General features: G+C 39.1%; 1 protein-coding gene across 1 annotated transcript; it reads right to left on the bottom strand.

Annotated features, from left to right (window-relative positions):
- Positions 1-4,004: 4,004 nt before the first annotated feature.
- Positions 4,005-48,290, bottom strand: CMC1 (C-X9-C motif containing 1). Its single transcript, XM_056338742.1, has 4 exons — positions 48,170-48,290; positions 36,298-36,390; positions 5,558-5,648; positions 4,005-4,263 (listed from the first exon to the last, which is right to left on the bottom strand). The coding sequence occupies exons 1-4, from the start codon at positions 48,234-48,236 to the stop codon at positions 4,149-4,151; spliced, it is 366 nt and encodes a 121-aa protein (XP_056194717.1). The 5' UTR covers positions 48,237-48,290; the 3' UTR covers positions 4,005-4,148.
- Positions 48,291-61,835: the final 13,545 nt, after the last annotated feature.

The raw sequence follows: 61,835 nt of genomic DNA, 5'->3' as shown, positions 1-61,835 counted from the left end.
AATACACTTAAGACTCCCACACTCGGATGCCTGCATTTGTGGCCCAGTAAAGGAAGAGTGAAAAGCTCCAGTACATGACCGGCTCGCCTGCGTTTTCTGATCTTCAGACAGGCCCTGTGAGACAGTGGCTGCGAGCAGTAAGGGGTTTCCCTATTGCTCTGCGGAGTCTGAATACAAAAAGGCATGTGGGGTTTTGGGGGAGGATGGGTTTTTTATTTTGGGGGGGGGGTTTAGGGTTCAGGCTTTTGCCCCTTTCTGTGGGGGAGTGGTGTGCAGTTCGCAATTGTATGAATGTAAGACAACAGACAAGAACTATTTCTTTTTTTTTAGTACCAGCACTAAAGGTAAACCCTATTTTTAATCAAGTTGCAGTTGAACCATTTAAAAAAAAAAAAAAAAAAAAAAAACACCACCACCAACAAAACCTGTTCTCTGTCGTAAATGTGATGTGAACTGAGGTCAGTGTCCAGAGGGATTGATTGCATTAAGATGGAAGAGACAGAAGGGTTCAAACATCAAGATACAGTAATTGAGGGGTAAGATGATAATGTTTGATCTAGGGGAGGAGCATGAAAGGAAGAACCAGGTGTTTGCTGTTACTAAATGATTTTTAACTAGATGGAACATTTGCGCTCCAACTGTATTTGACCATTTTTGGACCAGCAGAGTAAACACAGGAATTACTTGAGGAACAGTGTGTCTGTACTATGTATAAATACAAGGTCGAATGGGTTTGGGGCTTAAATCGCTGGGTGATGCCTCAGACCTGCAATGGCACGTAGCTCCACTCCTCTTTGAAAACTCTGTTCCCCCTTTCCTCAGAGTTGTCATTCTAGACTACGAAGGCAAACTTTTGTATATGACACCTTTTCCCTCCTCCTTTTTAGATCTTGCAGTTGTAGGGGGCTGTCTCAGGAGTTTGAAGAGAGCCCCAAGTGAAAAATGTGGGCGCTAGCTGTGAGGAGGCAAAGGTAGGCCCCTTTGCCGCAGAAGCTGACTTCGCTGCACTGGGTGAGGGGGTAGGTGACACAGCAGTCTTCTGGTTTTAAGACCTTATTCCATCGCTGTCCATCAATGGTGCCACAGAGCAGATGGTTCCCATGCAAGGAGGTAAAGCACGGGGTGCAGGCTCGTCTTCGGGCTACAGTGCAAGCTTCTACTTGGAACCACTTGGTAATGCCACCTTAATTTTGAAGAAGGTCACATGTTAGAAAACATCAGCCGCTTCCACAAATAGTAACTAGATGGGCCAGTGCCATTGCCGTACTTCAGTTACCCCCTGCCTCTGCCCTTCCCTAACCTTTTTAAATTAACAGGCTCACTGGCAAACACTGGAGATGCACCTAGATTAATTCCACCAATGGCCTATTCAGACGCAGAATAATGTGTAAGAATCCTGCAGAATTTATTTCAAAATGAAGGAAAAAAAAAAAACCACCCACAGCTAGGGATTATTAGTTAAGAGTTCAACCCCTGGTTTAGATGAAGATGGCTTATTGTGCACTGATGTCTGCGCCCTTCCTGATCGCTTACAGCTGGCTACTCTCAGTAAGGACAAAAAACGTGTTGTGTTTTGTTGGGAGGTGGAGGGGGAAGATGGCCAGGCTTCCAGAGCTGTACCCTCTCCTCGTTCACAAGCAAGTTCTGACAAAATAGAAGGGCTTTTTAAAAAATATTCAAGGTGTAGCAGAAAGAGCTTACAGTTCACTGGTGAAGCACAGCTGAAGGCTTTGTCAATACTACTGATGTTTTCTTACAGGGATTAGAACCCAGGGCTGCTTCCCGTTAACCTCAGCAGGAGGAAGAAGCTGCAGCTGACAAAAAGAAAACCAAAAGCATTTTACTAGTGTGAGTCTGTCACCTCCTAGTATTCATTTTTTCATTTAAACTTTAAATAAAAGATGTAAATGCAATTAAAATACAGGGTACTGCACAAGACCTTAGGAAAGTGAAAGGTGTGAAATCAAGAATTCGAAACCAGGAAACGTGGCATTAAGGCCATGGGTGTGTGAGAGGAAGCTGATGCCAGAGCCAAGGGCAGACAATGGAGGAGCCGCGCTAACCCCGTTCCTGCTTCCGCAGCAGGGTGGGTGAAGAGAGGCGAATGGCTGATGGCACAATCCAGTGTGCGCAGCTTCAGGCTTGGCAGCAGAGGCTAGTTACCAGTGCAGAAGGGAGTTGCAGTCCTTCCCATAACGCGCGTATGGAACAGCAGGGGAGTAACACCTGCAGGTTAAACTGGACTTTGTCCCGCTGTAGGCATTAATTGCTCCCCGGTCAATGCACTGGAGCTGCCCCTTACCTGCTGAACATGCTTTCTGCTAAGCCAGAAAAGGAGAAACCCGTGGCTGGTGCTGCTGGCTGCGTTCACCAACTGTGGGGTGAACCCGAGTAAGACCCAGGTGAGCCCTCGGGGCAGGTACGTACCACTGGCAGCACACAGCACTTGCCTCTTAACAGAATGGTCCCCCCAGCCCAAATCCTCTTTGGAAGTGCTGTGGACAACAATTGCAAACACCCAGGCTCGCTGGTTGAAAACGTAGCAGGTTTTCATAGTGGGATATGTTTTTAAGAACAGTGGCTGTCCTTAAAAAAAAACATTTCACCATCTATATTAAGTTTCCTCTTTTTTAAATATGTACAGGGAAACAATTTCCCACTTACTGGAGTATTTTTGTTTCCCGAAGTGCTTGAACCAAGGAGCCAAGAGCAAAGTACATATATAGGAAACAACTGCACAGAAGCTATTGCAAGGCGGTGAGTTTTAGAGCTGAATGCCACTTCAGTTTGCCTCACAAGGCAGAATGCTACACAGCTTTCCAGGTTTTCATTCACAAGCATTCCCTAGTCCTCCAGCCAATCTGCTGTCTAAGAGCAGAAGCAACGTTAATTATTCCCAGTAAAAGGCACAGAATAAAGGGCAAGGATTAACCTGCCATGTTAAGTACTTTTAGAGCGATACTGGTTTTGTGGTGAAACAGTACTTAAGTCAAATTTTGCATCTTCTGATAGAAAAGTACCAAATCCTACTACTTACTCAGACAATTTTTTTTTTTTTTTTTTTTTTTTTTTTAAATCGGGGCATTAAAGTTACCATGCGAATAGGTCTTCTAAGTGCAGCCTTTCCTTATTTGTAAAGAAATTATTTCAAAATGCTTCAAACGATACTTTAAAATAGTCACATCAAGTTTTGCAGGCTGTGTCTAGTGAAGCCGTTTACGCATGTGAGAGTTCTACAATTCAGCAGCTTCAAGTATCAGTACACAAAAGATCCTCTGCCTGCCCCTTTTTAAATAGGGACTTGCTTACAAGTTTCTGCAGGAAGTGACCTGCATCTTACTTAGCTGGTTTAGGTTTTTTACTCACCTGTACCTGTAATAATTTTGCAAGTGTGGTCACCGTTACCGAGGTGTGGAAGCTTACACAATCCGCCTCATTCTGAAAGAGGAAAGCAGGGGACGGATCCTGCTGCCAGTGATTTTGCCTTCATTGTGCCACCTTCTCCTGTTCTCAGGGAAGGTCTAGATCAGTTGACTTTTTCTCTACAGTCCAACAGGTCAGTCTGGGCCACACACGGGCACAGGGCACCCATCACTTCTGACAACGTAGACTTAAAAATGAGTCACAGTGTAGGCAAAAGTACTATCAGGCTCCCATATGAGTCAGTATTTTCACGAAAAATTGGTCCAAGAAGCTCTGCGCTTCTCCATTTGCCACCATTTTCCCCTAGTAAGAGCATTGCCACACATCCGCAGCTTCAGATGACAAACAGACCAGTTTTAATGTATACCCAGTATGTGATCAGCTAATGCAACTTAAAGGTGAGCAATTTAAGTTTTTAGGTAGCCTGCTACATGTAACAAGACACAAGCTTTGAATTCCAAAAGGCCATTTGTAAATCGGTAACAAAATCTCAAGTTCAGACAGAGCAACAGACCTTTGCAAGTCCTCTCACAAACTGTGACTGCATGCTTTGTAGCTTTACAGAAAATTTGAAAATTCACTTTTAAGTTCAGGGATTTTTATTCTCCATTCATCTCATTTTGTGTATTTCGGTTAAATTCCACACAGAAGGGAACATACTATTTAAGTCTGCTTAAATCAAGTCAAATCAGAGGTGAATAAAAAATTTGAGACGTTCATTTTAACTACACATTTGAAGTCATCTTCTGTCTTTTTTTCTTAATTCCAGTTGCTCTGTATTCTTCTCTTTGCTTCAAATACTCTGCTTTGCATTCTTCATAGAATAATGGATCAGAATAGCTACAAGACAAATACATAACACTGTTTTTCATCTTGGCATATGGAACAGATATTGCATGAATAACACTCGTAACTGATCTTTCCTTTCACACCCAAAGAAAATTTGCTCGTCTTCAATAATAAAGATTTTTTTAATAAAGTACATAAGCACTAAAGTTATCTCTATAAACGATAAATACCGAGTTGCTCTGCATTCTCTCGTATACTGCTCTCTCTTGAGGCAGAGTCCTTTTCAAGCCTCTACAGTGAAGCCATGAAGAAGAATGGCAGAAAAAGGAAAAGACGTTTGGTACTTCAGCTAGATCATCTGTTATTACTTGCAGTTAGCTTCCTCAGTGTGGGAATCTGCTGGATTATGCTTATTTATGCAGGTTTTATGCACCCAAGCAATTACTGGGAACAGGTTCAAGTCTATGTCTCAAACAGTAGGTCTAATTAAAAAATTAAATCAATTTTTCTCATAATTTTGATTTTTTTCATAGTACTTCGGTTGAGTGGTGGTGTTTTCTCTTTTTTTAAAAAGGCAAAGGTACAGACAAATGAAACCGAGTAACTCCAGCAAGTTCTTGCTGTGGTTAGGCCTGACCTCTTGCCTAGCTGCATATGTTTTTTCATCAGTTCCCAAATACTTGAGAATAACTGTCACTAGTTCAAAGGCATTTAATCTTAGTTTCTGGTTTAACAGGGCAGGACACTCATTCTACCCAAAACCGAACCAGCCTCCTTCTTCCCCCAGGTCAACCTCAAAAAATCCTCAACCCTGGGAAATTCAAGAATCTAACCCTTCAGCCTGATGGCACTGGGGATAAATCAGAACTTCCAAAAGAGACGTTTCGATCCACCATGGCATCAAGTTGACATCTCTAACAATTTCCTGTTGCTGTTCACAACAGCAGGACGCTTTCAGAACAAAGAGTAAATCTTAACAGTTCAAGAAGCAAAATCAAAATAAACGTACCCTGTCTCACGAACACAGTATGAAGGTACTTGCACTGCTCCCCCCTATCCCCACATCCGTAATTCAGCATAGTGAATACGGGACAACATGTCTTCTGGGCTGAACATCTAGATCCATCACCGTTTAAATCAAGAGGAGAGTTTATAGTCACAGGACAACTTCATTAATGAAATAAAATCTTGTCACATTTTTTAATAAAGTGAAGTTACAGTTCTCAGAAAATACATCCAAGTCACTAACCTTACATAACTCTTTTGACAAGGAGTTAAGGTTTCTACTCATCTCTAGATTTTTATAGGCCATGCAACAAAACAACAAAAACTGGAAGGGACTTACTAGCCAACCAGACAGTCTTTCAGGGCTGTGTTCTCCTGCCGACACTTCACCACCATGAGAAAACCCGTTTCTTGACAGCATTTAGTAAATGCTGGGGGAAAAAAAAGAGGAAAAAAAAAAAAAAAACAACTCACAAACTAAATCTGAAGTTAGAAAAATGACAATTGGTACAAAAATCCTCCTATGTGTATACCGTTCCATAAAAAAACCCTCGCAGACCAGATCAGATTTATTATTAGTACAACCATAGTTGGCCTAGGGTCTCCTACTGTTTGTAAGGTCTTTGTCACTTGTTTAGCAACAAGATTTTAATTGGATTCCTCCCCTCATCATGCAACACGTTCACACACATACTGCCGTTGCTAATGCCAACGAATTTCTGAAGTTACTCTTGCAGCAAATCCATGAGTCTTGTGTCTGCTTTTCAAACAGACTACTCGGGGCTATCACAGCAAAACAAAAGGAAGCATGAAAAGTTAGGTAAGCCACGGTTGTTAGCACTTCCTCTGCAATGAAAGCTTTTGAAATTACTGAAGTACAATTGTTTCTACAAATTAAGAGGGCAGTAATGTTGACAGAAACTACTGTCTCAAGGAAATGCCACTGGCAGTCACCTCCTGTGAAGGTTTCCTTGGGACAGGAGCTAAGAAACTGCGAGGTCATGGTTCTTTCCTGGCATTTCCAAAACTCTTCCTTGGGAGTGCAAGGAGAAAGCCAGCAGTTTACCAGCTGGGAGTGCCAGGTTGTGCTCCACAGCACTACAGTGCTCCAAGGACCGCTATCTTCTCTGTGCCAGGTAGCGGCCTGTAGCTGTTCTTCAATACAGAGTTTCTCTGAAGTCCAAATGGCTATTAAAGAGCATTGCCCTCAAAAATATTGATGATCATCTACATTTCTGGGATCATGACCTCCAGCATTTAACAAGGGAGCATAAAAGGGGAAAGAGTCAATGATCTCTCTTCCCAATCTGTTTGCTCAATGAAATGAAAGTACCTGGTCAGTCTTAGGGATCTTGAGACTTTAAAAGTCACCAACTCACTGAAACAGAATGGCAAAGTCAGGGTTAAGGGTGTGTTTTTTATCTGGAAGTAACTAAAATTACGCCTCATTGTTTCCAGGACCCTGTACAGATGTTTCACTAAATAAAAACTCTAGATTAAAGACTTGGCTGTTACTCCCATCAGGAGATTTCAAACTGTTTCGTTATAAGGGGTCTGAGTTAGTAATATCTGCATTTAACAGGTGAGAGAGAGCGAGCCAATTGCCCAAGATCAACCAGTAGCCAGGTCAAGAACAAAGTCGAATCTGCTGTGTCGCCTTCCAGAGTTCCATCCGTTTCTCCTCCTCTGAGCTTCTGGTAGTGATTTAATATCCAGCAAATTTAGGGCATATAGGAATCATTACATTCTTGCACACCTTTAGCAAAACTTACAGCTAATCCAGTAACATCACAACTAAACGATGCTATGTTATACAAAGGGTAAATCACATTATCTATAATTATCTATACTCGGTGTATATGAACACCGAGTATGTTTACACACATTGATTTGTGCACACTGAGTATCACATATGTGTGTATATATATGCTCAGTGCATTACTCTTATTCTGTTTTGTCCAAAAACTTGTACTTCATGTACCCACAGTATCATCTTCCTCTTTTTGTACACACAGCAACCAGGTATGTAATATTTACAGAAACAGCAATTTTGCTATCACTTCCGTTCTTTAAGTTTACTGTACAGATATACCTTCTGAAGCCATGCTGGGCATCCAAAAGGCACCTCAAGCACCTGCAAGTACCTGACCATGTGAATATATGGGCACAACTGTTAAACACACCAACTGTAGCACAGTCCTGTACCTGTTGTATGTTTTCATGACATTTAGCTGAAGTTTCAGATCTCCCTACTAAGGAACTGTTGATCCTGTACAATGATGTAGCTTCCATTACATCAAAACTTAAATAAACAAGAAAACAGATTTATGCCTATAAAAGCAGCAAGTCTCTCCTTAGCTCCTAGCAGATGCCCACTGAAATGGGCATTAAGCAATCACAGGCCTCAGTGGAACAAAACCCACCTTCTAGTACCCTGGACACTTCTGGCAAGACTTAAAGGAGGAAGTGATCGAGCAGCTGCAAGCAACCCTTAGGTGAGGATAATCTGCTTGTCCATGGCTGTATTAATCAGACTTTTGATAAAGACATTTATTAAAAAAAACAGCGTTTGCTCAAAGTGTTGACAACAGTCTTAAGTGTCCTTACACTGCCAAACTTACATGTATCTTTGCAAAACTTTGCAAAGAATTGACATCTTATCTACTTTGAACATATTACTGATGAACACTTAAAACATACTTCAACAAAGCACCTAATGTTACACGCTGGTAACGTTACCATATGCCATCTGAAAATGCACCAGATTCAAGTATGCAAAAAATGGGTTTCAATTAACCAGTTCACTCCCAGTTAGGAAGACACTGTAACCTGTGCTCACAGGTATTTACTAACAACCATACTCAATTGCTACAATCCCATTTGGCATATGTGTTTCATTTTCAGACCTAAAATCACCCAAGTACACATGCACAGATCTGAGGGTACTTCTGGACAGCTAAAGTTTACGAAGCAGTGTAAGCTCAGAACAACACGACTATTAGGTTATCAAAATGTTTCTTTGGTTTTGAAATAAATCTGATGATTCTTCTGTTCTTGCCTGGACTGTTTACACGGAATGTCCCTACCTCAGCATCTCACAAAAAGCATACCTGTATCACATTTCTAAAACGGTCCTTTTGTTTTTACCAGGAAAAATATGAGAAGCCTTTGAAAGCTTATGGTTTGCCTTTTGACCAGTCTGATTTCTGCTCTCTACAGGCGCTTCCTTAAGTGCTGTGCTGTTTGGGTTTTTCCCTAGTAATCATTCCTTCTGGAAACTGTGAAGTAAAAAATCCACTGAAGGCAACAGGAGGTCCCTCTCACTTGTTAGCTCACCAGTCTTGATTGGTTCAAGGCGCGATGTCCCAGTGAACAAAACCTGACCTGCAGCTGCAAGCACTCCCTGGCTTCAGACAGCCCACTTGCGGTATGTGGCCAGGCAGTTGCTAATTCATTAAAACTGCTTCCAGCTTTCTAGCTTTAACGTTACTGGTGCTCAACAGCAGCGGGGGCAAAAGGAGCAGGGTAAAGCACGCTGGGCATCCTCACGTGAGCACACAAAACTTGATTCTCTCTCTCCTCTTACTTCCAGCACTTCAAAATCCCTTTGGCGGTCACGTAAGGAGTGAGACAGGTTTAGTTACAAACATTTACCAGAAACCTTACAGGAGTCTGGAGAGCCTTGTTTTATTTTTCATTGTGCTCTGTCACGCTCACAGCTCTGTCATGAAACAAAACATCTCAAAATTGTGCAGCACAGAAGAGTGTTAAAACTACTTGTTTAGAGAATAATCTCACAAATAGTACACAATAGTTCCAGATACGATCTCAAACCAAGAATTAATCTCCACTTCCATAATCTTAACAATCACCACTCGTTCCTCACTCAAGCGATATCTGTGCTGTAGACCAAAGCTTCAGAGTGCACAGCAAGATACCACAAAAGGAGCGGATACACAGGATCCGATTAAAGCCCATTGTAGTTTAACACTTCAGCAGGTATAAGCGGTAATCAGGAGGCTAGAGAACCTGGTCCCACACTCAAACCAACCTCCTTCCTGATGTACTGAACGTGATACAAAGAACAATTGTTCTTTCAGAGCAGGATTGACCTTTGAGAAATCTTGTGCATCTTCCAATCTTCACAACTTTAGCAAATAGCCTTCTGTGACTCTACAAGATACAGTGCAAGCAGCAAGCTACCAAAACAGAACCTTAGGCGGCAGCGAAACTAGATGTGAATTGGGGGCAGTCTGCAAATCCACTGCAGACTGTAACACAACAGAAAGAAACGTTACAAACAAACAATAAAAATTTTCCCCAGTATTTACAAATACAAGCTAAATAAAATGAAGGATGGAGGAGCCAAAACGCCTTGTTAGAAAGGAGGAAAAGCTTGCCCTCCATAAAATGAACACTGATGAGGCTTTGCCAGGACAGCTACATATGTCCATCACTGAATGCTCCATGCACAGATCCAGTACTGCGTCAACGAGCTGCAGGTGCCTACTAGTTACCACGGAAACTGGCCACGGACCCCTCTCTCACCTGCGGCAGTTACGGTTCTTGACATCATATCTGACATAGGTCAGCCCCACAGGCTGTGTCTGGAGGGACGCACACCCAGCAGAGAACTCTTCTCGAGGCTACAGCTCAGAAATAGTTCACTGAGCAGTTCATCACTGATTTGAGGCTAGATTCTGTCGTCTTCTCTCTCATGAACAAAGCTTTACACTTCTGTTTTAAGGCAAATCCCAAATGAATTTTGGGCACAGTTCTGAGAATTTTTAGTCTTCTTACTTTGTTGGCCATTACAGCCACCCAGAGAGATTTTAACTGCTAAAGCAAGCTTGCAATTTAGTACCTTCTCTAAATCAGCCATGTGTGTTAAGGCTGAATGGTATCTCTGCCAAGACGAAGGTCTGCTTTTAACTGAACAAAAGCTGAATTACTGTATTTGAATACAGAGCAATTCAGTTTTGCCAATTCTCACCTGCTAACTATGGCATGCTGGCACACAGAGGTGATCTGCCCATGATGCAAAGACCACTCAGCTCCTACAGTTTTCAGGGACAGTCACGGTGGCTTTGTGGGCCGGGTCAGCGATGAGCGAGCCCTTCCGTGGACTGACTCTTCAGCAGGGAGTATCTCAGGGAAGCTGCTCTGTTTGGTCCCAGGCACCTCCAGATCTCTAACTGCCCAGGATCTAAGAGCAGTATTGCACTGGGTCTCCCTGTATCAGCTTACCGACTTGAGAAAGCAAAACATGAAGAACAAGGGGAAAACCAGCTGCTTTTGTAGGTCCCGGCACATGTAAGGTCACAGAACAACAGAAGAGCTTTTAAAAGCCTTCTAATTTTTTTCTAAAGCTGTCCGGACATGCGTGTTTTTATTTTTTATAAAATCCTATTCCAAGTCTCTGTATAATTCTGTTCAGATACAGAATTATACAAATAATGTTGGAGGTTATCAAGAATTACTTTTGAATGTCTGACTACTTGTTAGTATATCCGATGGTTGATTAAGAACTGCTTCAAGTTACAGAGCACTCTTTTATTAAGGTTTCTTTGATAATTAGCTAGAAGATTAACTCAGTAAAGAAGTTTATAAACAAAGATCCTTACGGTCCACCTAAGACTTTGCTGGAAAATAGTTGGTATTTAAGAAGAACATTTGTCTTTGTTATTTTTAAGAGGTGTGTCGTCCCCGCCCCCCTTTCTAACTTTGCTACAGGATAATATGGGAAGCAGGCAGAAACCAAAGTGCAACGGGGTAACGGTTCAATTATCTCAGAATAAAGACTGGACAAATGATTTCCCTGTCTATCCAAGCAGAGAGGCATATGAAATAATTAGCACATGAAAGTATTGATTTTCAAATTTTAAAAAGATCAGATCCATTACCAGAGAATTAGTTATAACAAAGTTGGTAGAGTCCACCAACAGATGTCTGGGTGCATATACTTCAATTTAAAAAAAAGAACTAAAAAGCCAGGGCACTGCCCATTTTCATCTTGGAACACATTTACAGTTTCAGGTAATATTTGCTCCTACATGATGAAAATAAAAACTTGCAGGATTTTGACTCAAAGGGACAAACCAACATCTGGCATAACACAGAGCCACAGCTCTGCTGCATAAAGATACCGCTTTTCTTCCACACCAAGGTTAATTTTAACATTCTTAATCTCAGTGCAGACCTACAAACAGTGGACACAAAACCAAGGTGCCATATTTAAGATGCAAGTGTTCCACCCTCAAGCAGGGGTGGCTGGTCTCTTCAATGTGCTGCATTCAGCATGAAATGGCAGAACTGGCAGCGTGAAATGGCAGAACTGGTGTGTGGGACTGCAAAAGTTTCAGCTACATATATGTAAAGGAAAGAATTTATGAAAAAAAACCCACAAACCCAACCTGTAACACCCTGCCCCAAGCATTAAAAATAAACAGAAAGTTTTTACTTTTTTGTGGTTTAATAAAAGGGAATAACCAGTAAGCAGATTACATTTGGGGGGCGGGGGTAAAGTGTTGGGTGTTTTTTTTTACTTTAAATTTAAAAATACTAAATAATTATATCTTTCTGCAAACATGGAATTCTGTCCATGCGCAATGCAAGAGAAGAGCAAAAAGCATTTGGAAGTTATCTCCAGCTACCCAGCTGCATGGAAACTGCCTTGATATGACAATGCCAAGTGACCATCATCATTACTTTCAGCATATGAACTGTGTGTAGCATGAAGGCTATTTCTGGAAGTTCATTTTTTGCAGATTCAGATTATAACAGTACTTGGCACTTTTGTATCAACTCATACTGCAAAGCATTGTGCAATTCATATAAAACTGTAGTTTTATCCATCATAATTATGTATCTATTTTGCAGATGTTCTTGTACACAAAATAAATGAAATATTCCCCATTATCAAGATAAATTGATCCTCTCAGGTCTGGCTCTAGTTTATTTAAAGACTTTACAATTTTACTACTTAGGAGAAAGTCCTACAGAGGTGTTATCTCACCATTTATATTTTCTCAACACTTATGATACTGCTATCACACTCTTAAAATAAAAAAAAAAGCTTGTATCATGATCCAGACCAGGCTTATGTTTTATTCCTGGGTTAAGTTTTTTTCCTTTACACAAAAAAGGAAATAATTTTGTCCAATGCTTCGGTTGTTCCTGGAGATCTAGCACTGGGTGGAGAAAAGATGCCCAAGTAACAACGAGGATTTGGGGGGCAATGGTGGAAGGAGGAAGAAACAGTTCCCTTTAAAATGTGAACAAGGACAAGGTTTTAAATTCTGTTTGTAAAAGGTGTACAAAAACATGAAATTGATATAAAACATTATCAGCAATGTTTTATGGTGAAGTTACTATGCTTTTACTTTTGTATTAAATTGTGATGTATCAGCTTGTTACTTTAAAGATTACTCAGTATGCACAGCACAGATTACTGGCACGTTTAATGAGACAGAGGAAGTAGTAGGATGAACATGAAAAGATTGTTTTAGATTGTAGAGTACAAGCTATTTGATATTTCCAACACAGTACAAAAGAAAGCTTCTCTGTAGATTGCTCATGGTTCAGTTAACATCACTGAATATCTAATACCTCCAACTCAATTAATTCTCACCTGATTAAGATCAGTCTGATATTCAAACTAAATCATCTCTCCAGTCAAGTAGAAATCAATATTTCTGATTTTACTTTTAAATTACAATAACAAATAAAATACATGCATCGTCAGTATGCCAGGAGTAGCTTTCCTATTCTAGTCTACTATGGCATGCATAATACAGCTGATTAAAGAATTATTCTAATTTGAGCAACAATATATATAAGACAGATTAATTTGAATAGAGGGAGACAGCATGAAATAATTAAATGCATCTTATATAGGGCAAAGAGAAAATTGACATAAAATAACCTTGACTCTTTCAAGTGAACCTCTGTTATCAGATCAAATACTTTGTCTCCACAAATATTCATTTGTTGTAACATAAAAATAATCATATACTTTCTGTTTTCCTGCCCATCACCACCTCCCAGAAAAGCTTCTCCCCATTTCAGCTTTTGTAGCTCCAGCATACTGCTGGGGGCATCTGTCCTGGGGCAGATGGTCAATACATAGTAACACACAACACAGGACTGGGGAGGAAGGACGATTCCAGGAATCCAAGAATTTTAGGGAACTACTATTCACTGTGTTAAAGATCTCTCCTCCTGACTAATGCTTTCCAGGGCACTCTCAGCACAAATAACCAGCTTTGCGTTAAAGCACGCAATACAAACTGGATCCTCCAGTAGACTACAGCATCTCTTGCACTCCTATATTAAATGCTGAAAAGTTACTTGTCCCATGATTGAGAGGTGAATATAGAGCAGGCATCTTCAGGAAGACAGACAGCACAACTGCGATCTGCAGAGGAAGAATACTTCCCCCAAAAAATAGAAAATGTTTCTCTAAGCACACTGCCTTGCAGTAAAGAATACATGTTACCAATACCCTAGAAATAAATCTGAAGACTTTGCTTTAGGGGACACTTACAGTTAGAGATGAGAAAATAACATACTGAATCAGACAAAGGGCCCGTTTGCCCTGTATGCCTTCTGCCTCAGAAGCCAGGAACAGCTGCTTCAGGAAAAGGTGCCATGAAGTCGACGCTATGGAAAAACGAATTCTCAAGTGAAGTTTCTTCCTAACTCCTATCAACTGTAAGCTTGGCTTATACCTTGAAGCATAAAGTTCTCACATGCCTTTAAAACCCTTATGATCACCTGCACAGTGGGTCTAAAATGACAAGCCTCCAACAGAAGAGGAGGAAGAAAGTGGAAAAAAAACCACCCCAATACCAAAAAGGCATAGGCTAGCCGGAATTCCTTCAACATCCGTCTGCCCCAGCTTGCTCAAGTCCTGCTGAAGTCCCAACTATTGCAACTGTGGTTATATGTCATACCATGGATGCCTTTTTCATTAGCAAGTTTTCAAAATCCTGCTGCAAAAATAAACTGGCTTCAAAGTATCCCTTGGCTGAACGCAGAATAAGCCAAAGCAGTAGGGAGGAAAGGTGTCTGCTGATCAAAGCTGTTTGGGAGTGGGGTTTTGTTGGGGGTGTGTTGGCTGGTGGTGTTTTTTTTACAGAACAATCCAGTTACTTGTTTGGTAATGCTATCTACCTTCCCTTAGAAGCAACAGTCGCAACAGTTTTCATCTTTTAAATGCACAGATATTACAAGTTTCTGGGTTTGATCTACTGCTCACACCTGGCAAGAGCGTATCTTTTCTGAAATTAAGGCTTAGACAGGGCTTTTCAAATGGAAACCAATGGCTTATTTAAACTTTCTGTTTCAAAAGTTATTAAAAATGATTGGTTTTTTGCTTGTGCTGTTTGTTGGGGTTTCTTAGAAACCACAGTACCACACCAGTTCTGAATACACATATAAGGCACGCAGGGATTCTCCAAAATCACTTAATTCAAAACAGAAGTCATTGCTCAGCTGCCGGTCTATTTTTTTTTTAATAGAAACATTAACAGGGTTTCTGTTGTTTTCAAACCCAACAACCATTAAAGACGGAATTTCTGGGGAAAAAGGGGGATACTAATAAACCACCATCAAGGGATGTCAAATAAATCCAAGAAAGCCATGAACAATGAAGACAGTCCCATTCCCATACGATACAGAGGCTCACGGTGGTGGATGCTCTCTCACTGGACTCACTATACGTGCTCTGCAGTCTAAAATTTACTCCCAGTTAGACTGAGCATTGTGGCTGTTTGTCAGAGGTATACCCAGAAACCCAAAGCAACAACAAGGAAGTACTTCTGTCTGTCCCAATTAACCCACACTTGTCCACAGCAGATTGTTGGACATTTTCTTCCGAATTTCATAATGAGCATTAGGAGACAGTGAATGAAACTGAAAAGCAGCAAGTCAAAGAAAGAAATTAGTTTAAAAAAAAAAAAAAAAGACTGAGGAACACAGCCAAACACAGTAATTCAAGCAAACCCAATCAGTACAACTAACAAAAAATAGACAAAACTGTTAACAAAAATACACCAGATTAATTAGAGTTTAAAACTGGAGTTCTGAAGAAAGTACACATGCGATCTTACAGTACTTTCAGCAGTTCTTAGTTCTGCTGCTTGGACAAGGACAGGTCAGCTCTCCTCATTCCACATTTCTGTATCAGCCCTGCACACGTGAAATCTGACCAAAATTATTTGGGGGGGCTAAGGGGTGGAAAGATTAAAGTTAATTGTCAGTTTGATAAGAATTCTGAACGCACACATGATACGTGACTATGGAAAGTGTTTTCCTAAGTTATCACATAGCCTGAAAAGATGAATTTTTAAAAATGTACAGCTTAAAATGTCAGACAGTATTTTCCTGACTATCGCTGAATGCTGATGAAATGCTGTGGTAAACATAATTTGTTAGTAATATGCGCTTAGTCACTAGAATTTCAAAAGAACTTGGATTTCAACAGTAAACGGAGCTCTGACACATGCAGAGAAGTATCTACTTGTTAGCTTTAGTGTAGTAGGCACAAGCCTGACCTGATCTAATCTCCCATCTTGGATTTCCAGATTTGTCAGCATTTTGTGTATGCATGTGTATACACATATATCTATACGTGTATGTATTCTGCCTCAAAACCACAGAAATATAGTGCACCGCCACACGCATTAAGTAAGCTCCAGCTCTTTAAGAGCCAAGAGCCAAGTCCTCCTCCCTCTGACTAAGCAAGACACCCAGAGCACAGCAGTACAAAGAAGAGGGTTATGTCCTCAGAAAATGGAAGAAATAGCAAATCATGTATCAGGCTTTACAGTGCCTGTACTTGCTCAGGCAAGGCAGGTTTAAGTGCTCAAAGATGATAATGTGCTGGACTACTGAGGCAGATTTGTCAAGAAAAGCATACCTTCTTTTCTTCCCATTGAAATTATGAAGAAAAAAAAAAAAAAGAATCCTTTTATGCAAAGTAAGTATGTTGTTGTGAAACAGTTTACTTGGGTAAATCACGATTTGCCCACTAAAGATACTCGCTTTATGAATGTTCTTGTCAAGTACAAGCATTGTCTTCCATGTAAGGTTTCAGGTGAAGCACACCCAACGAGCACAGCCACCTAGCTGAACTGCACTGTTTTTAAACAACTGCTTCCTTTAAGACTGACTTGATCTAATTCTCCTCTTACCCTGCAGTAAGTATCCCTGACATCAAGCGTTACCATACCAGGCACTGGAAGAGGCAGAACTGGAACAAATGCAAGTTCCCCCATGGCTACTGTCTGTCACCGCCTGCTTTTCTATAAACAAGCGCATCCAACTTGAGCTGCGCAGAGTAGCCTCGCTGCTGCTTATCCTCCCACCTCCTCCGGGAGCTGCTGAGCCACTCAGGGACAGCTGAGAAGTTAGCATAACAGATGATTAAAAGAAACAACATCCCCCTCCCTCTGTCCCATAGTGACTGACTCCTTAGCTGAACTCCAAGTTAAAAAAAACCCAAAAAACCCAAAAAACCCCAACAAACCAAACCCCTATTTACAGAAGACAGATTCACCCAGAGGCAGAAAGAGCAGTGATGTCCTTCTACCGCACGGTGGGGGTAGAGTAGGTCATTTATGTAACTCCTGAAGAGGCGATTACACAGCTCCGCCGCCGTAACACCAGCTCTAATTTACAGCATGCTCTTTCAGGGATATTTTTTCCCCCCTCAGTTCAATTTAGCGTATTTCTAAAAGTATGATTTTAACTCAAAGTCCCAATACCAAACTTTTTGTGTGTGTGTGGGTGTTTGCTTTTTTATTATTATTAGCTCTCCCTCCTCTGAATTAAACAAAGTATCTTCTAAGCAAAAGTGAAACGGATTTCAAGGCTGAAGAGAGTGGGAGTGGGATGGGGCATACAGCATAGGGTCAAAACTTCAGGCCGCCTGGGCACGCCAACAAGGATACAATATTAAAGATTAATACACTTGTGCTCTTTTTAAAAGAGGAAGTGACTTTCCCTTATAGATCAAAATTAATCCCCGATCATCAATCACTCCAGCATCTCCAAAACAGACTACCATGTACTTACCTTAGTTTCCAGTGTATATTTAGTCTCTTTTTTTAAAAAAATTACTAGCCTTTAGCATATACCAGTGTAGAGGCACAGGAAGAATTCCTCCCAAATGAGGTACTACTCAAGCATTTCTAAGGATGACAGAACCAGAAGTGCTATTTTCCAGCAAAAAAAACTGTGCTGCATCTATATCCTGAACAGTATACTGAAGAGTAACTTGACCCTTTGCAATGGTGGCCAGAGTGTGACAAAGTATGTATAATCACTTTTTCAAAAGAAAGTACGTCATTGACTATGTAGGCAGTCAGTATTTCAGACTTCCCTATTCATTTCATGATTCTGAATAGATGAATTTTAACAATGTGACAAGAAAGCACACTACTAAAGCTTAGCAAGATCTGGCCATTTGGTAGTAACCGTGTAATGCTTATCTTCCATCTTCTGTAAATGGTTTTAAATAAATGACTGTGATAACCAGGTACCTAAAAAGGACTGAACGCCAGATATAGCCAATAATCCAGCCACCATACTCTTCCTGTATCTTTGAAGCTGTTACACAAAAGAACGACAAAACAGTAAAACTCAGTATTTTGTTCAGTTTCTGGAAAACTCCATGAGCTGTGAGCACTGCACACTGCCCTGCAGGAATAGGATGGTTATGATGCTCCCCTTGACCAGGAATTGCCCCACGCCACACACCCTCCCTGAACTGGCAATACACATTTTCTTCAAACTTTTCAGAGACGTTAAACTGAACAGATGAGGCCAAGGCTATTGAGAACCAGGCAAGACTGGCAACTTTTTACAACCCTACAGAGCAGTTACGTTCTGAACCAAAAGCTTGCATTAAAGGTAGCTCATGTGCTTCTACTCACGGAAGGAAACTGATCATAGAAGGGAGGAAAAAAAATCCTAAAAACAACCAACCCACCATCCCCTCTAACCTACCATGTCTTTTGGTCCAGTGCACAGCTTCCAAGAATCATTTATTTGCCCAGGCAGATCGGGCATGGACATCAAGCATCAGAGAACAGGAGAAGGCAGAACTGATGACATAAAGCTCTACTGAAAAAGTCACTGGTTTTGACAAGAAAGCACCAGGCTGAAGCTGTGATGTCATGCCTAAGAATACAGCAGATACAACCAAGCAGATGTTTCTGTGATGTTATTGGCTATCGGAACCTAACAGTACACCTGGCGCCATAGCATTACACATGTATAAGGCACTGTAATAACAGACCTGATTCTACAGAGAAATGAAGAGATGAGGTCATTTCTCCATAGCAAAAATTATAATGTTGAAGACAGTAAAATGGAGTATTTGTAGACAGAGGATTTACAAATAAGCCTTTGATAAATCCACAAAAAAAGCAACAGCCACTGTTTGTCAGCTATGGAAGTCCCTCAAAACTATTCTTCAGTGCAAAGTTTAATAAGCAAATGGCATAAAAATCTGTATAGCACCATAGACCAACGCATCTGCTATAAAACTATTGGCAAAGGAGACATTAAAAATATGGAGGAGGACAAATACATATGTAGCTTTAATTTAGAAGCCATTTTAGTCACACTTCTTCCCGTGGCATGAGGATACTTCCTATGAAATATCATACGCTACCCAAACAAGAACTACTCAGCTTTCTAAACAAGTCCACAAAGTTTGTTTCTAACAAGTTCAGTCACACAGGCTCAAGCTGCTGTAAGGCAAGATGTGACACAAGAACTGGTGGCAGCCGAGGACACTAAGAACTCAAAGCAGCACTCGGTGGCTAGGACACAAGCAGAAACCGTTAGAGGGTCTTAATGCTGCCATGACCATGGCCTTCTCAGCAGCACCATTCATCCCCATGTAACCTTCTGTCTTCCATGTCTACTTAGAGCTGAAAGCTCCTTGGGGTATATCCTGACTTCTATGTCAGGATCTTTACTGGTTGGGACCTCTCAGTACTATGACTGGATTACCGAGTACCTTCTCCACTGGTACTCTGAAATTAGAAGAACATAACGTGGCTAAAAATCTTTCTTCCATTTGCTGGGTTCTGAACTAAATGAGCTGTACTCACTGAATGCAGATGTACACATGCCTCCACCACCACAGATTTGTCAGTAAGTTTTTCCAAAGATTTCTCCCAGCTTTATTCTGAAAGGAAAAAAAAAAAAACCCGCCCAAAAGCTAGCATATGCTGTATTAATGTAAAACCCCTAGAGGGCAACTAAGCTTCAATTTCAACCTGCATAAATATTCAGCTCCTTAACTAGTTTACAGATTATGTAAACTATTTCCTTCAACCTTGGGTTTTTTCCCCTCATTTAAAAGAAATGAATCCTTTTCATTCTCAAATCACATTACTGCTGCCTATTTAGTGTAAGTTAATCACCAGGGCACAACCAGAGACTGAGTTCTCAACCCAACAAAGCTCAAATGTGTGCAAAAGAGAACAATAAAGAAAACACATGCAAGGGCTTCATTTAAAGACAGAAAACAAGCATATGAAAGTCTGGAATTACTTTCTTTGCATTAAAGACCTTTAACAATACATCTTGTTTATTATTCAGCTTAGTATTAATTTATTGCATGGCATCTGTTTTCCTGTCCAGCAGGCTGGTTGCAAGTCTCAGATTTATGAATTTAAGTTTATACTGTTGGGATTATTTGCCTTTTTTTCCCCTATGTACTATGATTTCAGCCTTATATATCATAAATATTTGGGGACAAAAAAAAAGATGAACGGGAAATCAAATGTCAAATTAGTTATGGAAAACAGTTTCATTTATTCTTCAGTCTCCAGCTAGAGTCTGGGTCTGCTGCTAGTGATGAAAGAAAAAAAGGGAAGTAACTGGGGCCATAAAAGTAAAAAACCTTCATTCAGTTCCAAGTGTTCTTCCCAAATTTTAAAACTGCTAACTCCAGTGTTTAGCTGGGCCTTGTTTATAATGAAGTAGCAGGCATCAACTGCCCTTCCCCTACTTCCCACCGTATCTTGGCGGGAGCTGAAAGGCACTTACTATCCTGCCAGTCCACATCTGCACAGAACCTGCAGACACACTGATGTTTAATGTTAGAGGACACACTAACAAATCAATGGGACTCACAAGCATTGTGGAAGCAACCTGAGATAGGGACGAAAAAAACAGCTTAAAGGAATCCTTTAGCAAATGCCCACGAAGCCCAACGGTTTCTACATGGCTTTTGCAGGAGATCAAATACCCTAACAGAAATTCATATTTTTATGCATACCAATTGCTTTATGCATACCAATGCAGTGCCACATATGCACTGACCATGATAGTTCTCCTTCATGTATGGTCTTATCCTCATTTACATGTGTGAACAGAGACTAAAAATGACTACCAGTGGAATTCACTTTACGTAATTTTAGACACCTAAAATTTAACTTGTCTCACCTAAAGCTGATTCTGGAAGTAGTACTCTGCTGACCCTTCTTGTTGCCTTGACACAAAACAGAGAGACAGAGCGAGCCAGCAAGCACAAGTTACTTCCAGAATGCTGTCAGGTCCCACTCAAGAGATTTAAACAGGACGACTGGTTTAGACTAGACATAACTTTCACATGACTAGAACAGGGATGAATGTCTCCCATCCTACATGACTTAACAAGAAATCATAAAGGAGGAGTTCAAGGAGCCAACATAAGTCTCCAAGCTTAGTGCTCCACTCACAAGCATCTCCTCTCCGAATACTGCAGAACACTATGAAGTCACTGCTGCCCCACTGGAGCTCTGAAAGACTGCATAAGGGAGAAGAGGAGGGCTAGACACTGTTTCTTATTCAGATTCATCCCCTCTGCCTGCCTGAAATATAACAAGCTTTAAGTGATCATTCTGACTTTTGCCACAAGTTCAGCCAAGGCTTAGAAGGCTTGAGCACTGGAGAACTGTTAATACAAAACCTGTCAAAGTAAAAAGTTATTGTGCAGTCAGTTAGGGTTAGGACCACAAAACACTCGTTGCTACCGTATCTCTTTATATGGGTGCCCATAGCACACGGTAGAACCTAAACTTTAGCATATCAACTTTGTAATCAAGCTTTAACATCGACTGTATTACATTAGAAACTAGGGAATTCCACCTGCTTCACATAAAGCAATTGTACTCACTGTTGCAATTTACCCTTCATGTGAAATATACCTAGGCGGACCTGAAATAAAGGTAATTTAGAGTTTGTATTACCATAAGTACTTTTAAGACACTTAAAGAGGTGACTTTTTTCTCCTCCTTATTAGAGTGGCTGAATTAGCTTTCAGGCAAGTCAAGCAACTCAAACACTAGGGCAACGGTGATATTAATGCCAGGTCTGGAACAACAAGCACTGCACCGAGACCACTGCTTATGCCTCAGAGTGAAAATACTTCTGTGAACTATGAGCCCTGGGTAAGACCATAAGATCAGAATTCAGCTGCACTAATAGAATTGCCAGTGAAATGTTGCACTGATTTCCTAAGTTCAGCTCGTCATCGTTTAGAAGAGAACTTCATTCTGCAGTCACAGCAACCCAGCAGTCTTCCACAGAGACTGTAACATATTTTTGCATTTAAAACTCCAACACGGAATCTTACCTTTCATTAACAATAGCAGTAATGAGACACTAATTAAATTCAGGTACATAAATGCATATTTGAATATGTAAGCAGTTATCTAGAAGATAACTGAATTAGCATATTTTACTTAGGGAAAAAAATTAATCACATGCCATATTTTCCTGAACTACTATTTAAATGGCAAGAGCAGAAGAGAAAAACCTGAGACCAGAAATATTCATCTGAATTACTAGCCTGTTGGGAGAATGCAGCTAAAGCAAGAGTTGCCAACTCTGTCAAATACCTTCCCTCTATAGAAGCGCAAAAATTATTTTTTGGCGTGGTGTTTTACTAAGTATTCTCTGCCCAACAATGAATGTTTCTCAAAAGTTTATGCACAGTCAGTAACTAGTATTTACACAAATCTGATGGCAGAGTGAGGAAGACAGATTCCCTGAGCAATATTCTGTTTTAACACAGCTGAAATTTCATAGTTACTCAACAGATGAAGCATATTAAAATGAACTTACACAACAGCCTTGCTGAAGCAAGAGGATTCCTTTCCACACCATTCTCACTCCCCACAAAGGACTTAAAATTTTTTCAAGCTGTTTTAAATGTACAAAGTTAAAAAATTCCATCATATATACATGTATATGCTTTTTATTTTCCAAGTAGCTGAATCATGAATAGTTTTCCAAAGTATAAGATGAGGACATCTCTGTTAGAAAGAGAAAGCTGAAGAACAATTAGTACTATTACTCAGTAGTAATGAAGCATCATTAGATGTACATAACACAAAATATTTTAAACATAGCACACTGGATATAAAAGTGGATATTCCTGTGGTGAAGACACCACAGGAACTCTGAGCACTGTTAGTACCCTGTTAAAGATTAGTTAGCTACTTACTAATTAATTAGTAATTAAATATTTGGTTATATAAGCCCAAACAGTATACATTCTTTTATATTCTTCTTTTCCATACTATATGGAAAGCAATGGTAAGTTTCTGTTCTTTAACTAGACAGATGTTGAAGCCTACATTAAGGTACTAATGCAAAACAGTGCCTTAAAATAATGTAAGAATGTAAACACCATGGCCTGGCAGAATTCTGAACTTCCTGACAGGCAGAAGGAATACGCCCATCTGAATCCCTGACAGTCCACGTGCTTGCCCTGCTGCACTGCGTCTCACTCAGCATGCCATGCTTCTTCAACTGTGTTGACTTTTGCTATCAAATATCTCCCTCTGATCTGCAATCTGGAAACAGAAGGGACATTTCCTGCACACCCAAACTTTCTGCAAGCTGCACTGTTGGGGTAGGAAATGGGATGGCACACAAGACAGGTACCATCTTCCCCAGGTTACTATTCTACAGCCATACACAGGATGGTATCACAGACAAATTAATGCTTATGCGAAACCCGTAACACACGGGTTTTCTATAGTTAGGAGCTCAATTTCTTCAGCAATGCTTAGACTGTACGTTTGTTATGTTTCTTAAACATAAGGCACACTGTAAGTTGGAAAGTTTATATACATTAAGAAGGAGCATTAAAAAAACACTCAGAAAACACAAAACAAACAAGAGGAGGAATCAGGACAGATGAGGGATGACAAACCTGGATTTACACCAAAAAAATAAATAGTACTTTTCATCACTGGCCTTATGAATTATTTTGACTGGGCTGTCAAGATTCGCTGTAGAAAATTACCACCACAAAGGCAGAAAATAAAGTAATGGGCAATAAAGTGCAGTATTTGAAGTTGCAGACCACGGTCACTCTTCTTTACTAGATACCATTTTCTTCAACCAGAAAGCACTAGTTTTCCCTGTTTTACTTCATGACATTATGATTTTGGGCATTTTTGTTTTAAATTCTCCACGGTCCTGAAAACAACCCTGGAATCTCGGGGTCCAATACCTTCCCTAAGCCATCTCAGGAACTCAGCAGAAGAAACAGTTTTCCAGGGTGGTTACTGAACAAGCCTTTTATTTTCCCTTTTCTTTTTCCTCTTCTTGCCTTTTCTAGGTAAAAGTTTGTCCTATTTCTTCCATTAAAAGTGCTGATTTTATACAGACCATTACCAGGAATCTGAGAACATAAATGGCTTAATATAAAAAGAAAAGTTAGTGTAGGCATTTAATAAAGCCCCAAAACGTAGAAAAAAAAAAATCATTCTTTGAACAGTAAAAAAACCCTAGGCATTGGAACAGCCTTTCTATAGAACCTGCAACATCGATCAGGTTATAGGACAAACACAGGCACACTAGATATGGCCACGAGAGAAAATGATGGCCTAAGAAAAGTCCTTTCCAGCCCTGCATGCCTCTTACACTTCATAAATGTGCCCTCCAATGAGGAGGGAATTGTCTAGAGCACTCAGGTTGGATAGTCTCTTTATACAACTGAAGCTAATGCTATTAAAGCACAGTTAGACCAGCCTAGATCACATCAAGAAGTCCTGCTTTCAACCCTCTCCTATGTGCTTCCACGCTAAACATTTCCTATACAGTAAACAATAGCATTCGGAAGTTCTTTTTGCCAACATAAGCTGTGAATTCATAAAGTGATTTTTAAAAGGTCTGACAGTCTACACCCACAGATGTGAGATTACACCTCAAGCCACATCTTTGCAGTGCTTTTCACCAACTTCATGAGCATCCCGTTACAGTAAAGTATACAGGATGTTTCTGTCACCAAGAAACAAAGCAAGACCTGTACCAAGGCTGGTGTGCAAGTGTAATGATTAATTTACACACATAAGCAGACTTATGATTTAGTGTTTCAAAAAGGACTATTTAAATATCCTCAAAATATGTTCTTGATCTGGAGGGCTTGGAGGGCATATTTAGTTTATATTGAAAAGGGGGAGAAAGAAGACTAGATACTTTCTGGAGAAATTCTGCATCACATACAGGAAGAAAGAAGGCTATAAAGTGCAAGACAACATATGTGACAAAATTCATACAAGGAAATCCTGAATTTGACTATTAGAAGTGAAAAAAAGGGCATTTCAGACTTAAAGAAAACTTTCTTTAAACTCATTTTAGGAAAAAGGTAAGAAGGCAGATCCCTTAATACCATAATTGAAGTCCAAAATTCCCTACTATTTCAACTCCTTCCCAATACAGTGGCTATCAAGATAAGAATCTGTTCATCCAAGGGAAATTTTCATGCATTGCTCTTTTACACTATCTTCTTCGAAATTCCTAGTGTAGGTCCTTTCCTACTCATTATCCCATCAGAATTATTACCTTCCATCCCTTACAGGATTCCTTTCAAATCCTTTACTAGTATCCCCCTCAAATCTAGAATACAGCAGCTAAATTGTTTTTCTTGTTTCCTGATCATAAATGTAAAGCCTCATCCATACCTCCAAAGCTCTGTACAGCTCTAGCATTCCTTGTCCATCTCCCTTCACATCTTCTGACCAGCTCTGCAGCTCTTGATTACTCATCCAAAATAATTCTCGCCTTCTGTCACATGCTTACACGTCATGTAAAAGTATCTATCCTGATCTTAGACAGCACGCATTCCAGGCGCTCTTTTCTGCAAGAATGTTAAAAATAAAATTCAGAGGGATGACAACAGAGCACACGTGTTTTACGGCCTTTCACTACTGCAGCCTTTACTCATTCCTCAGGCATCAAACCTTTAAGTGAAACATTCTTCAGAGCACCTATCTCCCTACTCTATGCAGCACCACAGAGACAACTATTGGAAAACAACATAGTAACAAAACTAAATTACGGGGTGGGAAAGAGGGGGATTATTTTCTGTGGCAGTTACTAAAAGGACCTGAACAATAATGCACAAGAATGTGGTTTTACTCAGCAACAGACAAAACTGTTTCAACTTTTTTTTTTTTTTTTTACGTTCTCATCAGTCCATGTTGCTACCACAGGATCCACCAATTTCTATAAAGAATAAGTGCTGGAGGGACAACTCACTCTATTTAGCCTAAGCAACCTTTAGAACTACTGTTCCACATGGAAAGAGAAGTTTAAAATTATTTCATCCCAAAACAGGATGAAAATTTGAGATTTCACTAAACACACTGATGTTTCCAGAACACCAAAAAGCATGAAGAATATTTAAACCACCACATCTTGTTGAAAGTGTGTTTATTTGCCAAAATGTATTTCAGCTTTAACTCGCATTCCCCTACTGCCTGATAAAGCCTGTAATTCCTGCCCTTTTTTTTTTTGACTGGCTCTGCTGACTCATAATATTCTACACAAAGATATATACACAGGAAATAAAGGAGATCAAAACTACAACTTTCATAATGCACTGTGTCGTAAAATCAAAATATATTAGATCAAACTGCAACTACTATTCTGACTCCCATTTTGCTCAACTGGAATTAATGAAATTAATTTCAATTTTTGTGATTCATATGAGCAATTTTCTTTGGCAAATACACTTGCCCACTTCATGTGCTTTCTAAAGAATGATGGACAGAAGTTTTCCCCTACTACCTTACCATCAATATCATACATTCTTTACAAGGTCAATACTGCTTGTAGGCTATCTGAAAGCTCACTATTTATTGTATTTCTGAATACACAATAGCTACTTTTTGACCAAGTTAAGTTCTGTTTTCCACTGCTGATCCAAATGGTATCTCCACAAAACATTCTGACTTCAACAGTTGAAAAATAACCTATTTTCTGTGTGAAAGTAACCCCAGGGTAATATTCATAATTCATACACAATATAAATATTCATACACATGCAACGGGAATACAGCATGACCTCCTAGAAGTATTAGAATTATTTACACAAAGTGCTAACTGTGTTACTGTTGAATGTAGTATCTAAGAGGGGTTTATAATCCAGAACTGCAAAGCAACTTACATACTTAATACATCATTAAGGATATGCAGTTAAACTAACAGTTACCATAAGTCACACATGATGCCATTAATAATGCATTGCTATGTGCAACTATACCACAGTAATACTGTAACAACACATGGCATCTGTAGGTTACCACCATCATCAACGAATGTATACAAAAAAAACCCTATGGAATCCCAAGTATGCCCTCACTTGCTAGTAGTACGAATGACACAGAAGAAACAAAACCTGTCAACTGGGAAGGAAAACTATGAGAATCAGCAAATATTGTATGTAACAACTAGGAAAAGATACAAACCTGGTATTAGTAATAGGCCGCAACAGTAACTACCCTAGCCTCCTCTTTTTGTTGGGAGAACAACTTGACCAGGTGTCCCCTGCCCACTGCCTGCTTCCCTATGGATACTCACCTCACAATCAGAAAAAGTGGTTCTCTAAAAACTGGTCTAAATACCACAAAATACCCCAAGTTCAGTAGCTACAGGCAAGCCTGAATTTCTCTATTTTCACAGCTTTCATCAAACCAACCCTACCAGGACTGTAACACATGGAACCAGCTACTCAACCCAACAGTACAGAGTTTACCAGTGGAGAACTGGAAATAATTAAGAGCATATAAAAGGCAACCTTAGCCTCAAAGAGCTAAACACCAGATATAACCCAATCAGATTCAATTCTTCCCAAGTCACAGGATCTATGTTAACATAACCTTGCTGAAAGCAACAAGCTTGAAGAAAGGATGTCAAAGAGACTTTTCACACTTTTCTCATCACTGGTCAAGGAATTTCCAGGTGCAGAAGTCACATGAAGAGAGAAGCAATGATCCAGATTTGATGGGAAGTTTGTCAGGGAGCAGTGATATGACTAAACAACTGATGATCTTGGATCTTTATTTCAAGTCCCGCACTTCAAACGATCCAAGAGAAGATACAAAAGGACAAAAGCAATTGCTTTTCTCCTTTCTTTATATACAATTAAAGTACTTCCATTCTGCAGACACAGTCTGAAAGAACAGTTTTCCCCCTGAAACTGGATCACCAAGTTAACACCACAATGTAATACCTGTGTCTCACCATAAAAGCTGGGAAAGAAGCAATCCCATTGTTCCATCCCCAGCAGCTAGCTTGGTCAGTGCTCCTGTCATGGATATTACTACCATGTACTACAGTAACCCAAAACCATGCAGACATTCTCTACTTAAACCAGCATTTGTTAACATCATGTAATTAACCTACGCTATGTTAATACATTTATACTGGACAGGGTAAACAATTTGAAATTCAGGATCTTAACTGGAAACCAATAAAACCTCTAAGTTGAGAAAACCAAACTGAAAGACTAGACAACACACAGGTAACCTCTTGAGGTTGTCATCTACGAGCTCTGAACTACCAATATCACTTTAATATGTATACACAAAAATCTCTACCAGGTAAGATAATCAAAATTAAGACAGTGCTTGTAGGATATGGCAACCTAGCTGAAATTGATATTCATTAGAGTACTCTTTGCATGAATAGGAGCATTTGGACTCTGTGGTCTTTATCAGAGCCCCAGCTGGTAATGGTTGAAGGTTAATGCCTTACCCCATTCTGTTCAATTTTCTGTCCTAATTAGTCCTCCAAATCTATAGCTGTGAGCACCAAGTGTCTGTGCTCAAAAGAAACTAATTAATGCTAGCAAATTAGATCAAGTCCAAAGATCCAACAGCCAAACTCTTAAATGCTCCTTGTTAATAGGAAGTGTAGCTGTCAATAACTGCTGTTGGTGGCTATAATGAGGCCTCTTTCTTTCATTGAAAGTGATTTCATTTCTCTTTGTCCCTGTAAAAGCTGTTCCATTCCCTAATAAATAAAAAAAACCCCACACAACTAAGTTGCAGTGGTAAAGCTAGCAGTCTGACCCATTTCTTGTCATCAGCTGGGTTGAAATGACATAGAGAGGGGAAGAAAAAAAAAAATCAAATAGGGCAAGTTCCCTCCGCAAACATTTTCTTCAAAGTCCTAACACCAGCTAGAATGCTTAAATTTCCATCGCCAAGCCACGCAATATGCTCTCATATTTCTTTTCTATAAAATCCCCTGAAATAGCTTAGGGTAGTTAATGCTCTAAGTATCATTAAAAAAAAAAAAAAAAAAAGAAAAAGGAAAAAAAAAGACCATGAGATCTAGCATTTCATCTCTTCAAACTGTAATTTACATATAGCTGTTTCCTCTGCCCAGTTTGTTGAGGCAAAGCTCAATATACCATAATCCCTCTAGAGATTGTACTAATTCACATAGTTAAATGTGATGAGAGTAAATGTTCACTGGAAATACATAAAGCTGAATAATTTTTTTCAAAATAAAAGCTATTATGTGCAAACAAGAACGTCATATAAAAACTCAGCAACTTACCCTTGAGAAACTCTAGCAAGGGAAAAACACATAGTAATTTACTACCAATACTAAACATAGCTGTACACTATCAAAACACCTAAAATAATTTAAGTAACTAACAACTGCACAGCATATTCAACAGTAATCTCAATAGCTTCGTATAGGGTCACAGCGTCACACACAATATGACTATAATGTACTTTAATAGTCAGACAATAAATACAGCAACAGAGGACAACATTTTTCTCCACTCCTCCACCTGCATTTTTGTCACTGGATTGAAACTGTTCTCAGATTATAACAACCTTCCTTTCACGAAAATGAAGTTGAAGGCAATAAGGCAGCATTCTATTTTATTATTCCTCCCATGTAACCTCTCAGGCTTTCCATCAAACTCTGAACAATATGCATGCAAGCACATGTAAGCAATTTCTGGCCACAGCAAGTGAACTAGAAAAAAGTTACCAGGAGTTGTCATGTAAATTACTGATTTTTATCAGCTATTTCACAGTTTTGCTTTGGTCAATTAGAGGATTCCTGTATTCCCAAATACTCCTAAAATACGTGAATAAAATAAAAAAAAAATTGTAAGGACTATTATTTTACATTGAGGCAAAGCAGATGAGCAAAGTTCAGCTACAGATGGTGATTTGGGGTCTAATTTGCTTCAAGAAAGTAAGATTCATCAAAATTTTCAAATGTGACCATCATGTAACTTCCCACTACTATCAGTTTTAGCATCTTTTTAGTGTAAACCTCAGAACCATGACTGTAGGTACCAACAGGTTAATCCTCCCGCAGCATTCAGCAAGGGCTTGCATCAATTAACAGAACTTGGTCTGCAATACAAAGGAAAGTGAGCAATACTCCTGAGGAACATCAAGCTGCAATTTGCTATGTATTTTGCATATTTCATTATCTGCATTTCTGAGAATATATATATAACAAGACTTCTTTTTGAAAAAGTAATATGTAAAGATGTGCATTTAAATGTGCAGCATCACACGTAGTTCAATCAGGAATTTCTTTGGTTTTATGGGCCTTGATGTGTCAGGTGTAAGGGTCATGGTCTAGAGCAGGTGGCCCCTACGGGGACAGAGATAATGTCAGTGACAGGGCTGTTGAGTAACTACACATTATCAAAACTCTGGTTGACACTGGTCATGCTCAACTGTAGAGAAGCCTGCAGTAGTGTTGCATCCCATCATTTTCACTAAGTATCAACATTAGCCCTGAGGAGGAGATGGCTAATGGGGAAACTGGAGAATGGGAGGAGGGTGGCTGCTTGGAAATGTCCTTTTCCAGCCACACTTTCCAAACCATTTTTTAAAGCCTTGCGAAGTAGCAAGAGCTTTTTCAGCAATGTGAACCCAGCTGCCTTAACTACACAGTTCCTACAGACAACAGAACCAACCTAACAGTTTTCTCCAGAGAAGGTCCTCAACTCTGCACAGACAGAAACATCCCCCTTTTGTCTCCCTCTCATAAAAAGAAGAAAGAGAACAAAAACAAAAAAAACCCCAAAAACTAAAAAAACCACACAAAACTCACAACCAAGACAGAAAAGAATATCTCCCACAACAAGCTTCAAAAAAGAAATGGCCACATGCTTATTTACAGAGTCACAGGCAGGATCAGGTCTTCACTCATCCAAATTGTTTCCCTTACTTCACCACCTTCCTAACAGCAAGATCAGGCTGATTTGAACTATCTACCCCTGTATTCACCCTGAAAAGTGTGTAGTAGGTTTCCTACTTGAATCCTTGAGACTTACAAATGAGTCACAACTACAGAAGACACCTGCAAGTCACTCTTGGTGACTTTTAAAGGACCAAACCCAGACCACGTATCAGTAGTAGACAACAAAATTTAGAAGAAAAAAGTTTTGAATTAAAACCCCCATCTCTGGAGCAAGATTGCTTTTCTCCCAGCAAAAAAAGACTGAGGTTTTGGAAGGTGGGCAGAATTGCTTTCTGTTATAATAAAACAAATACACAAAACATATCCAACAAATATAACACAAAATTATGATCTCGTGACTGACTCAGTGATCCAGTAATTTCTTTTGGGGATCTCAAGACAAATCTTTCAAAGTCCAAACACGCAACCTATCGAAGTCACTCAGCTGTTTCTGTTTTTACAAGCCTAGTAACCCAAAAATCAAACTGAACCGAATGTACAAACCTTAAAGTTTGTGTATTTCTGTCCTCAATAGTTCCTCTCTAGCTAAATCCATCAAGTTTCAAAATTGGTAACTCTGAAGAGCAGAATAAGCGCTGTTAAGAAATGGAACAAATACTTCTGTAGATATGATCAAGATCAATCAAAGCTCTTGCAGTTTTTTTCTAGTGAGTGTCTCTAGCTTCAGAGCAGAAAGGAGTCATGGAAAGCACAGTACAGGCTAGATGAAACTACAGAAGTTTTGGTAAGCTAAACGAATAATGACAAATGCTAACTTCAGGTAATTTGCTATGATTTTGCTTTAAAGAAGTGTACTCTTTAAATTTTTAAAATTTTTTTAAATTTTTTAAATTTTTAAATTTTCTAACTAGAAATTAAAGCAAAAAATAACAACTTTAAAGGAAAACAGATTGATTAAAAAATTATTTCACAAAAGCAATAAACGAGGGAATGGCAAATAAACATTTCTTTTAGCTACTCCTGTTTGAAAGCACAAATTTTTACATGCCAAGGACACACGGATGCAGAAATACATGGATTTAATATTATTTCAGACAAATTCATGCTACAGTTTGTACAAATACAGGGAAAGTTCCTGTATGACAACACTGTTGGTTTTTTTTTTTTGTTTACTTGCTTTTTACAACACTTTAGATACTCCTACAATAGCCCACAATTTCAAATACATATAGCGCATGGATATTAACACGATAAAGCGTATTTACATAATGGTCATGAAAAAGGGACTAGCATTTCACAGAAAGCATGTTTACTCTCGTAACAAAATTACTAATATATGCATTTTCACTGAAAAAGTGCTTGAAAATCTTAAACACATAGAAATTATTCTGCACCTGAGATGTACTAAATTCCTGAAAAATGTGCAGCACACCCCAAGAACTATACTAGCACAATCTGAAAAAAAGAAGTTCAAAATAAATTTAAATAATCTAAGTAAAAAGAAATATGACCAGACAATATTTAATTCTTCTTTAAAATAATCAGATGGAAACATTTTCATGGTTATTTCATCCCTAAGCTACTCTGGTATGTTAACAACCAAGCATAGCAATAGGTCACCCATTTAACTGGGCTAGGGCAGCAGGATCATCTCTTGAGTTAACAAAACTTTTGGGTTTTATTTATGTTTTAACCCTTGGGGTTTCTTTTCCCTGGATGGCTCTTGAATACGTGCTGGACAGGCTGTCATTACTTGCATTATTAGCTCTGATAAGCACACAGCTCTAGGTGGTATAGCTGCAGGCTAAGGTAACGGACTGTATACAGATGGACCCCTGTGTTCATGCAGAGCACTATTGAATGTATAGGGGCTCCCCATAGGGACGCATATGAACCTAGCACGACCAAGCAAATTGTAAAGGCCCACATTTGCAGAATAGCTTTATTTCCTGTATTACCAATCCATTTACCACAATTTCCTAAAAAGAAAATGAAACAAAGGTGTATTAATAGGAGCTGTTCAAACAAAATTAACGTAAAGCAGAAAAATCCTAGAGAGCAAGTTAAATGAGTAGCTATGCCACTTAGTGTAAACAGCATGATTTCATACACATGTGTACGCTGTGTAGCAACAAACTGAATTGCAGGAGTTTTCATTACCTAATTACGCAGTTTATGTTCATAGCTTGTAATTGTTTACAGCATAGAAAACACAGCCTCTTTACTGTGATTAACACATAACCCTGTGTACTAAGATGACAAATTTATTCCAGGAATAATTTCAGGATGGATTTATGAGATGATAAATTCTCCTGTTCACAAAACTCCTTAGGCTTCATTTCCCGTGGTTTGGTTCCTCCCTGCCCCATCCAGATTAAAAGGTATGCAACAAAATAGCTGAACTTATGCTACCATCTTATTTTAAACAAGGGTAGCAGTGCAGATTTTGCTTGTCTATTTGACCATTAAAATTGCATCAGAAATACTCCGTTTCTACCCCTAACTTTCACACAGTTTAATCAAAGCTGGCTTAGAGATGACAGAGAAATGAGGGGGAGAGAGATGCATCCATAAACCTTATTTTACTCAAAATACACAACTGTACTCTATTCAGGAAAAAGAAGAAAAACCTTTAGTTCTGCCTCATACGACAGAAGAAAAAAAAAAAAAAAAAAAAAGACAGCACTTTGCTTTAAAATTATGGACACAAAAACATGGAGAACCTGCAAGGTAATGGTCAACAACTCACAGCTCAACAATCTCCACTACTGGTCGCTGTCACAAAAAATTAAGGTGCTGAAACCAAAGTTCTCATCCTACACAGAGAAAGTCCAGAGGAGAAACACACACACCCTCTTTGGTCTGCCCCCAAACAAAATTACATAAATAGCATACTCTCAAAAAAGTTTTAACTGACATCCTCTTTCAATGACCCGCATTACTACAATTGCTTTTCCTCTTCATTTTTTTTCCACAAAAGTTATAGAGTTCGAAGTAAAAATGATTTAACTACATTGAAATGAAAAAGCCATGCGTTAAGTCCTTCTGGCAGCACTGGAAGTTACCTGTCATGTGATACCACTTCCCTTGGGCAAATATTCCCACCTTTTTTCCTACTTAGTTTCAGAATTACTTTGTAACACTACTCTTTTATGTCTTTTGGAGAAATCCTAAAAGCAGCTGCTTGAAAATACGCTGGTTCACTTCACCTAGACTTGACTCCAAACCTAGTGATAAACATCTAGAAACCTCCCGTGACATTTCTTAAGTAAATAGCGAAAAACAAAAAGCCACATACCACTGAGGAAACAATTGTTCTTCCTGCCATGGTAAAAATCACTGAAATAATACATATAAAAGATATGGCAATAAACTAAAATCCACTCCTTTGTCAGTAAATACTCTTGGAAGATGCCTAGAAGACACTGCTGAAGATTTGAAGAAACAAATGTTGGGACGAGTTAAAGAGTGTGGGAGGTTTGCTATACCGTTAGATGGAGGTACAGGCATTTCTAATTTCTCTCAGCTTAAGATATTTGCATTTCAATAACGAAATGCACGAAGAATTTTTTTTTTTTTCTGAGCCACTAAAGGAGAGCTGTACTGGAGAAGACCTATTCTCAACTGAAAACAGCTTCTTTAATAAAAACAAAGTGTTATGGATAAACTGTGCAAGTTTAACCACTGATGGAGCAGCTGCTTTGACTGGAATAAGAAAGAGGTCCTAGGGTAAGGTTACAGAGCTAGCACCACATGTGGAACAAACACATAGGGAGGTACTGCAGCAAACTAATTGGAGTCAAGAGTGCACAAAGTGCTACAGAGTGACATTGCTGTACTTAACTTTTTTATAAAAACAAGCTCTTCAGATAGTAGCATCCAAATTTGCTGACCTTTTTAGTGATGACAGGTGGCTGTGAGTCGTTTGCTGCCTAGCAGGTATTTCCAAAAAATAAACACTCTTAGTAGGTCCCTTCGAGGTGAAGGGGACATTTTAACAGTGAGTGAGAAAGTAACTGCTTTTCAGAAGAAACTCAGGCTGTGGAGAGAGCATTTTGAAAACAAGTGTTTGGGTATGTTCCCCTCAGTATGTGATGTTTTGTTTCATTCTTGTTGCTCAACACAATGTGAGTGTGTCACCTATAAAAACCTCTCATATCTGTACAATTCAGAAGGATAGAAACAGATCTAAACCTATTTAAAAATCGTCCAAATGACAGTTTCAGTGGGGTTTGAACCTATCTGTTAAAAACATAAGCATGCAACACCTTCTGATTAGTTTGGAAGAACAACAGATTGACATCAGGGAAGATGGTCATTCACTAGCCTAACTTCCAAGTAAAACCTTTGCAAAACTTGTGGATGGGTTTAAAAAATTAGTATCATGATGTAGTAAGTGCAGGCAACAATGCACCTCTTCCACTGGGATCTAAACATCTCTGTCAAGTATCTTTTTAGCTGTGACCATTAAAACCAAGCACTGAAATAAACTGAACTTAGATGCTGTTTCACAGTGTTCAACAAGGATTTATTTTTTAAAAAATGCATATTCAATCACATAGCTATCAATAAAAATAGTTATTAACAGTAATATTTATTTGTACCATTAATAGCATAAAGTTATTTTAAAGTACTGTTTATTTCATTTTTATATCATCCTTTTTTAATTTCTATTTTTATGTGTTATAATGTACATAATGCACTAGTACAGTGGTACACGTATATGATTTAAAATAAATAAACATATATTGGGATTCCATGCTCAGAGGGTTTTACTGATGGAGTGCGCAATCAAAAAAGTTTATAGAGAACACAGATCTAGATGACAAGAGGCATGCACACCCTACCAAAAGTGTGCCACTTGTATAGAACAATTCTGTGGCCTGGTTTTGTTGGTTTTTTTCTTCCTTTCTTATATCCCTCTGAACAGGAGCATTCTTGGCTAACCTGCACATAAGTAGCTCTATCTTTCTCATACTTCAAAAAGTTCCAGATTTCTTCCAGGACTGTATGAACATCTGTGTCTGAATGTGATACCCAACTTCAAAGAGTTACTGTCCAGTACTCTTCAAAAGAAAATGTAAACACGCAAAAGTGGACTGCATTATCCTGTTTCAACATCTGCCTAATAACACGTTTATGTGCATGTATCATTAAAATACTGGGGCAGGGAAAGGATGCAGTTAGTTGGGAATATTTAAATACATTTATCATAATAAAGGAGACCCCTAACTGAAGGCTCACATGATGCAATTCCATTTATATAAGTATCAAATATTACGTACAGGAATACAGTAAATCTTGTGTTGCTCTGTCATCACATAGTCTAGACTGAGATGTGGGAAGTTTTATATTAATCATACTAAATTCCACAGCCCTCAAGAACAAGTCATTTTCAAAAATAGTCCACATCACCAAGCAGCCAAAGCCAACACCACAGACTTATACACGTTACTACCAGTTTCACAGTGTACAGATAAGATGCAGATCATACGTATTAACTCTATGATTGCTTGGCTTCAAAAACAGGGATTATATTCAGGGACAAAATGGAATACATCTGATCTCCCAATGAATATTTACTCTTACCTTGCACTTTATCTGAACACAGCTCCTTGGCTCGGTCCCTCATTATCACTGGAATCAAAACATCTTTTTCTACATGTCTCAGCTTAGAATTTTCTGCAAGAGTGGAAAAAAAACAGAAAATAAGAAAAATAGGGGGTTTTACCTATACATCAGAGAAAGTCAATCTACAGAAATAAACCCACATTGTTTATGTAAGATACACGAGTACACTAAAACTGTCCCAAACTAGTAGCATAAAGTACCATGGGAGGACCACACAGATCAAAAGGCAGGAAAGTCCCAAGACTTAAAATTGCTCAGATACAAATGTATGCATTACCCTGAATATTTCTGTTCTGTTCAATGTGTACAATGAACCAAAATTAATGGAGAGAATTCTGGCAACACATTCTAATTTCTGCATTACTAAATAGAAGGTCTGCCTACAGACTGCACAAAGGTTGAGAATTACTTTTATTTCAGAATACTAATATTTTTCTATGTACATTATCTCTACAAACTGTCTTTTTTGCTCACTGTCACAAAGCTGAGAAACACAGCACATATTAGAGCACAACCTGAAATTTGCACTGCTATATGGAAGACTTCAGTTCTTTAAAAAAAAAAAAGCCTAAGAAGCCTAATAAATGGAGGATCTAGGAGTTTCTTCACTGAGAAATTCAATTTAACATGAACAAATGCTGCTGCCTGAATTCTGCAATTAAAGTACAGTTGCAGTTTGCTTTCAGTTGTCTCAAAACAGAACTCGGTACTCTGAGTACAGCTAGTGATCTTGAATAGTTAAACACAGACCATTTAGAAAAAAAACAGTGCATTTCCAAATCCACTTTCTTTAAAACAAAGGGATGAGAATTTATCAAGTACAGCTTTTCATTTCTCAGCTTCTCAGTTAAAAACCCTTTAAAGGATATTCGTTCAGAACATTGTATAGTCCAACACAATTATATCAAATACCTGGGTTTCCTCCTCAAACACACTATTTATTCACCCTTTGATGTCAATATGCTTCAGAATAGCATCAGATGTGATGCTCACATTATGAAAACTCTACTGTCAGACACACTGTTATTTTGAATATTTAAACAAAAATAATTTCATTTAAAAATTGGTTAACAAAAAAAGATAAAATTAAAGAAATTAAAACTGTGATGTATTCAAATTCAAAAGGAAAGAAGCAGAATTTAAGTTACCTACCGCTTTCAAACACTATCTGTTTTTCAGAGCATCCGCAGTTACTTCTAGATCAAAATGCAACAGAGACAAACATTTCTCACTTACCATGTTTTAAAGTTTATTAACTCTATGAGGTTACACAGTATTGAATCTGTGATATTACTAGGGGCATTGGGTAACAAAAGAGAGGATTACAATGAGCAATATTCAGAACCTGAATTAAAGACTTATCTTTCTCAAAAACTTCCAATTCAAAAATTGGAATTTCTACAGCAAAAGATAGGAAAAAAGTGTCTTCTGTAAATACAACAAAAATGCCAAACACAAATAGCTCACGACTTAGATTCGCTTCTATGCTCCTGTTTTCATGACTGACATAAAATAATTACAATGAAATATCTTTCATTTTAACTTTCTGCAGAGTATCAGTACAAATATGTTGTACCAGGCATTTATTACGTTACAGACAACACAAAGCTGCCATAAAATTTTACGTACTTTTTTTTAAAAAACGGGACAAACCACTTCAGCTGAATGACATGGCAGGAAACAGCACCACCAAGCTTACATGCCTCAGCTCTACTCTGAACAATTTCAACCAAAACAAGCTGACACTACTGCAGTTCTGCCTCTCCTGATCCCTGTGATGCTATTTTTCCTCTGCCCACACAGATGTGGCTCTGCAGCCCTGTGGTGACGCAAAACAGGGAGTTAATTTGGTTTAAAGGTAAATAAACTTCTTTGCAGGCAATTTTTCAGCTAGATAAATTCTCTGATCCAGTTCACTATATAAATGCATAAATAGCCCATGAGATGGAACAGCATGAGACTAGGACAAGAAGAAGACTGAACTGTCATGACCACCGCTGGCTCAAACTACAGCAGCCTAAGCTTCCTGCCTTTCTTTTTAAATTTAAATTGGTTATATTCACGCTTAGAGTAGGCAGAAACTAAGCTAACCTACGAACGTGAATAGATAGCAAGTGCATTACTAGCTGTCACCAAAAGGGAAGTTTTAAGTCCCCCACTGCCCTCATTCACCCCATCACATCAGCACTACTACGCACTTAACCACACAGTGCCTGACCAGTTCAAGACAGAAAACTAACTCAAGCACATGCAAAAAAGTATGTCTCACCTGGTTTACACTTTGAAGTAAGTAGATCTACTTTCAGAGTTCTAATAATTACTTAATTAAACTTTTATACCCCAGCACAGGTGGAAGCGTAGCAGACAGCACAGAAGCCTTTAGGGCCTGGGAAGGGCACCTGGGTTCCCCTGCTGGCAGAGCTGGCTACAAGTACCCACAGCTCCCACAACAACAAAGCGCAGGGCTCCAATGCAAGGGTCAGCCACCCACTACTGACAAAGAGCAGAAGCAGTTGGAAACCCAACGAAGACTAGAAAGAAAACAGGACAAGGGCATCCCCTAAAAAAATTAAAAAGAGAAGGCCTCGCTGCCCCCTTGTTAGCCCAAAACAGTCAAAAAACATTTTCAGGTTTTATCAAAGCTTAAGCACCCACTTTTCTGTTTGATTATTCAAAAAGAAAGGGGCATAAGACTGATAGCAAGAAGTAGCTGTACTGGTGTTAACATCAGCTCAACCAGAACCATGACAGAGCCATGCTCCAGGCAATGTTCCTCTTTTTAGTCCTGTGTTGTCAAACCTGCAGAGGCTGAAAATGCAGGAAGGAGAGGGCACATCAGGACACGGGGCAGTGTCCAGTACGAAGAATCAGAAGAGTGCTACAACAGTAATTCAAATGTAACTTAAAAGTTCATCTACAGTTTTTAAAAGAATGTTGGTAAGTATCAGTTTTCGAACCATTACACAAGCAATTCAAATCATCTTCTAATGTCTAGGAGGTAATTTTAGGCAACTGGGTGCCACCATCTCTCCAAATAGCTCAAATGCAGATGTTCAGTTTGGGCAATACTGTATCTACTCATGAGTTTCAACTGTAATGTCTTCAGTTTTTTAATATTCTTCCTTGATCCTAAACTATCCACTGCATTACATTTACAGTGATTTTCCTTCAAGTATCTTAAAACAGGTGACTAAAGTTGGTATTTCTAGCATTTATGCAAAATATTAAAGAAAAATAAAGTACAAAAATTAACAGTACCTGATACCAGCTAGAAAAATATGTTTATGTGCAGAATAACTGCATTTCTGATACCAATGTACAAACACTTGCAAGATCATCATCAATTCAACCTAATCAGCTCTGAAGTAACATGTACGGCAAGAACTTTCAGGGAAACAATCTCGCAGAAGCAAGACTTCATCAAAAAACATGAGACAGCCATGATGTGAAACCATTGATTCCTTTTGCCTTTTTTCAACTATATTACAGTTTCTAGAATAAGAGCTTTTTTCCCCTTTTAAAAGTTCACTATTCTGCACTAAGAAAGATAATTCTTATTCTAATATCAGATTTGCTGCAGACTAGTCCCCACAGAAGAATCTGCATTACAACAGACCTACTACTGTTTTGTTTTACCTTCAAAACATCAATACAATTATCCTCAGAGAAGCAAGAAGTAAGTTTTTCTACAGTCTGCCTTCTGCATTTGAAAGCCGATAACCTCTGGTCCCCACCCACATCCTCCACACACTTTGCCTGGTCTTCTGGGTAGGCTCTTTGAGATGATCATGGTGTTTGGCCACAAAGTGAACCAACAAGAACATATTACCTGTCAGCTTCCAGTGGGCCAGACAAATGTTAGCAGCAGCTTTTCCTTTTCCTTCTCCTCCTGCCAGCCAAAACTCAGGCACATCTGTAGAGTAACTTAACACTCTGAGATTCTACCTTTACCTTACATTCTGTTGAAATTCCCAAGTACCATCAAGGTACAAGGGAGAGATAGATGAACACAAGCTTTAACTGAGTAAAGGTTAAAAAAGCAGACTAAATATAATTAACAGTAAAAACTAAGTATTTTGTAAAAATACATGCAGAAGTTAAGCCAAAATTAAAACCAAATGCAGGCTTGTAGATGTTACAGCATCTAAGTCACTAGATTCTTGAAAATGCAAATAAGGCTACAACCAAGGTGTATCATGAAACTACTGAATGTTTCCTAAAGACAGAGGTCAGCACATTCCAGAACGGTGACACTCCTTGTGGGGACAAGGAACTGAGGAGAGGATAAAGAATGGGTATACAGGTTATAAGCTTGCATTTGCCAGGAAAAAAAAAGACAGAATGGCAGAAAACTACAGAAAAGGGAATACCACTGTGGAAGAGAAATTTTCTTCCATACCACCTCAGCCCAGTGTAAAGAATTAAAGGAAGGAGACTAATAAACTAGGAGTTATCTCTATTCAGCAACACACTAACACCACATTGAAGACTTTTTGTTTTGTTTTACAAATAAAATCTGTGGGGTTTGGCAAATCTCAGTGCTTGAAACAGTTCTCTAGTTGCATACAATATACAGGGCACAAGACTACAATTGTAACAGTTTTCTGTGGTTGATCAAAACCTTCAACTGCAAAAGCTATTTATTGCCATTGAAGGCCAAGGACCACAGCCACTTTTTTTAAAGGTTTTAATTATTTTTCTAAAAATCACCAAAAAAACCTCCCAGGAAATAAATGCATCAATAGGAACAAGGGCATCACAACCACTAGAACAGCATAGAATACACATCAAATTCACTCCGTACTGAAGCTGAGAAAACAGATGATGAATACTCTCCCGGCTTCTTAGCCTCTGACCACAGGATCCACGAAGGCCTTGGGAAAAAAAAAAAAAAAAAAAAAAAAAAAGAGGACCGCGGTGTAGACCTGTGCTGTACCCAGCAGACCTTTAAGAGGACAAGAGGAAATTGAAACACAAAGCTGCTTTACAGTCCTAATAATGAAAGGGACCATAGCAGCTTGTCGTATTAATTGGTATCCCCTTTTTGTAATAGTCTAAGACAAAAGCTCTCATAGAAATGAGTCCTGAGAAAAGTCATACCATCCCCTCTCTTCCTTCAGCACAGTTGGTAACTGACTTCTTCACCCTTCTGTCACTATGTCCTGCTGGTAGTTTACAGCCTTGCTTTCACCTCACTCATGACTTCAGGTAGCAGGGACACAGATTACTCATACCTTCTGCATTCAAGAGGATGCAAGTCGTGATTCCAGCAACAGTTTTTGAAACATGCACTTCTCATTATACAAGCTGTAATTTGGATATTCTTGGTTTAGTTTATGCACATTTTAAAAAAACAGCTCAAAGTAGTACTTTAAATATTATAGCTATTTCAGTAAGAATCACAGTATATAAGAAAAACATAACAAATTTTATGGAGTTTTTAACATTTTCATTAGCAACTGTTATACCTCATGTTTTCCTTGAAGTCCCAGTTACATAAACTTCTAGCCATCAGCTATGTTATTTACTAACAAAAATGCTGTAGAAAGTTCAGTCAAGGTTCAAGAATCCAAGTCAAAAAATATAACACTCTTCAAAATATAAACATTTTAAAACAATCACTTTAATTATTTTGTGGCTTTGGTTCAGAAATGCAGAGCCATAAAAGGGACTGTTTTTTTTTTTTAAATACACCTTCCTATTTTTTTCCTACCAGCTGCCATCAAAGACAAGCAGTTGTCAGTGGATAGGTTTCTAAGATGCCTTTCTTTTTTAAGCTAAGAAATAGAACTTCAAAAGTATTAATGAAACTTCAGCAGCAGAAATAATAGTTATTACAGTGAAAGGGGAGAAAAACAAGAATATATATGCAGAATTCCAATTCTCTAATTTACACCACATTTAAAGAAAATCTCATTCTGAAGAAGTGTAATACAGTTCTTTTCCTGGAAGGGAAGGTCTTGCCTTCAACTGTGCTGAGTGTACTAAACTTGAGTTTACCTGCCACCTCTCATTTTTTTCATATGCAGACCTACAGTATAAACCACACAAAGTTAAGATGGGCTGGAGAATGAATAACAAGTTTATTACTAAGTTATGTAAATGCATTAATTTGGGGGATTGAGTTATTTTTCATATCATTTGGGAAAATTATTTCTATGCTGTAAATAATCTGTGTCATCCCAAAGGTTTTTTTAAAACATTTGCCTGTGAGCTAATTATAAAACTACACTGAAAACGTACACTTTTATTCGTAACAGAAGGACCAGCACAATGTTAATTGCATGCTTATTTGCAAACATTCCTTTCATCGTTCAGACTATTGGCTCTAGAGGTTAGACTTTTACAAAAACCATTTCAGATTTAGTATACCTGCAACAGCGTTTTGAATAGGCAAAGATAAATTATAGCTTACTACTCGTCCAGGAAAAGAATGCATTCAATTAAAAATTTTCACCTCCTTTATTCTGCCTAACTTACCCTTTTTGTATTAAATAAGAAGTCACCAATCTTAGGTTAATCCACGCAAATTCATTTGTGCGTACTATCAAACAGTCTGTATAGCTGAGTATGTTACCAACTACTTAACACCTCTATTCTGAAACACTATGCCACACATCAAACAAATTAATTTAGAGATAAACCCATTAAACTCATGGGAGGAAAAAAAACCATGTTTCTACAATCTAAGTTTTTTTTCCTACAATTGTAATTTTATGTATCAATGTAATTAATACTTTAAGTACCCAATCCTGTGAGGGGGCTCCTATGCCCTTACTGCCAAGAGGTTCACGGGGCCAAAGAGGCAAATCATTTCAGCATACTGCTTTGCAACCTCAGTCGCACAAAAACGTTCAGGATCCTGTTAAAGATAAAGGATTTTATCAGTCAAAAACATCCACTGTGAACTGACTGATGATGGACCAGGACCAAACAACTTTATGCACATGTGAAATGTCACCGAGTTTGGTAATTTAATTTGCACATAGAGGTTTGCATACAAACTAGGGTCTTCAGTACTTTGCTCTCTATTAAGGTTTTAAAGTATAGAAGGACAACATGAAGTGACAGAAGTGTTATAATCAAAGTGAAACAACATACATGCTATCCTTAAACCTGATTTAAAAGCAAAAGAGGCAGATGAGTGCAGTTTCTTTATGCAGCAACCATATTTTCTTTTTTAAATGTATATAAATTTCTTTTTATTTAAAAAGTTACAGATTTTGAGATCTTTCTATCTAATACTGACATCATTTTAAATTAAGATGGAGTACAGGGATGACAACACCAAGGAAAATTTCCAAAGCTTTAACTTCTCACCATTCTATCATCACCTCAAAGTCAATTTTCACCTTTTTCACTGGCTGAATTTGTTATCTTACATTTTGCTTTGGGGCTCATGTTCTTGCAATATGGCAGTACTGGATTACGAGAACACTGACAAGCCTGTTTGCTAAAAATGAACAATGGCCATATTACAGCAAGTCTGTAATATCTAGAAAGAAAAGGAAAAGCAGACCCAACAAAGCACACTTACTTGTTAATTACATGCAGACTGCAAATATTTGTACATCTAGTGAGTAATAAGTAAAGCCAAACCTGAAGTTGCTTGCCAAGGTTTTTGACACCAGGAGAATTTTTTCACATTCTTGATCACATATGAAAGCCAGTTAATGGCCCAAAAATTAATTATAGATCAGAGCTTAATATTTACTACTGAAAAAAAATGCAGGTTCATTAACATCTAGCCTGAACTACTGTTCAAGTATGACCACCCTGCCAGGTAGGAAAACTTAAGGTGTGAGGCACCTATAAGGGGAACACCCCACCCCACCTCAAATCTCTTCTGACAACTTTAGATGAGGATTCCAGCAAAACACACAAAATACAAAGTCACAAACACAGCTAGGGACACGGACCAGACAAGGACTAAAATGGCACAGGCAGCCTTAATTCTGCCATTGTAAAGCTTCTGAATATTTCACTTGGTAACTGACGGAAAATCCTCAATGCAACTTTCACTTACACAAAGACAACCATGCAGCAATACTTCAGCAACCAAATACACATTTTGTTTTTTTACTGGGACAGCAAAAATATAGTAAAAGCACAGATACAACTGGATACCTGCATATAGGGTTCCACACTTTTTAAGCAAAGCCCAAACTTTTGAGCACCTCTTGTGTGAAATTGGTCCCGACCTTTCTAACTAACAGTGGATGTTGTGCAAGAATTTACTGCTTAGTTCCACCTGAGGTAAGAAACAGAGAAAGGTGCTGCAAAAATCACAGGCTATCTGAAGTATATAAACCAAACTGATCACATAAAATACAGCTAAGCAGTGACCACAAGAACAGTGCAATAACTTGCATCAGAAACAAGGGATGAGTAACAGGTAAAACCAACATAGAAAAAAGGAAGTAACCAGCACCTGGATGAAGAAGGCACACAGGAAAAATCTAACAACCAATGAATGCCAATTATTATGGCAGGAAATGTTAACCACCTAAGATTTCCCACCACGTCCAATAACACTAATGGTGGCTTCAGCACTACATATTCCTCTTTACCAATTCTCTGAATTGTGTAATAAGGCATAAAGAAAAAAAAATGTAATTCACAAATGGAAGTTTCATTTAAAAAAAAATACCTGCCCAAATTCCTTGAGAGCAGCTTGAGTATTTAGCTCTCTGACTACTCCTTTGAAGATAAAGTTTACACCTTTCATTCCAAGTAACACCACACAAAAATTAAGAGCAAGGCTTTTGAATAACAGGACCGAGTACATTCTTCCTGCCTTTTTGGTTTGTTTTTTTTTTTTGACTGGGAGTAAGGATTAAGAGACAAGAAAAAATGCCTACCTTAGATTTCTGTACCTATGTATTTAACAATCAGTACATAACACAAATGAATAAAGATTTAGAAACTAGCACCACAGATATGATCAAAACACATCAGTGTTTTCAAAAGTAGCACAGCATGAGGCATCCTGACACGGAGAGAAGGCTAAAAGCCTTTTGGTTATATTAGCACAAGGACTGCAGATAATATTCTGGATTTTAAACTCTCTTTAAAGAATCCTTTCAAACCTTTCAGTATTATGAAACTCACTGCAGCTTCTCAATACATCTTTCATTTTTTTAGTTCTTTTCCCTGAACAGTTCTTCAAGATGTGGTGTCAAATAACTTCTGGAAATCATAATTATCTTTTCCCTTCATGTTCCCAATCACGTCCCAGGTCAAAGACACCAGGAATATCAAAAAGGTCATTCTCATTCAACTCCCTTCTTGACAATGGTAACTTATGTTTTTAAACACGCACATTATCAAAAGAAGTTTAATTAAAAGCTGGAACTGTTCTTCATTTTATTTAGATATTTTGCCTTTAAATTCAACATCACTTTACCTCCCATTAATTTTTCCTTTCTACCTTTGGAAGCTGTAATTTCATTCCTTTCAATGTATTCTTCCAGCTCCGTCTTAACTGCCCATGCCACTTTGAAACAAGTCACAACCATTTTGCAAGCCCAATTCTCTCCGTCCACTGATATACTGTTGCTGTATTTAACAACTCAGATTTCCACATGACAGTAAGAAACTTAAGTAGCTTAGGAAGATTATGAAATCAGTCTTTGGCCCCTCTGTTTTTAAGACCCCAAAAAATGTCCAGGATAGGTACCAAATCCTGCACTGTGTATCTAAGCTACTGTCAGTAACGCTGCTCTTCTCTTTACATGCTTGTGAATCTTCAACTAGGGATCCAAACATCACTATCCGAAAATAACAGCTACAACCAAGTGCACATTAAAAAGAAAATGAGCTTTCTTATAACCCATGACCTCTGCTGCTGAAAACAGCACCCTACAGAGTTTTAGAAGCGCTGCATACAAAAGCCAACTTCAACATTGGGCTGCAGCACATTCATGCCGAGGAAGGATAAAACAAAACAGTGTAACTAAAATTTTGTCAACAGATTTATCTACTAATTTATTTACTGAATACAATCACCTAATGATGCAGCCACAGTTCCCTTCCCAAACTGTGGCTGTCAAAAAATCCTCCCATACAAATCACAACATAATTCACAGGTTCCACATTCTGAGCTTCAGAAGACTCCTTGATATTCACTCCCTACTGCCTGGCAAAGCCATGAGAGTATTTATGTCTTTTGCGACTGTAAAACAAAGCATCAGTCACAGTAACAATTCACTAAACTGTGATTCTTCTTTTTTCTGGTATGGAAGCCAAGAAGCAGTTAACAATGATGACATTAAAAACTACCACATTGGGGTACCTGAGCTAACATCTTACTGATATGAACAGGGCAGCTCACACCTCTTGCAGCTATTGTTCCAGTTTCTCTACAACCTCACTTAGACACCTTGGCTTTTAGGTTGTGTTCTGAGGTTTTCAAGAGAGCCGTAACAGCCAGGGACTGAGGGGGAGAAGGGGGGAGTAAGCAAAAGATACCAGATAACAAGGTAGCAGATTTAGAGAGGTGTCAATAAGCAATGCCACTGCTCAACAGATGAATCTCAGTATTGGTGTCACATAGCATGTACTCAAAGTACATCCTCAGTAGCCCTATCACAGCTAACATACAACTACAACGTGGATTAGGATGGACACATAACATTGTTATAGACATGAATTTGGAAGCAGAACACTGATGAGCTTCCATGTTTGGAGCCATCCCTTTTGCTATACAGCAAATGCACAATAGCTTGATTTAAGCTAGTGTACTAAGTAGACTTTTTCCAAAGAGCAAACAAGAAGCAAAACTACACTGCAAATGAACAATCCCTTGAAATGCAGCAGTTAAGTTTTACAACATTTTCTTAATTTAATAAGAGATCAATGCTTAGACGGTATGATCAACAAAGCCAGAACTTGATTACTCTATAAATGCCTTGTTTGTAGGGGCCAGAGAGCGAGGCTCAGTACAGGTTTCCATCAGAAACTGAGAGCTTGGCCTTGGCCAGCACCCTTCAGCTTTTGAAGAAAAGACCAAAGGCTGCTGGGACCGAGGTGTACAGTCACAGCTGCTGCAGTTTGCCACAAACTACTCGTGTCTCAACACCTCGTGTTACCTGAAGCATACCGATGCCTGCTGGGTTCGCTGGGTTTGGGGCAAGTGGCCTTTTAACATCAACATAACCAGCCAAAGGCACCAGCCTCAGGGCAGGGCGGATGAGTGAATATTAGGTGGAAGCACATGGGCAAACGTCACTGCTGGGGATATGCGGCTGTAGCTGTCCAGACAAGATCCTGGTAACACGAACCCGAGGACCACGTAGCCTTGGTATTTTCCCTTTACGTTTGTTACACGGCCAGGGAGGCCAGAGCAGGCCGGGCGGCGGCGGCGAGGCCCCGCGGGCACCTCGACGCCCCGGAGCAGCTGCGCCGCTGCTGCGGAGAGGCCGCAGGCCGCGCCCCGTGCCTCGCCGCCGGAGGCCACGGCCGGCGGGAGGACGCGGCGGGGAGGGCGCTGCCCAGAGGGCGCCAGCAGCCCGCGGCAGGGCAGCCCCGGCCACAAGGCTCGCCGAGCGCGGGCCGAGCCCCTGCAGGCGGCCATTCCCAGCCCCCGCCGGCGGTGCCGCCCAACCGGCTCTCCTCGCCCGCGTGTGTGAGGGGGCAGCGGAAAGCGGCGGGGATTTCCCACAGGAAGCCCTGTCGAGGCGGGCGGCGGCGAGCCGAGGCGGCGGGGGGTGTGTGTGTGCAGAACAGAGGGGGCGCTCCGCCGCTGCCGCCCTCCCCCTCGCTGCACGTGCGAACCGCCGCCCGCCCGGCCGCGCGCCAGCCAGCCAGCACGGGCAGCGGCCGCCCCTACCTGCGGCGCCGGGGGGAGGCTCCATCTGCGACTCCACGCTGCAGCGGCAGCTGCGCACAGACCGCATCCGGGCCCGCCGCGCAGGCGCGGCGCCGCCGAGCCCCGCCCCCTCTTCCTTGCACCGGGCGGGCGCACGGCGAAGGGCGTTGCAAACGAGCGGGCGGGGGAGGCGCCTGCGCCAGCGGTGTGGCGGGAGGGGGGGCGCGGGCGCGCGCGGCCGGGTGCACGCGCAGCGTTCGTTGCCGTCATGAGGCGGGCGGGCGGGCAGGTGGCGGGGCGGGCGGTCGCCGGGCTGTTGCCGTTGCGCGCCGTGCTCCCGCGGCCGAGGGCAAGGTGCGGTGAACGGGGCTGAGGAAGCGTGGGTGGGCTCAGTGTCTGGGGGTTAGTGAGGGGTCCCTGCAGGTTCGGGTACAGGGAACGGCGGCTTCCTCGGGAGCCACAAGCAAACAGCTGTGTGAGTGCAGCCCCTGACAGGGCTGCGGGCGAGGGGTGGCACAGCCTCCGGCTGAGGGAGCCCTTGGAGTGTCCGCAGCTTCCACAGCAAAGGCGTGAAGTGGAAGATGAGTATTACAACGGTGGTCGCTTTTATTCATGAGTTGGTTTGTGCCCTTCAAAAAGGGCATCCAGCCATGTGGGCAGGAGGCCCTCTGTCCTGGCTCTGTATTGTATGTCTCTGGGACTGCCCTCCTGTGACAGGTGTTCAGGTGGTGGAGGAATCAGAAAATGTAGTGTCCCACCAGAAACTCGGGCAAAATATTACCATGGAAAGTTCTGCAGGGGTGTTGGTCAGCCTAGCAAAATGCAGCAGAAACTATGAAAACCTGAAAATGAGGCATAGCTGAAACTTGGGACTTATTTTAACAAAGACAATACAGAATTTTCGGAGAACCCACCGTCTTTTCCTGTCTTCAACATTTTAGACTGATGGGCGCTATGGAAAATTGGTCATTTTATGCAGTAGCCTCTTATGCAAGGCTGCAAAAATTCTTCCAAATATAGCATTTCCTCTGTTATCCTGCAATGTTAATTCCTGTTCAGTGGAAAGGTAAGCTTTAAACATCATGTTCTCAGGTAAGTGGGAAGCCCAGGAGCCTTCCCCAAGCACCAGACAGACTTTGTATGCTTCTGGAAGGTAACCACAAGCAGTCTAGAAACAAATCAGTGGGAGGAATTTAGATCACAATTACCATGTTATTTATTCTTAAAATGAAATTTCATTAAAGTTTCAGATCCACAAGTTTTCTGCAGATTTACATAATTTTCCCCATGTGAAAATTCAGTCCCTTTATTTGAAAATGGATCGTTTCAACTTGAGGACACACTGCGAGCCAAGTACTTTGTGCTGATATGTTCACAGAAATTAGTAGAGCGTGATGCAGGCAGAATCTTCCACACAAATGCTTTTGGCCTTACTGATCTAGAGCATTTCTGTTATAGAGCATTAAGTGTCTTTGTGGGTTGGGCTTTTTTAATCCACAAGTTTGTTCTTGTTCCTTGGAGTAAAATGTGGCTATTACAGTTGTTTTCTGTAACTTTAAACTGTACCGCTTCAGTTAATGCTTATACTGTGATTTGAGAATTTTAATTGAACAGGGCTGTGAAAACGCAACATATAAATTTATTTGTATTTGTTTTATTAAGGGGTTTTGGACTATGCCACTTCAGCAACGACTGTGAGAGAATGTTAAAACAAAAAGGTAACCAACAAGCTACAAACAGTTGTTATATATATATATGCAATGAGACAATACAGAAAAGCACACGGTACAAAGAGAAGCTTTCAGCATAAGAGCCAAAAAGGAGAATGTACGTTTACAACAGTAAGTTGAATTTAAGGAAAAAAAAGAAACCTCCTTGAAGTTGGTAATTTTGCTGCTCTTAAACTATTGGCTACTGGTGTTTATCTATGCCCTGCAGAATCAGAACTGTGAAAATTTATTTAAGATTAAGAAGTTTGAATGTGCATGTCAGCTCTCTGTATTGTCATGTTAACCTGACAGTTTTCAGGGACAGGATACTAGGCTAGATATAACTTTGCTTTGCAGTAGTATTTCTGTTCTTTGATGAAGGCAATAAATAGAAAAAGAAAAGTCCAACAACTTTGTAACTCAGGGAAGTTGTCCTCTCCTGCTGCTTCGTCCAGTAACAGGCCTGGAAAGCAGAAACAAGATTTTTCTGCAATTCTTAATTTCATGTCTGACAGACAAGAATGAAGAATGCTAAGAACTGCAAGTGAGTAAGAGGCATCTTGGGGAAATAAAAACAGATACAAAGGAAAAAAATGGATAGAACAACTTTGTTCTGGAGATTTAAGGGGCAGAAAGGTGTAATGCAGATGTGGGTCTGGTACAGTCTCATGCTATTTGGGGCTATTAGAAAGTATTGAAATGAGAAAGTACCAGAGAAAGTGTTATCATGACAGATACATAAGACATTATGCAGAGCAGGTATGGCTTAAGTAAGACAGAAACTGTCCTCAAAGAGCTTTAAATTAAGATTAACAGTTTATTTCTAACCTGGGGGTCAGTGCAGTGATCCCAGGAGGTGGTATACAGTGGCCAAGTCAATGGTTTCGTTATAGCAATTTGAATGAATATAAGCAGAACAATTTTCACAACCAGAAAAGAGGAGGTTATTGTGTTAAAGATATGAAGTTTTAAGAGTTATATAAAGAATTTTAGTAGCATGGATTAAAAGAGTTAAACACTTTGTAAATACATGTATGCTTTTATATGCAGTCTAGATATTAAGATCGTCGACCCGTATAGAGAGAAAAGATGTATTTACTTCCTTCCATAATGCAGAAGTGCCTGTTATGTGAACTCCATCCTGTGGGAGCATTTCAAGGGTATGCAGGGTAGTTTCATTAATAAAAGAGAATGGAGCCAGGCTCTTTTCAGCAGTGCCCAGTGACAGGACAAGGGGCAATGGGCACAAACTGCAACACGGGGAAATTCCGTCTGAATATGAGGAAAAACCTCTTTACCTTGAGGGTGGCAGAGCCCTGGCACAGGCTACCCAGAGAGGCTGTGGAGTCTCCTCTGAAGACGTTTAAAACCTGCCTGAACGTGACGCTGTGCACCTGCTGTAGGTGAACCTGCTTTAGCAGGATGTTTGACTAGATGATCTCCAGAGATCCTTTGCAATCCCAACCATTCTGTGATTCTGTGAAAAGTGCAAAGTGGGTCTTCCTTAAACATGAGGTCTAACTTGCATCTTATCCCAGGAGAGAGTTTTGAAATGGCATCTGGATTACGTAATTTGTGTTTAGTCAATTTTTTTTTATATGAAACTTGTGCAAGCTCTGCAGCCCTATGAAGTTATGCTGAAATTGGTGGGCTTTTGGTATAGCATTTTGATACTAGTACCATATGCTTTGTTTAACTGATATACTTATCCAGCAAAATTGCTTAATTGGGACATCTCCTGGGGCACTGATGTAAGACCAGTAGTACTTAATATATACAACTGTTGCTTAACAGGGCCTTAATGTGATGGTGGCTACAATTTACTAGTATCTGCCCCTGGTTATTCAGTGCTGCTTATGTCATCTGTCGGTTACAGTCTCTTGAAACTTGTCTATACAAGGGAAATGTTTCCGGCAGTTAATTCCCTGAGAGTAAAATATTGAGTGCTGTAGTGAAAATAGATTGGTGATGGTAGTCGCAATTTCTGCACTGATTATTACAGTGGGGAATATCTGGTAACTTCCCTTATAGTCTTGGAGGATGCTTGCCACAATTTTTTTCTGATTAGATGAAAAATAAAATACAGTCATAAGTAGTGTTGGATTGCAGTCATTCCTCAGTTTCTAAGATTCATATTGTCATTTGATTAGTTAATCACCCATTTTCAAGTGTGAACATATTTTCACACTTCAACCAAGACAGTGTTAACAATGAAACTATAGATAGCAATAGAGATTCATTATCTATTGCACAAGTCTCTGCACCTTGTTCTTAGCAGATAAAGAGAGCCTATGTCTGCACACAGGTGTGATTGATTTTTTTTTTTAACTCCAAACATTGGTCAAATGAGTTCAAAGGAGTATTTTCAAACGGCACCTCTTCAGCATGTTTGCTGTTGACATTTTTTATCTTGTTTCATGAAATATAACTTCCAGTAAAAGCCTGTGATTCTTTGCTAAGCTTATGCATGTGAAATACATCGCTCATAGGTGAGAGATGTGGGGGAGGTTTAAATGAAAATTAACATTTAGAATCAAAGAAACATTTCTTTCTCTTTTTAAGGGAGCATACTTTTACTGAAGCTGCTGTAAAGTCATTCAGGGTGCCTTATTTGCAATTGCCATCTGAGATTTTCACTGACTGGAGACATGTCTTCCAGATGAGGAAAACACATGGAGGAGCAGTTTGTAGTGTCTTTTTGTTGTTGCAAGTTGCAACATTTTGTATTTATTCCCTCATATAAAATTAAACCCATCCATATGTCTTGTTTTCTAAAGGCTGAAGATCAGAAGTCTTTACAGCAGAATCTGCTCTTATAGGAAGAGGAAGCACTAGGCATGTTCAACTATTTCTGTCCGGTCTTACTAATCAATAATTCTGCCTGTTCTAACAAGCGGATACTAGTAGCTTGCCAGCCTCTGAACCTGCAGCCTGTCAAGTCTCACATAACTGATGTGAGACTTCAAGCATTAGTGCTGTGTTGCCTTGGCCTCTCTTGCTCTAGAAGAACTGCAGCTGGTGTGTGGCTAGGTGGCATGCTCTGGAGTGGCAGTGCCTATGTCAAGTCCTGTGCCTTGTCTCTTTCCCCTTCACCAAGAATGAAACCTTTCCCTTCGTAGGCCTGGCCTTTCCGTTCATGTTTCAGGGGAGTTGGAAGCATCCGATCAAGGTGACTACCATAATTTTTTTGTTGTCTTTCTAGCAAGACATCATTGAAGTAGTATCTAGGGAACTGCCATCTGTTGAAGTAGAAAAAATGCATCAAATAATAATTACGTTTGCCAGTCACTACTGGATGTGATTGAGAGAGTAATAACCACTTCAGTTCCTTTTCTGAAGTCCATACACAGCAGCACGATCTTTCATTGGCTTTTGTTTCCTTACAAATGAATCTTTTATCTAACAGATTCAGATGTACCCTGAAGTTATAAGCTATACACCAGCTATAGATGACTTGAATGGCACCAAGATTTTGAATAAAAATAATAGCATTTCAGTAATGTAAAAGGAAGGGAAGGTCCACCACCAAAACAAAGCCAAATATAAACTTTCATAATTTGATTTATCCTCCTTACAAGAAAATTACTTTTCAGGCTATGGTCAGAATGTTTTCTTGTCTGAATAAATTTACAACAATTATAGGGTGACTGTCACTTGCACTGAAGGTTTTATTTGGAAACTTATTTCAGACATTACCAAAGCTTTGGATTTTTGTTTTCCTTCCTTGTGGCTCTACATGCAGTCAAAAGTTTTCTTTGTCGTCATGGTTTTCTTTAAAAAGCTACCTAGTCAGTCTCTTGTTTTATCCTTTCCCATTTGTTTAAATGCTGTACAGAGAAGAGCTAGTCCCTGATCATAAATGTTGAAGAGGAAATTGTTCAGTATTCAATGTGGCTTTTAGGCCATAGTAACCACTGTGTGGTGCAGTCCTCTGTGTGTGTGAGCTGGCAGTTGAGCCCTCTCTGCTGTCTTTCCATTAATACTAGCCTGGACACTTCCTAATCACTCCCGGGTGCGGTTTTAATTTGTTGGGGTTTTTGTGTCACAGTAGAGAATTACTCTGGAGGCAAGCTCTGAAGTCCTGAAGTACTTTCCAATCCATTCCTTAATGTAGACAGGTGTTAAAGCTCTATCCTTGGTATCAGGAGTTATTACAAGTATAGAAGAAGAAATTGAGTAAACCTTTAATAACTGAAGCATGCTACATAGTCCTGTTTGAGTGCTAGTCTTGTTTATACATGCTCTTTTTGTGTGGTAAATCCCTGCTTAGAGACACAAATCTTCTTAACTGCTGGTTGATTCTCTTAGGAATTGCTGTTTCTTTAGTTCTGGAAATGTTTGCTTCTTAAAAGGGCACGCCACCCTGTAATGTAGGATCACTGTTCTCCCTTGAAGTTCAACTGAAGTGGTTGCTTCTTTCATCTCTAAACCTCAAAAAGCCTTATAGATAGGGAAACAAAAGTACAAAGAACTTAAGCAGTTTGCCTGACATTCTGGAGGAATGCTAGTGGTAGAGTAGAGATCTAAAGATCAAGTCCTCAATTTATAGTCCGTTGAGATGACATGAGATTGTAACGGTACTCATAGTTCAGGAAATTACACCTAAGTACGCTTTTGCATTTGGATTGTATCATTGGAAATGGTAGGGTCTGAGTCATTGGAGCAGAAGACAAAGGTGATGAAACAAAAGCTACTTATTAATGTATGTAAAGAAGGATGCAGAAATGGATGAGAAAAAAATGTCATTGCTGAATGTGATCCTGTTACTATCTAAAAAAAAACTTTCTTTCAGCAGGTGACTTCTTTTTGCATGCATCATACCCTGAATATTTAGCTTATAGTAGATCCTTATGCCTATCTGTAGCCAAATGTACAGTAGGATAGTGTTATATAATTATCTACAGTGTTATATTTGCATACATCCTTAGTTTACGTTGCTGAGAAGTCTGTTGTTGTTTGTCTCTTCCATAAATTATAGAAAACAATCTGAGAAACTGGGATTTATGTTCCTTAAAACTTACAGTAATTAAATAAATTCACTGCACTTGTTTCAAGTTCAGACTTGACACTTAAAGACTGATAAACAGGATGCGAGGAGAGGAAGATGCTTTTCGTACCACAACAGATCAAAACATGTTGGTTTTTTTAATAAAAGCTTTTCCCCTCCCTTTAGTTTTTAGGTGTGTAAGAGTGATGCAACAATAATAATGCTGAACACTTAGCTTCTCTGTATTCACCAGTCTGGAAAATTCAATCTGACTTTAAATTTAACACTACTCTGCTAAGGAGCCTCAACTGACCAGCGCTCATTCTGTGGTTTTACTTACTGAGATATGGATGTTATGGAGAAGCAGTATTGGCAGTCATAAAATTCCATGACCTGATATTCTGTAAGGGGAAAGAAGTCTTACATGCATGAACTTCTTAGTTCCTAGTATCTTATCTATGTTGTGCAGTTAAACACTTGCCTATTTATAAGTACAGGAGTCTTATTGTTGAAGGCAGTGAAATTATTGTATCATATATTTTTGAGCTGAGAAAAAAATTCTCATTGTAACTGCAAACAAATGTGATTTATATCCCTGGCTCTCTTTCTTATCTTTTTTTATGTTGCCAAATATGATTTTATAGCCACTGTACTTTCATCTACTGATATTAATTTCAGTGTTCAGGGAGTACTGAATGCAAGGAAGGGAGATCTGATTTGAAAACTCAGCTCTTGACATATATTCCTCCACAATAGTATTCTGGTGTGTTCCTAATTATCTACCTTACAGGGATATTTGCATCCTTAAGTAATACGGGTTTTATGCAACTCCAGTTCTGATGGCTGGTTGGTGGGGGTGCAGCAAGAGTTAGTTGATGTTGATGTGACAAACCACAATATCACCTGTAGAATCCTGAGATATATTTCAGACTGAGTAATGTGACATATAGTATATAGAATCAAAATGAAAACTCAAAAGCTTTATCCCACTGATTCCAGTTGTGTTTAGAAGCTCGTAAGAGCCTGGCAACTTCTACATTCAACTTCTTTGTTGCAAAGCATTCAATTAACCACCTCCATTGCTTTACAAGCAATGTTCAACCTTTGTTCACAACTGAAAAGTATATGAGTATATGTAATGTAATGAAGCTGGATACAAAAATGGATACTCAATGGAAGCCCTTGGCAAAGTTAGTCAATCAAATTGTACAAGGTTTTGGAAGTGCTAGACATTTTTGAAATTTCAGCGACAATGGTAACAATTTTAAGTTAGGGCAAACTGAAAGTAGGAGTTGAATATAGATAATATGAGTCAGGATTTCATAATTAATCTCTCTGCTGTCCAATTAAATGTTTAAGGTGTGTCCTATGTTTCTTGACTTTTCCCAACAAGCTGCAATTGGAGATTATGGATTTTACTGAAATATTTGTATTATTTACCTGTTTCCAGCATGAGTCTGATCATGTGTATGGTTAACATCATTATCAGGGACTGGGGTTTGTTTCTTTGGGCATTATAGAATCATAGAGTCATTTAGGTTGGAAATGACTTTGAGATCATCAGGTCCAACCATTAACCCAGGACTGCCAAGTCTACCACTAAACCATGTCCCTAAGCACCTGTATATCTGTTCCAAAAATCTCGTGGTACAAACAATTGAAATGACATAACAGGCAGAACTGAATAAGGGCAAAGAGAGGAAGAAGACATTACAAATGTCATATTTTGATATGAACAGATCTACTGCATATCTGTTATCATTATACATGTCATACATGTGGAATTTAGTATATGTATTTTATATATATAAGTATTTAATTCTCTTTCCTACCTATCCTATAGAATTAGGAAGAAGCATAACACCAAAGAAGACATAGCTGAACAGTGATGTGTAAAAGAAACCGTAACTAACGTTTAACTTTCTGTCATGGTTTTACTTAACTAGGGCGAAGTGTTAATCAGCTTAGAAAAGCAGGGATTTTTGGTCAGGCTATTTTGAATTCATTGTTTTGGGGGGGTTTTTTACCCCACTTCTTAGAACACCTTTTATTTAATTTCAGTGACTAATTCACATTTTAGAGAAAAGAATAGTCAGTGCTCTAAACTTTCAATAAGGTTCATAACATCTCTGAGATTTCCCAGAACTTCTACAACAAAATTATGGGAGAGCGAATTTGGTAGTTCTTATAAGTCAAAGGCTTAAAACAAAAAGAAAAAGAAAAAAAAAATTAACAATTGTATAAATCAGCATACAGAAGTAGAAAAGCATAGAAAATCAAAACACTCATCCTCCCATTCTTTCTGTGTTTTACTTTTTATGGGAATTTGGAAATGTAACTAAATCTACTGCAGAGGATAGATCAACTTTTTTTTTTTCCTGAGCATTGCATTCTACGACACAAACATGTAAATCTCTCTCAGTATCATAATTTGTATTCAGTTAAGTACCAAAAAGTTGATTGCAGAGTGTGATGAATCAATTCCCATGCTGGGATAAGCTGTAGAAAGGGGAAACTGAAGTTTGAATTTCATTATTGTCTGATACAGAACATCAGATTATGACTAACAGCAGGATTTTAACCCCAGTGTTCTAAAAAAACATTGCATTTGGAATGTCAGAATAATACTTTTTAGCTTCGCTATGCTATATACTGTTGCTAGCATGTATTGAAGTAAAAAGTTTTGTTTGTTCTGAGGGTCCTTTCTCCCTGTTTAGAAAAGAAGATGTGGAAATTTGCATAGCTTGGTATTTATTTCTTGAACTAGGAAATCTTAGCTAAATGGAGACAGCCAAGTTAGTTGGAGAAATCATAGCACCTTTAGAGAATCACAATTATTGGGTATTTTTTGATATTTTTGTTGGGTTCTTAACAAGTGCTTCTTACACCTTCTTGTTACACTTCTTGATTTTTATTTTCAGAAATATATACTGTATATACTATAAGTATAGTATCTTAATGTTACGTCTTTTCTTCCATTGCTATAGAAAATACGCATAGAAAAACATTTATTAATCCTTTGTTCTCTATTGCAAGTGTGAGAGCTTGGCCCTTTGTAATGCATAAGGATCGCTTTTTGTCAATTTTAGCAGGAGAAGCAGCAGTATGTGGCAAAACTGTATCTACGATCTTTGACAAATTATATTCTTGTTATGGTTCCAATTTCAAAACCATCGGTATGCCAGTTATGCTGTCATCCAGTGTCCTCCAATTCATTAATATCATTCCGGTTTTACCATAGTTCAAGTCCAAATTTGTCATAGTAATTGTCTGTCTTACCATCCATGAAAGTTTTTGTTTACTTTTTTAAATATAAAGATTTTATTGGTGATGGCACCTGACCTGTACCAGTACTGACAGATATACTAATGCAAATCGGGTGTGTGGCTGAACTGGAGTTTCTGCAGATATGCTTTTACAGTCCCTTGAAATTCATCTGCTTCTTGCTTAGGCATTTACATGTTAACTTGCTTTTTACCATAAAAAATAATCTCTAACCTGGAATTTCAAGTCATTATAAATACTGCATATGCATGGATGCTACCATTTTGAAGTACTGAAATGTATTTGCACTTTTACAAGTGATGGTAGCTATTAATACTGTAACTGAAAGTAAATAAATACGTTTGTAATTCAGCTATAATAGTCTTCGAATTGACTTGAAATTCAGTCTTGTTAATCAGAAAATTAGGGGAAATATTGAATTTAATTTTTTTTTTAAGCTCACGTATGGGTTACACAAGCAGGAATATATGTTAATTTAAAAAAAAAATGATGCAGTTTCCCGTATCTTTAAGCTTCTAGAATAGTATGATGTTTAAGAATTTCTCACATTGATTTCAGTTGTAGATTTCATTGTGGAAGACAGAGTTAGTCATATTTAAGAGACTTAGAATATAATCGTAACTAGGACCATCCAGTGTAAGTGCAAGCAAAGTACCTCTAGGAGAGTGTAACCAGTTGTGGTGGCAGTTTAAGTTCCAATCATGTTCTTATCGCGTCATCAACAAAGAAATGTAAAGGGCTGTTTCAAAGAAAATATTACAGTACCTTGCTTTGTGCAATTAAAAGATCATTTTGAACAATTTAGCATTAAGCTAAATTGACTGTCTGAATAATGATTAGGACATCTGTCTATTGAATGCAGTTTGCATTGAATTCTGTCTTACGTAGCCCAAGTTCTGCCTGAACTAACGCTCACCTAGAACATGGCAACTGCATAGACATAATTCTTTTGATATCAGGATAACACAGGCTGGTCATTTTATTGACTTTCTGTTCATCAAGCCATGTTGTGCTTTGAATATAAAGAATTCAAAATGTCTAATTCAGCATCCTTTTTTCCTCACAATTTAATTCCATTGGAATAGCAAAAAACCCACAGTGTACCACCATCTGCAAATTCTGAGCACCAACCAGCTTAGACCCCTGTAGACTTACAGCTGAGGAGCTCTGGTTCCTTGACGGGTGATACTCAGTCTCCAGGGTCGAGGCCATAGAAAGCACCTTCGGGAGACCTCCTGCTGGTGGTGAACACCAAGAGAGTGGGAAGCAGCTGCACAAGAGCTGCTGGCCAGCCTGTCTGCTGGAGGTATGGGGCTATGGCAGCACAGAGCCAAGGCAGGGGAAAGCGGCAGAATCTCAGCAGCGTGGTCCTTGCCAGGTTAGGGAATGTGTAACAGAGCAGCTGTTGGATATGCAGTGACAGTTACCACGACCACCATGGCTTTGCTGGCTGACAGCATGTCTCCCAAAGGGGGGTAAAGCATGGGCTACTCTAATCAGATGTTCATCCAGAGAAAAATGAACTTTCTGTCATTCAAGTCCTTGTGGGTACTGCAAAGAGAACAAAAGCATACAGTCATTAAAAAAAAAGTCACTGGCTACTGACCTACCTGTCAATAAGCATTAAAGAAATGTGATGCTACTGCTGAGAAACTATCAAATTTGCTTTAAAGAGCAATGCTAATGTCAAACTTGAAGTCAGAATCAGTGTTGATTTGTAACAATCATGCTGGAAACCAGGAGATTCTTTTGGTTTTATTGTGAAAGGAAAACCCTCCACAACAGATACTTGCATGAACAAAGGAGAAAAATTGCTGCTGAAATAGGGAAAGAACAGAGAGGGTAAAAGTAGTTTTTCATTCCAGGCAGTTTGGACATAGTATATTCCGCACAGTTCACAACAGCAATTAGGCTCTGGAAATTGGCAATAAACCCTGAGAAAGGATAAACATATTGTCAGAATAGTTGTTTTTTTGAAGAGGTGCATTCAGTCTGACTCAGGGAGGAGCTGGAGTCTGCAGTGAAGGGAGATTAGCAAGCACTAACATACTTGCAACTCATTGGAGTTACTGTAAAACAACAGTTTTTCTAAGAAACATCTGCATGACCCTCCTCAGAAGACATGCATACACCAGTTCTACTTCTGCAGACTTAAATTCATATCCTGTTCCAGAAAAGAGAAAGAGCTTTGTGGTCTCACTTCAGCTTTTACTGTGTTTGATGTACATCAGAAATACCCTCCTAGCTTTTTCACATGCTAGTCAGAAGGCTACTGTAATTCTGTAAGTGCTGTGCTATTCTGGCAAGGTGGTTTTGCATTAAACTCTTCTTAGCACGTTTTCATTCAGTTTCTCTCTCCTCTGTCATTTATTTCATACCACTTCTGACTTCTGCAGTAAAAAAAAAACAACTTGTAATGTATATAAACATGAATGATACTTGCTTAAAACAAACGGGTTTTTCCTTTTGTCCATTCTGTAGTCATGTATGAAGCTTCTACTTTTTTCTTGTATTTTGGTGGTTAGTCAGAAGGCCATATAGACATTTGGGCCTTTGGGAGAGATTCTTCCTGCTTTTCATTTGAAAGCAGGTCACTGCTCTTATTGATTTCTGGACTACCAGATAGTGTATGTGTCAATGTCAAGTTTTAGGTCTCCTCTTGTGTTGGTATGGGTGATGAAGAATATAGTATTTCAGTTGTATGGGGGCACACCTAGGTCATTTTACCATTAAAATTACCAGAGAACCAGAAATGCTCTCCTGTTTTCAACTAAGAAATCTCAACATTGTTGAAATATATTTAGAAAGTTCATTGTATAATTGTCTTGTTTAGGGGGTTGGTTTGTTTTTTTTTTTTCCTTTTGGCATTTCCAGCGAAAACTCAACAAAGGAATTCTCTTTTCTTTTACTATTGTATAAAAACTAGGCTCATTCTTGGAATGTTAATATTAGTGTTACCTATTTTGGAGAAAAAAACTGAGATTGAGAGGCTGAGTTATTTTCTTGCAAAAATGATGAATGATGACAAAAATATCCGTGGGGAAATATGTAAAATTACTGAGGTATGTGGGAATTAAATGTTATTTTATTTAAGATTTGTATAATCTGTCTGAAATACAGAAAACCTGAAAGAATGTTGCCAGACTTTTAGCTAGAAATGTATGAATTTCTGTCCAGGTCTTATTTTAAATGTTAAAATTAATTCTGACCCACTTTTGAATAGAAAGATCTTATATTTTTCATACTAAAATTGATGATATTTTAATATTACCAGGAAAATTTATTGATAAAGTTTACAAAACTGAATGCCATTTTGGCTGGGAAATCTCACTTCTCCCTGCCAAGTAGCACTGGATATTTTGCAACATCCAGAAGTGCAGACCGACAGCAGTCTCTTTAAGGAGAGGATCTTAGAATTGCTCAAACCTTCCTGTCCTCATTTCAGCTGGGATGGAGTTAACTTTTCTTAGTAGCTAGTACAGTGCTGTGTTTTGGCTCTGATGTGAGAAAAACGTTGCTAACACACTGTTGGTTTTCGTTGTTGCTGGGTAATGTTTATACTAAATCAAGGACTTTTTCGTTTCTTGGGCCCTGCCAGTGAGCGGGCTGGAGGGGCACAAAAGGTTGGGAGGGGACACAGCCAGGACAGGTGACCCAAACTAGCCAAAGAGGTATTCCATAGCATATGGCATTATGTTGAGTGTAT

The sequence above is a fragment of the Falco biarmicus genome, chromosome 4, assembly GCF_023638135.1.
Source record: "Falco biarmicus isolate bFalBia1 chromosome 4, bFalBia1.pri, whole genome shotgun sequence".
NCBI lineage: Eukaryota > Metazoa > Chordata > Aves > Falconiformes > Falconidae > Falco > Falco biarmicus.
Note: the sequence above shows the minus strand (reverse complement) of the source record. Positions and strands in the feature narration are given on the sequence as shown.

What these genes read in the sequence shown, in the direction of transcription:
- CMC1 (XM_056338742.1), bottom strand. Translation starts at nt 48,236, where the DNA reads ATGCGGTCTGTGCGCAGCTGCCGCTGCAGCGTGGAGTCGCAGATGGAG. An exon ending in GCCTCCCCCCGGCGCCGCAG is followed by an intron (nt 36,391 to 48,169) that starts GTAGGGGCGGCC and finishes CCACTCTTGCAG; the next exon opens with AAAATTCTAAGCTGAGACAT. An exon ending in GTGTTCAGATAAAGTGCAAG is followed by an intron (nt 5,649 to 36,297) that starts GTAAGAGTAAAT and finishes TTTTTCCCCCAG; the next exon opens with CATTTACTAAATGCTGTCAA.